Here is a 72089-nt window from a genome sequence, read left to right as displayed (position 1 = left end):
CATGAGAGAAAAAGAAAGAGAGAAAAAGAAATATTTGTCCAATACCACGGAACTATTGAAGGGATATGTATATTTAGAAATGGGCAAATGGACTGCATACTTCGTAGGTTGCATGCTTGCTTATCTATTGTGCAAACATATTACATTAATAAGAAAAGTCCCTTTCAAGAGGGAAAAAATTAAAGAAAACCAAACTTGGGGGCCCAAAGCAAGTATCCCCCTTGCCATGGTGCTCTCTGCCTTCAAAAGCAGGTGCTTGGAATTCAGGAAGAATACGAATTTTCTCTAGTGGAAAAGTGTGAGGCCAGGAAGTCATGGGATGGGTAATGAACTTTCGTAGGTAGAACTGTTTGTGCCTTGGAGATCAAGGAGGGGTATTAAACTGGATGTGACCGGGAACTTGGCCAAAGCATCAGGGAGCTAAGAAAGGATGGACCACAGAGGAGGAGGCAGCAGCCTGAACCATGCACGTGACCCCTTCTTCTCCACCCACTAGGGCCTCCCCAGAGATACAGGAGAGGGGGAAGACTGAGAAAGCCTAATATTTGGTGAGTGGAGGCCATCGATTTGGCAGATCAGGGCCACAGTGTTAAAGTGACTTTATTTTGGTCAGGATCTATAAGTGGTCAGCCCAGGGGACACTCAGCTTATATAAATATGTGAGAAAAATAATAGTATCATCATATTAGTTTAATAATAATTAATCGCTTAAGACATGGAAAAAGGTCTATGTCAGCTCATGAGTAAATGTCCAATGAATAGATCTTAAAATAAGAGTTGAGAGGAGGGAGAAGTTCTGTGGGCTGGCCTGATAAGGTTTGAAAAGGAGGATGGATGGAGTAGGGTTTGCAAGTTGGGAGACTGATGAGTTGAGCCGATGAGAAAAGGCAATCTCTTGATGACAAGGGAGAGAATTTCCAGTTTCAACCTTGACATTTAAAGGGCTTGAAAGTCATCAGTCCCATCCTCATGGAACAGGAAACAGCTAGACAAACTGAAAATCAACTTTTCTTGGACTCATCAAGAGCTGTGGTTGCAAGGCAAACCAGCACTCTAAAATGTAGAGAGACAGGAGCATCCAGAGAGAGCAAGCAACCACTGTTTGCTTATCAGAGAAGAAGCCACTGGAACCACACACTTGTAGGAACATGAAAATGGTAATTTTGGTCATTTGCTGGCGGCTGAGTGTGTACTAGTGTGACAGTGACAGACCCCAATGGGCCACTGTCTTGGTAATCCCCCACATTTTTATAGACTTTCACACCAGTAATCCCAACATATTTTCTCAGTGAGGATGGTAGAAAGATCTCCCATGGCTCTGGCAGGGGAAAGGAGCAGTCATTGTGAAACCTGCCCAGAACATTCCTGTAGCAAAAGCTACTCTATGAGAAAAGACTTTGCTGGAGAGCAATACTGGAACTTCATCCCAGATGAGGGAAAGGAATTTCCCTCCAGCCTTCTCATCTTACCTGAGGGAAAGAAACCCACAAAGTCAACAGAAGACAGAGCCTTAAGGAAATAAATTTGCAGTGCTTACCAGAGAAGGGTGTAGGGGAAAAAATGCTGACCTCAGTAACTTTGGAAATGACTTTAGTCACTGTTTAAGACTAAAATCAAGGGATTCAAGGCTAAAAACAAAAGGAACTCTGCACCCAATACTGCAGCTGGCAAAATTGTTTTCCATAGAGTGTAGATTAGCAATTCTGAAACCACCATACAGTGATGTAGTGGTAGATCACAGATGAGGGGAGGAGGCTAGAATGATGTGGTGCCAGGTTAGAATAGAAGACATTGATCTATGATCTCATTGAGTTTACTATAGGTACAAATGAATATATAGAGAAATATTTTTAGATACATATATGTAAATGAGTTGTGTATGCACGTATATTTCCTTGGTCTATCAGGTGAAGAGGGCCAAGACACAAGCACACTACAGGAGGAATGAGTGTACCCAGAGTCTGATCTTACTTTCTAATGCCATTCTCTGATAAAAGAAACCAGGCTTTGGAGAAATGGTTTATTTCAGGGCTGGGGCAGGGAGTACACAGGATGAGTCTGGAGAATAATGTAGCACCAGAAAGTAAGTAAGAAAGTGTTCAAAAACATACAATAATGGGGTATGCCACAGAGACACAGTGGCCAGCTAAAAGAGCCCTCAGTGGCCAAAGCAGGAATAAAGTGACCAAGAAAATAAATAAAGTGCTATTAGATTATAACCCAAAATATACAATAAACATCCATGAGCCCATACTCATATAAACAATGATTGAATAAATAAATAAATGGTGGAGAATAGATAAATAATCTATGCAGAAGAATTCCAGATAATTTCACGTGGTGACTCCACATTCAAGGAGGTGAAACATAACTCCCCACTCCTTAGGTGTGGGCTGTGCATAGTGACTTCCCTCCAAAGGACATAGTATGGAAAAAGGGTAAAAAGAGTTACTTCACAGTTCGGAAACCTGACACTACCTCCAGGCTGTCAAGCTCAATATCAGCAGTGAACTCGTACTCTTGATCTGATGTGGCGAGAATAGCACCTTACCTCTGCAAAGATCTTCCTTTCCTCAAAACCAGAACCCAGGTCTAATCACGAGAAAACTGTCAGAAAACCCTAAACTGAAGGACATTCTACAAGATAGCTCAAGTTTTAATATCATCAGGAACAAAGAAAGTCGCCGTCTAGAGGAGCCTAAGGAGACATGGCCACTAAGTGTGAGGTTGTAACCTGTATGGTATCCTGGAACTGAAAATTGGCATGAGGTAAAAGCTCCAGGTGTCTGAATACAGTATGGTCTTTAGTTAAAAATAATGCATTGCTATTGGTTTATTAGTTGTGACACATGTACCTTTATTGAGGTAAGAAGTTAATAGTGAGAACTCTGTCCTATTTGTGCAACTTTTCAGTAGATCTACAACTATTCTAAAATAAAAAGTTAGTGAAAAGGGGGAAATTTTTTTTGGAGGACAAGAGAGGGAAAAGAAATATTGAGAGAGGGTGCTCAGCCCTAGAAGCTGGCTGGAGCCTGAAGCACAGATGTGGGAGTGCCCCAGAGAGGCAGAGTTCTGGCAGTCAGAAATAGGCCACTAGCAAGGAATCTCTGTAACACGGGTCTGTATCTTCAGGCACAGCCCTGGGAAGCAGCTGGGTGCAGTTCAGCAGGATTTTTATTCCATTAATTGAGTGTCTACTTAGTGCTTTAGTACTTTATAAATATCTCATCTTTTCTTCCAGAAAACCCCTGAAGTAATTATTCTTCTCTTCTTTGTGTAGATGAAGACATTGAGATTCAGAGTCTGTGTGTCTTTTTTTTCTAAATTTATTTTTGAGAGACAGAGAGATACACAGCACAATTTGGGTGGGGAGGAGAGAGAAGGAGACACAGAATCCAAAGCAGGCTCCAGACTCTGAGCTGTCAGCACAGAGCCTGACACAGTACTCGAACTCACAAACTGTGAGGTCATGACCTGAGCTGAAGTTGGATGCTTAACTGACTGAGCCCTCCAGGTGCCCTGAGAGACTGTGTGTCTTGATGGCTTGAGCAGACAGTACGACTAGAGTTTGATCCCAGCTCTGTGTAAATATGAGCTCTTCATACTACCTAACTGCTTCCATTTACTAGGCACACAGACCACCAACCAGGCCCTGTGACAAGTGCTTTACATGCATCATCACCTAAAATTCTCAGTTTGGGAAATAGGTTCTATCATTGTCTCAATTTCACAGACGAGGGAACAATCTTAGAGGGTTTAACAGGAAAATTTCTGAAGTCCCACAGATAGTAAATGGTAGTGCAGATGTTCAGACACAGGTCCTCAGGTTTCCAGAGGCCAGACATGAAGCCTCTGGCCCATATCACTTTCCATGGTAATGACTGGAGTAGTTTTCACTGGATGGCATGAGACCTAGCAGGCCTCTCCCTGCTCTAGTTCCCCTAAGTATGGGACTAGTTGGAATGACTGACTGATCACGGAGTTCCAGTTCACCATCCTCATCTCTAATTGCCCAGAGATCTACATTTCATGCTGGAAAGCTGGCCTGCTGAGGGTGTTGCTGCATTTGACACCAAGGCAGTTTCCTGCTCCACTCAGAAGAAGAGTGGCAATTCTTTCTACTGCCAACTGCAGACCACCATGATGGATCCCATGTGAAAGCTTTCTAGCAGTACCTCCATCCAATCACAATGATATTTCATTGTGGCTTCAGTTAAGCAGGGTGTGGCCTATAGTGCAAACAAGGTCTATGACACCCAGGGTAAAATCTACTATTGATGACCTCTGATGAACAGGTAGCTGCTAGCTGCACAAACTGCAAGCCATCTGCATGTGTTAACTGTGCTTGGGCTGCTGAGTCCCCACAGCTTGCCTTGCTTGGCAACGCAGGATGCAGGGAGGAGGTTTAACAGCAGAAGGGGCAGGAGCCCCAAACTCAAAGCCCATGAGAATGATGTCCAAGATCTTCTGTGTCCACATATGTTAGTAGGCTTCAGAAGATAGGTGCGGATTGCACTCCAGATAGAGGGCCCAGGGAAGATGTCTCTGGAAACACCATCACCTTCAGCACGGCCAGAGCATCAGGGAGCAGTTAACTCTGCCAATGGCCAGCCAGGAGGCTTTCCACTGATTTTGTTCAAAGAGTCAGGAAGCTACCTTCAGGATTGTGATGAGCAAAGAGTTTGTCCTGTGTCGTGACCCTGCAGTGTGGCAATGACAAGGTGATTCTAGGTTTCAACAGATGCAGATACCCTAGAGACATTATCGCTCTTCCTTGAGAAATACTACTGCATAAGAGTTTGGGGGATTAAATTATGGGCTGTGGCAGTAACCACATTTCATATGGAGATTTGCTTATATTCTTACCATTTTGTGGGACAGACTGGTGATGTTGTATTCTTTCTTATGTATCCCCTGTTAATCTCCTAGATTTTTTCTAAGATTTTTATTGAAATTCCAATTAGTTAACATACAGTGTAATATTAATTTCAGGTGAAGGCTTTAGTGACTCAACACTTACACACAACACCTGGTGCTCATCACAAGTGCCCTCCTTAATCCGTATAACCTATTCAACCCATCCCCCTACCAGACATACGAAATGATGTTCAACATCAATCTCCTAGATTTTTGAGGAAATGGAACACATGGGAGACGATGGAAAAGTGGAGAAAGAAGCTTATCCTCACTTCCAGGGGAAGGTGCAGCAGATCACGGCTGTTGAAGAAGGAACCCAGAGATAGTTCTGCCTTGAGCGTGACCCCTCTGGCTTGGGTGAGCCAAAAGGAAAGCAAGAGGTTAAAGAAAGGTTTTTGCATATATTTTAGAATTTTACCAATGGGAACAGGGGATAGAAAATTGATTTCTTTACAGTTTGGATTTTTCTGCATCAACAAGGGATGGACTTGGAAGAAAGAGAAAGAAAACAATGTTAAATTTTATGGGCCAGTTTGGGACATTTTATTTTGCAAGCATTGTGTTCTTTGGACTATGTAGTTATCATCTGCTGCATATTGTTTAACACTGTCTGGCAGGCTTGGTTGGATGACATAGCTGGACATTATTTAAGATGGGAAACAGGATAGCAGTGACTCCTTGGACTACTGCCTGATGGTGTTGTTGAGGTTCCTTGGCATGACTAGCAAATTGAAGGGGGTTCCTGCCAGATAGCTATGTGTAATGGAGACTGATGAGCCTCCTGTGTGAACTCACCCTGATGGGAGAAGGAGCCAGGCATAGTTCATGTATCCAGAACAAAAGCCTTAGTTTTTGGCAGGGTGCTTATATTTTCTCCTAGCCCAGTTACCACTAGACTCACCCATTCATCCAAAACATGTTTATTGAGGCATTAATATGTGCTTGTCACTGTTATGTGTGGAATTGCAGCAGTGAACAGTGCAGAGACAATGAGTGTTCATATCCTAAAGACATGAGGGTGGCTGAGTAAATTTTGAAGGAGTTGGTGCTCTAAACCATCTGGCAGACATTGGCGCATATGCAGTTCACTTTCTCTACAACCAGGTGTCAAATGGAGAATGGCCTCCCCATAATTTGGACCTGACTACTATGACACTTTGGCACCATGAGGGCTTGGGGGTATTGGTGGTACTTTCCAGGGAGGCAAGAGGGGGAGATTATATCCAACGAAGCAGAACTCTCTGGCCCAAAAGAGCAGAAATGAGACCACAGTGCCTTCTGGGGTGGTGACAGAGATCATGATGCTCAACAGAGATGCAGATAAAAATGTGGGCCCAGCAGAGCAGCGATGGGGAAGATGCAGGGTTTGCAATGCCCTGAGGGGTAGTGATGAAGAACCAAGATGAATAGTTAAGAAGAATAGTGTTAATGGGAGAATACTTCTTTGTGAGTACATTCCTGAAATTCTCTGGAGCCACCCAGAGATACTGGTTTTGCAGGACAGAAACCTGTTTTGGCTACTAATATGACCACATACATACATGCTGTTGGGTTCTGGGGAAACTCTATTACAATAATCATAATGAGGACTTCGACAACACTACCACCCTCCACCACCATTATCGCCACCATTATTGAATGCTTGCTTACATAATGGTTAATGTAAGCATTATTGAATGCTTACAAGAGATCAGGAACTGGGCTATGAACCTCAAATATGCTGCTGCTAATTTTTAGAAGGATTACAAAGGACTTCTACTTTGGGCCAAGATGGAGTGACAGGGACCAGATTTACCCAGCCGCCTGAAATAACAACAAAAAGTTAACAAAATGTACAAAAGAATGGTTTTTAAAACATGGGTATCAGGCAATAGAGGGCAATGATCCCTGAGAGATAAGTGAACAAGGTGAGTCCATAGTTGCCTCAGTTTACCAACCATGGTATAGGGAAGGGGTACCCAGGCAGAGCCCAGCAGACACCCCAAGTTAAGGAGGCTGAGATTCTGGAGAGACCAAGACAACTAAAGTTTATAGGATGTGGTGCCAACAAGGAGAGAGATGCACAGGGAAAGAAGTTCCAAGATTTGCAGAGCATCTCTTTCAGCTACTGATCAGTGCATGAATATAAGGAAAATAACCAGGCCTAAGAAAAGAATCACTCACAAGGATGAGTGTTGACAGTGCCCAATGCTCATACAGAGTGGGGAATATGCCTGTTCCCAATGGTCAGAATGAAAAATATCATGTGCAGGGTATTAGATATAGATTTCAGAGGGATCTTTCCTCAGTACTAAGAATACTCAGTCCTAGATATCTATGTCCCACTTAACAAATCTTTAAAATAAGATGTGAAGGAATCAAACAATTTCTAAGCAACTTAATTGATCCTAAAGCAAATATCAAGAATATTTTTAAGAATACAAAAATATTCAGTATCTAGCAAGGTAATTGCAATGTCCAACATCAAATTAAAAAATTGCTTGACATACAAAGAAGCTGGAAAATACAAACTGTAATGAGAAGAAAAATTTATCAACTGAAACCAATTCAGAACTAACACTGACAAGGACAAAAGTTTAGTAGAGACATAGAAAATATGAAAAAGATTGAAATTGAGCTAAAAACTATAATGTGTAAGATGACAAATTCACTGATGGAATTAAAGACAGATTGGACATTGCAGAAGAAAAGATCAGTGAACTTGAACACTAGAAATGATCTAAAATGAAACATAGAGACTATTGAAGCATGGCACTATTGATACACACTCCAACATGATGAATCTCAAAATAATTACACTGAGCAAAAGAAATCATGCACAAACACGAGTACAGAGTGGATGATTCCATTTATATAAAATTCTGAAAATGGATAATAATCTATGGAAAGCAGATCATCAGTTGCCTGGGGATGGGGAGGGCAAGAAAGGGTAGGAGGAAGAGGGGAAGAAGAGACCTTTGGAAGTGAGGTATATGTTTATTCCCTTGATTTTGGCAGTAGCTTTATGGGTATATGTGTGTCGAAACTCCTCAAACTGTATACTTTAAATATTGGAAGTCCGTTTTATAATTATATCTCAATAAAGCTGTCAGAAAGTTAGAGGATATTACCACACTTATTTTAAACCCGAGAGAACTGATATCTAGGGAAGTTAAGTGACTTGCCTAAGACTGAGCACTTCGTAAGGAGAATGACCCCAGTTCCTTAATTCTGTGCCTTTTAGTGGCAACAGATGGTAACATTAAAGCTAATATTCCTCGAATATGCATTTTGGAGGGATTGTATTTTTTAAGGCAGGGAGGTGATGGGTATAAAGGAGGGCACTTGTGGGGATGAGCACTGGGTGTTACATGGAAACCAACTTGACAATAAACTATTAAAAATTAAAATTAAAACATGTGTATGATAATATAGAAAAAATCTATAATAAATAGTGAGCATTTGTTAATGGACCATCTCTAATACATACAGTACTGACTGTCATCTTACAGATTATAAATATATTAATTCAGTTGTGAAACTTCAAGTCTTCTCACACCTACCTGGCCAATAAGTAAGCTCCTGAGAGCAGGTATTTTGTTTTGTACACTATTTGTATTGAATATTTCTCATACGGCTTCTTTGTCTCTTATTCTAGTTGTCACTTTGGTGACCAAACATGCATGAGCTCCACTGGATTTTGCTGTCAATGTACTGTCTCGTGCCTGCTTCTGGTCCTTCATGTCCTAGATTTTTATTTTTGGTGCTGCTGCAAGATCCCCATCAAGTAGCATATGCTAAGTGGAAGTGTAGGTTTTCCTCATTAGGTGGACCTTTTCTAATGGGGTCCATTGGGTCCGTTCTGCCTCCTTTTGCTTCCTGGTATATGGTGCTTGCTCTGCTTTTCAGGGATGGGGCTGCAGGATCAAGCAGCCAGATTCACTCACGCGGCAAGACAGATACTCCTATTTGTGTTCCTCTTCCTTCCCAGTTTTATTTCCTTTGACCCTCACTGTCACCTCCTCAGATCAAATGGGAATTTGTTAATTAAGTAAGATACAAAAGCTCCTTGCCTCAGGCTCTTTTTCTGCTTTAAGATTTGGTACCAGCCATGGTCCCAGAAAGCAGACCCCTGATTGGCATTTTGGAGCAGTGCTGTTCACCAGTTGGATGAGAATAAGAACTTATACCAGCAATGAGTGGGGTAGAAATAACTTGGGTAGACAGTGGCATTATAATGATGAACATTTTCTCCCAGGTTTTACTTAAGATGAAGCACAGGTAGAAAGTGAGGTGCTGTGGTATGTGGTAACCATGGCTATTGAATAGTCTAGGGACAATGATAATTCTAGGAATTGTAAGAGAGAGCTGGCTTTTAAAATTTTCATTAAAGCCTTAAAAAATATTTGTGCTTGAGGTGCCAGGGTGGTTCAGTGGGTTAAACTTCTGAGTCTTGATTTTGGCTCAGGTTATGATCTCAAGGTTGGCTCTTCACTGACAGTGAGGAGCCTGCTTGGGATTCTCTCTCTCCCCCTCTCTCTGCCCCTTCCTTGCTCTCTCTCTCTCAAAATAAATGAATAAACATTTAAAAAAATGTGTTGTGTTTGAAATTGTTCCTAATGGTTTTCTGGGATGGCTATTTGAAGGTTGTGCATGACAGTGGATTACATTGTGGATTCATTGTTTTTCAAAGTGTGATTTCCCAGAATAACAGAATTAGCATTACATGGAGAAATGCAAATTCTCTACTGAATCAGAAACTTTGGGGCAGACTCCAGTAATCTGTGTTTTAGTAGGTCTGCCTCATGACTCTGAGGTCCACTAAAGTTTGAGAACCACTGGCCCATAGTGATGGGGTGTAATGAAACCAATACACCATCGGTCTTTGAACCTAGAAAATGTTTGCCACACCAGCACCCATTCTAATAAGTTTTGACTTCCTTACAGATAGATCTTCCCCCATTTCCTGGCTAATATTCCCAAGACCACTATAAAAAAAGGAATGCACGATTTCTATTGGCTTGTTTCTTCCTTCTATCTAGTCAGAAGAGGGCCTAAAATGATAATTGAGTAACTGCTTTATCCTACTTGGAGAGTCAGAATTCAGTAATGTTACAAATCAAAGCCACCCGTTGACAAGTTTGGGCTGACCACCAGCATGTTATCTTACACTCAGTATTTAACTTAAGTGTGGTCTCAGATTCTCTTTTTTCCAAATGTAGGACATCATAACTGCCTGCTTTCTGTTTTTCTTTCTTTCCAGGCAGGTTGCAGAGATTAGGGCAAAAAGAGTCATCCAGGCAACAGGCTGCCTGGGTGGTCTGGTCCCATTCCCACAGCCCTGGGCATTAAGAGAGAGAACTCTCACTTTTGCCAGCCCACGGTTTCTTGCATGCAGTGATGAGGCCTGGTTGGCAGAAAGCCAAGGTAATATGGTTATGCCCATGATTACTATCTACACTGAGCTCACCAGGATTAGCAGATGAAGTGACAGGCCTGGTAACCCCCGGTAGCATCCAATGGTGCAACACAACACAGGAGGGAGCCGGTCTCCCTCTTGGCACCACTCAGCTTTTCTGTCATCACTTGGGGGTGGGTGCTTTCTTCCCTCAGCCTCCTGACATGCATATCTCTTCTGTGGTGATGAGCTGAAGTGGCTTTCTTGGTGTTGTACGTCGACCATAACGGGCTTCTGTGATTAGAAAGTCCCTTCTCCTTCAGTTGATGTTAAACCAACCCGACTTGTTGTCCACTATCTTTATACTTTTCATTTTGTGGCAGAAGTCTATTTTTCTTGGTTGCTGTCTGCTTATAGCCACAGTTCTCTTAGACATACTTTTATATTTCCTTTTATTCTCCTTCGATAAATGTATTATGAAGGAAAAGCCCTAGACACAGACAGACACTGCTGTACATTTCTTCATCTTTCAAGTTTGGATGACCACGAGTAGAATGCTAAGAGAGCTTTTATTTGCAGATGAAATGGAAGACTCATAAGCCACACAAAGGAACAGTCCAGACAACTGACTACCAGACTTTGTTGACCAGTTTTCCTGGTTGAGTGCTGAAGTATAAGCATTGATGGAGCAGATCTTAGGTATTGTGGGCAGCAAGGCAAAGGGTGTGAACCTAGCCTTCAAGAATCTCATAGTCTAGGTATGGAAGGGTTGAGGGATATATAAAAATAGAAAAACAATAGAACTTTGTAGAAGGCACCTGATGGGAGACAAATGAAGACCTTACTGAAGACCTCACTGAGGTGGTGATGCTGGATCAAAGTTTTGAAGACAGATAAAATGGAAAAAAATTGCTAGCGAGATGAATGGGATATGACAGCCACAGGAAACAGCATTATGTCTGCTGGGAAAAACAAGTAGATGTTTCTGCTGGAGTTTAAACTGTCAGTGGGAGGAGCGAAAGGATCTGAAACTGGAGAAACGAGCAGGGCTGGGCAGATTGTCTTGTATTCCCAGAAGTGCAGGCTCGAACTGGGTGTTATATGGAAACCAACTTGACAATAAACTATTTCCAAAAAAATGTTAAATCATTTATCTTATTATCCTGACACAACTACTTTTATTTATGCATATTATCTACATACATATATGTATTTATAACTCATAATAGTACACATATTATTTTACATTTCACTATTTTCACAAAATTATCTCATAAGCTTAACTTGATGTTTCTACATAATTTTCATTTGAATGGCTTCATAATACTAAACTGTGTTGATGTACCATAATCTAGTAAATCATTATTTTGCTCAAAAAAAAAAAAAAAGAAGTGCAGGCTCAATTCCCTAGGCCGGTGCTTGACAAGCTGTGGTCCTTGGATGAGCCACGTCTGCATCACCAGAGAATTGGTTAGAAATGTAGATTCTCAAGTCCCACCCTGGCCACCAAATGAGGAACTCAGAGGGTGTGGCCAGCAACCTTAATTTAACAAGCTCTGATTTTGATGTGCACAGAAGTTAGAGTCTCTGCTTTCAGGGCTGAGGAGCCAAAGCAAGTTTCTGGGCATTAAAAAGTTGGAAATTTAACAAGACCCTCTTATAGCAGTGTGGAAGGAGCATTGGAAAGGATGAGCCTTATGGCAGTCACCAGATGGGAGATTATTCCAACTATCCAGATGAGAAATGAAGGTGAGAGCAAGGAGCTAAGTGGTACCGAAATGGAAGAACTGCAGAAAAGGGGACCCAGGAGAGAGGTTGAAAAGGTGGTCTTGGAGACCAGCTAACCATGGTGTCTGGACCTGGGGACTTCTGCTGCTGTGACTAACTAAGGTTGATGGGGGTGGCCTAGGATTGTCATGCTGGCTAAGCAAGGAGGACATGTTCTCCAGTGCACGCCAGCATCCACAGAGATGCTTATTAGCTGCTTCTTTCTGGACTTTCATGGGAGAAGAATCAAGAGCTCTTTCTGAGTGATCAGAGCTATTGGCACAAAGATGACCAATTATTATATACAGACAAAAATTATTCTATATAGAAAAACCAGGCTTGCTAGTGAAAAGAATGTGTAAAGTGTGTGTGTGCATACTTGCACACATACCACATTTTAGGGTGCAATATTTTTCTTTTGGCTTCTGGTGTTGTTTTTTTTTTTAATGTTTTATTTATTTCTAGGAGAGACAGCGTGAGCAGGGGAGGGTCAGAGAGAGAGGGAGTCACAGACTGAAACAGGCTCCAGGCTCTGAGCTGGCAGTCAGCACAGAGCCCGACGCGGGGCTCGAATCCACAAACCGCGAGATCATGACCTAAGCGAAAGCCGGACGCTTAACCGACTAAGCCACCCAGGCGCCCCTGGCTTCTGGTGATTCTGTACCTCCTGAGTGCCTGTATTCTTATGCAGGAGACAGTATGAGATGAATTTCATAGCTATCAGTGCTTCACTACATCCATGTTGATAATTGTCTCAGCTTCTGTGCATTTGGACTCCAGCAAAGAATTCACATAGAAATGTCTAAGAATTTTTTTTTGGAGGGGTGGGGGGGTCACTTCCAGACTTAAGTAGCTCTTGTAAGAATGTTCTAAAATTCAGGCTATAAGCCACAGAGTGTGATTGTGCTGCTTTATTGTCCCAGAACAGGGCACCCAAGAGTCACATTAACAGATTGTTTTATTTCCACCAAATGCCCTATTACGGGTTGAGTTGTATCTCCCTGGAAGATATGTTCAAGTCCTAATCCTAGTACCTGTGAATGTGACCTTACTTGGAAACAGGGTCTTTACAGATGTAATCAAGTTAAAATGAGACTGTACTTATTTAGGGTCAGCCCTAATCCAGTGACTGTTGTCTTAAACAGGAGGGAAATTTGAACACAGACAGAATGTCATGTGACTATGGAGGCAGGAGTTGGAGTGGTGCATCTATATGTCAAGCAACACCAAGGACTATAACTACCAGGAGCTAGGAAAAAATGAGGAAGGAGCCCCACCTTAGAGACTTCAGAGAGAGCACCTTGATTTCCAACTTCTGGACTCCAGAAGTAGAGACAATAAATTTCTGTTCTTTTAAGCCATCTGAGCCTATGGTAATTTATTATGGCAATCCAAAAAACTAATACATGCTCCAGACCTTTAACGAGTGTAAGATCCACAATTGCAATGCAAAAATGGAAAATGAAAATGAAAAAAAAAAATGAAATAGCCAAAAGCAACAAAGAACAAACAACCAGCAAAAATGTGAAATTTAGGCAACATAGACTTTGTAATCAGGGGAGTTTGGGAGACAGAAGAGGAACCTCCTGCGTGAAGAAAATGGATAGTAAGCTTCTTATCAAACTGTCTCAAAGGGTAATAGACTGCCTTCTAAGATGGAAGGAAAAATTCTCCATAACTTTCAGGGAAAATAAGGACAGCCAGATAACCTCCCCATTCTGTGACAGCCTATCACCAAATGAGAAATGGAGAATAATAGGAAAGACAGAGATGACATAAAATGGACCCCAGCATGAAGCATTGCTGGATTAACTCCAGCAACATTTGTGTACGTTGTCATGTCAATAAAATTACTGAAATTGAAACCTGAAATTGAATAGAGTGTGAAAAAAAGACGATATTACTCAAGGGACACAGGCAGTAAATATTCACATTAAGGGGAGGTTATAATACAGAAAGTTTCTATGGTTTGTGATGCCACCAAATTCCAAACAAAGGGGGTATGATTTCATTGTTTCCCTCTATGGCATTTCTGCAGAACTGAGCACGTGGTTGTAATGAAATTTGGCTCCTGAGAAGTGAAATCAAAGTTCAGAGATGCGTCAATAGGTTGGATTGCACATTCATTTATCGGCATGCCTTGGGCTGCTTCCTCTCAATTAGGAGCTGTGAGCTTGCTTTATTCACCAGCAAGAATTTGATATGAGGAATAAGCTGGAGGTTTCCCATTCTTTTTTTTTTTTTTTTTTTTGAGGTTTCCCATTCTTGACAAGGGAGAAAGTTGAGACTGAATATGACTGAGGTCAGCATGGCAGTGTAGCTGGAAATTCACCTCTCTCCTTCTCTCCTTGCCTAATTTTGGAATAATTCCTTTTTATCGCTTTCACAATCCCTGGAACCCTCACTACATACTCCCTATACACTTCTTCTGCCATATTATGCAAAGGTCAAGGTGCACTATTCTCTTGGCTGAGACTGAGAACTGCTATAGGTCAGTCCGTTTCCCTTCTGCAGCCAAGAAAGCCGTTCTGCCAACTCTTTTCATCTCTAGCAGTCTGACTGCAGAACGTGAGGTCTGATTTACCCACAGCCCTTGTGGCAGGGCTTTGGGAATTCTGCTGATGATATATACAGAGAGTAAGCTCTTGACTCAAAATATGCAGACAGGTTTTTTTTCTGACACCCAATTGCCAGTATTTCCCCTTGAAGATTATTTTCTACTGAATGTGTTTGTAGACTGCTTTAAGTTCTCATGCTTTTATAAAAACAAGTCAAAATGAAATAAGACACAGCATCTAACTCATTATTAGATATATCTTAAAAAGGTCCACAGTTGTCAGACTGGTGAGGAAGACCTGTTTTTATCTTTCCTGGGGATGTTATTAATATACTGAGCTCAAGATAGTTAACCAAATTTTTATTTTTTTTAATAGTTTATTGTCAAGTTGGTTTCCATATAACACCCAGTGCTCATCCCCGCAAGTGCCCTCTAAATTTTTATAAAGCAGTGGAATGTAGATACTATTATGAGCCTTATTCTATAAAGGAAAACTGAGCCTTAGAGGTGTTAAAAACCTTGGCCAAGTTTGCAGCGTTAGGATTGGGACCCAGGTGTACATCTCTCCCCAACCATGCTCTTGACTACTGTGCTGCAACTGCCTCTCATGAGCTGCAATGTTTGGGGAAGCACAGAATGTCAGAGCTGGGTGACCTTAGCAATCATCCAAACAATCCTTCAGCCTATACATATATCCCTTCGATTACACTGCTGAAAAATGGGTGTCTAGATGCTACCTGCACACCTTAAGTGTTGGTGAACTTACCATCTTTTCAGATAGCTTATGCTATATTTTGGGTCAGATTTAAGCATTAAAAGTCATTTTAAAATTCCTATTGTGATTTGTGGTTTTTCCATGCATTACCTTTACCCAATTATCCTAGCTCTTTATTCTGAGACCACTCAAAAAAATATGAATGCTTTGCCAACCTGAGGAGCATTTAAGGACAGGTTTTGCTTCTTTCTAAATCTTTGTTTTTCATTCAGTCATCTAGGAAGACCTAATCCATGATGGATTTCAGAAATTTTGCTTTCCTTAGAACATGTTACTCTTTGTTAAATTCCCTTTGTAATTGTGGGGAATAAAATTTGGACACGATATTCCAGGTGTGGTTTGGGCAGAAAATAGCAAGGTGAGACTTTTTTCATCTATTCTTTTGCCATTTTTGGCTCCAGGAAGCAGCCTGGTATTGACTAAGTTTCACAGACGATTAACTTGGGCTCTGCTATGCGTTACAATTTGAGATGACTCAGGTGTACCTTTACACTATCAATGAATAGGGCAATTTTAGGAACATAGGCCACAAAATGCTCAGTCCTTTGCCTATTACATTGACCAGCTTCTGTAAAGATGTAAACATAGTTCTTGGTCCAAATTGAGTTCATTAAATCCAGCATCTCAACTGATGTTATAAATGCTGCCATCTAGATACCTCTTCCATGGCTACTTGCCAAAGACCTTCATATAAATCTATAGATGCGACAATATTATCAGTTCCAATACATTTGGTTAGGGCAAACATTCCTAGGTATAGTATATACATTTTGGACACAGCCTGTAGTTTTATATAAATCATCCAATTTAGGAGGAAGAACAATCAAGAAGTCTCAAAACTTGCAGGAAATGTGTTTAGCGTCTGTCTTAGTCTACTTGGGCTGCTATAACAAAACACTACTTCCTAGAGAAATCTGAGAAACCAAGGCTCAGGAGGGTGGAATGATTTGGCTAAGGCAAGGAACTGGCAGTAAGCCTTCAAACTCTTATAAGTTCATTCTAGGTCTAGCTCAACTGCTACCCCCAGATTGCTTTACTGTTCCAAATTGTACTCCTTCCAGGCAATTTGAAGGCATGTCAAACATTTTCTCCTCAGAGGCAGGGTTTCCTCAAAGAATGATCCTACTGTGATATCAATGAGCTAATTCTAGACTCATCTTAAAGTTAATCAAATAGGACAAACACTAAGTTACTCATCTTACTGCAATCATCTTATTGAAATGAGAGAGGCTACCTTGACCCAACTTTTCTTACCAGATCAAATCAAATCAATGATTTTTAGGAATCCAAATGTATTTTTGCTTAGAAAACAAGAAAAAGTAAAACAAAGGTTTTATTGAATTACAGGAAGAAATTTTCATCAGTCAATTTATATTACTGCAAATCTTTTGGATTTAAGATTTTAAAGGTAGAGAGAGGATGGGTGAAAGGGTGGGTACTGAATTTGATCAAACTGCAAATGAGCAGTATCCAAAGGCTTCGTGATTATTTTTAAATGTTACAGAATAAGGCAAATCTCTAAATCTTTGAGCCAGAATTCCCTTAGTACTGAGGGAATGGGTCATGGGTTACCAGGCTCCCAGGGCCAGGTATGAATTGTCAGCATATAGGTTTATAGAGACGCCTGGTGCACACTTTGACCAAAAGCATTGAAAAAGAAATGAAACACTACACTGGCCAGACAAACAAGGCTCCAGGCCAGAGTTGGCTCCTGGGGTTCTAACTAATGACCCCTTGGCCATTAATGACCCACTCTTTTTGCTACTTAGTGGCTTATTCATTACACAGTACAGAATTCAACTCCTCTTGTTGGTACTGGTTTCAGATTCTTTGGTCAGTTCTGGAAGGCTAAGAGGACTGCCCTGTGCATGGAAACATACTTCAGGAGGGAATAAATGTACTTAGGAAAGGAGAAAAGAGCTGGTCACCATAAAACCCATTGGGGAAGTTGATAAAAATGAGGTGCCTAGAACTCTCAAGTCCTATAGCTTTTTGGGGCTACCCCACTGATGACTTTTTTAACGACTTAAGTGTTTCTCTTATGCCCAAAGGAACCAGCATTCTTTTTTCTTTCCTCTTTCTTTATTTTCTTAAAAATTTTTATTAGGGAAATTTTTAAAAAATAAAAAAAGAGAGAGAGAATAGTTTAATGAACCCCTAGGTATCCATGACCCAGCTTCAACAACTGTAAGCTCACAGCCAATTTTGTTTCCTCTGTATTCCCTCTTTCTGAACTTGCCCTCTCCAACCTCCTTTCCTCATTTTTTGAAGCAAATTCCAACCATTGTGTCAACTTATCTAAAAGTATTTCAGTGTATCTCTGAAACTTTGTTGTTCTTTTTTAGAATCCTTAGCCATAACCACAATACCATTCATTATTACCTAAAAAATACCCTAATATCATCGAATATTCAATCAGTGTTCACATTTCCTTGATTGTCTCATTATATTTATTTTTTATAGTTTGGTTTAATCCAGATTCAAATAAAGTACACATATTGCAATTGTTGATACCTATTACAAGTCTCTTTTAACCTAAATGTTCCCCTTCCATCTCATTTTCTCTCTCTTTTTCTTTGCAATTTAGTTGTTGAAGAAACTGAATCATCTGTCCTGAAGGGTTTTCCAGTGTCTGAATTTTACTAATTGGATCCCATGGTGTCATGTAATGAGTTTCTCTGTTCGTCTAAATTGCTCGTTAGATCTAGGGGCTTGATTAGATTCAAGTTTTATTTTACTTATTTTTTTTCCCCACAAGACCACGTAGTCAGTGGAGTTCTGTACTTTCATCAGGAGATCTACAATGTCCAGGGGTCTCTTATTGTGACATGAGCAGTATTGATGACCATAATGTAGGTCTATCAATTCCTTGTATTTACCAAATATTTATTTCCTAATTCCACCATTTCTTCTTCACTTGGTATCTGGAACACCTGAAAAAGAAAAACTTTCCCTCATCACCAGTTAGGTTACTCTGAGGTACAGATCTTTATAGGAACAGAAAGATAATTGCTTGATACTTTACTTGTATCAGTTTTCAGAATAATGGTTTCCTAAGTTTCCCTCAGTTACTATTGAGTTTCGTTTTTGCCGTTGTATTTTTTAGCACCATTTGGGCTTATGGACTCAAACATACTTGATATCATATTAAAAATATGATTCTTATTATTTTTTCAAAATTTATTCTTATTAATGGTCATATCATCCCAGTTTTGGAGAATGGGAGACTTTTTAATTTGGATCCTGAGTCCTTTTGACAAAACCGTAGTCGCCCTTACTTTCTTGCTTTTTGTTATAATAAGATATTTCAGGCTCACCTTGTCTGTTTCTTAACCCAGAACCAGCCATTTCTCTAAGGAGAGACCTTTTGTGGGAAATATTTAGAAACCATAGTCTGGATACTAGGAGTGCTCACTGCCGATGGGTTGGTTATTGTTTCTAGACCTTTTAGCTGATGAAACGGGGAAATACATTTTCTTTTTTTTTCAATTTTTTTCAAAAATTTTTTACATTTATTTATTTTTGAGAGACAGAGCAAGACAGAGCATGAACAGGGGAGGGACAGAGAGAGAAAGAGACACAGAATCCAAAGCAGGCTCCAGGCTCTGAGCTAGCTGTCAGCAGAGAGCCTCATGCAGGGCTCGAACCCACTAGCCATGAGATAATGACCTGAGCCGTAGTCGGACGCTCAACCGACTGAGCCACCCAGATGCCCCTGGGAAATACATTTTCAAAAGATAAAATTCATCGTATTATTATGGTACTTCAAATTCAGAATTATGGAGTTTTAATTTAACTTCATTGTTCTTATACCTATAAACCCTTTCTCCTACATTGAAAATCCCAGTGCTCAAAAAATGTCAACATAAGCATTCATTAATTTTATCCCAGAATACACATAATAGAATCTAAGAATAATAAAATTAACAATGCAAATAATAATATGATAACTTGATACACACAATGTATAAATTTTTGCAATTATTTTGGTTTAAGATTTATCCTAATTAGGATGTAAAGTCAACTGATGTGTTTTAAAGTATCTTGGAATTTTTCGGTGTGGTGGTTATGTCAACAACTTAGGTTCATTTACTTCATTTTCCTTCAGAATTTCAGGGAATTATTTTTTTAATTTAATCTTGTTTTATATCAGTAATTCCTCTTTCTGTTAAAGATTATCTGGAAGCTGATGTTTCTCCACTTAAACTTTGATTTAATATCTTGCTTTCTTGAATTATGGAATTGTTCTATAGAATTGCTTCCTTTAACCACCATTAATTTTCTGTACATCTTTGCCTTAATCTTAAGACCTTCCCAGTTCCTTAAATTCACACAAAATTATCATTAACACACTTTATGTGCACAGGAGACTTTTAATTAAGGATTATTTGTGGGCAATGGGTAGGGCTTATAGGCAATCACCTAAACTTGAGTGTAGGCATCATATTCTAAAATTAGTCACAATCCCTTCAGGCCCTGGCCTGCTGCCATCTTTTATCCTTCTGAGTCCTCTCTGTTATTTTCTGGCTTAAACCACAAACTTAGTCATTTAGTTACTTTTCCCTCCAGCAGAGATAGCTTTTTGGGATTAGCCCATAGGCAAAGAAAGTAGTAGTGCCTCATATATCATAACAGGTTGAAGAATGAAGATAAGGCAGATAAAACATTGTTAGCAGACCCTGTAGTAAGTACAGGCAATACAAGCCTGCAGGGAAAATTGTTTTTCCACCCCTAAAACACTCTACTAAGTCACCATTTTAAAAAATGGACCAATGTTCTTAATATTCTTCTGTCACATCAACCACCATCATTACAAATAAAAAGAAATATCACATTTTATTAATTTTAAATTTATCTTCTACATGTAGATCAAGGGTCCACTAATTTGAAAAGTTGCTGCTCTTCTGAACGTGGCAGCTACAAGGTGAACTGAGAAATAAAAGGATCGTCTTACTGGCCCAGTGGACTTTCTTCATTTTTCCTTATCACTTAGGGCCAGGGAATAGGGAGTCTCAGGCTAGAGCATAGAATTATCTCTCCCAGCACAGTAGCATAATAAACATAGAAGCATGATGGGTATCCGGAATGGTGATACTTGTGGGCAGGAAAGCACAGCTCCATAATTGGTGCAGAAAGAAGAGGGATGTTTGCTGAGTTGGGTATGTTGGGGATCTATGAGCTTTCTCCATTTTCTTCTTCATCTTTTCTTCCAGTCCTGGCCCTGCATTCCAGGCACCTAGGAATTTGCACAAGGCTTGCCATGGCAGCTGGTGGGTATGGAGGGGAATAGCAAGTAGTGTGTGTCCAGGAAGGAAATTAGCAGCCTGAATACTCTAGCCACAGCCCAGAGCAAGGGGGACACTTGGAGGAAAACAGGATTTCCATAAGAGGGCCATAGGGAGGACGTGTGTGGTACAGAGATAAGATTGCAAGGATTGTGGGCTCCAGGGGATGCAGGGCTACTGGAATATGGAGGACCCCTAAAGTGTGTGGCCTCAGCTCTCCTTCACTAGGATTCCAGTGCCTGAGTCCTCCTTAGTAAGTCTGCCTGTATTCAGTCCATTCTTATTCTGCTGTAATTTTCTTAAACAGAGCAGTTCAGCTTCCATCTCCAACCCAAACCAAGCCTTTGACCGAGCTTTCTATACCCAAACACCCATTGTAGTGTCCTATAAGCACAGGGCCATCTACTCAGAGTCTCCATATTTTCATGGTGGAAAACACTGACAGGAGCGCAGATATTTCTTGGTTGCCTAATTACAGTCTAGTCTCTCTCTCTCCCCACATCTCCTTTCAGAGCTTGTGAGTTTTTATTCCCTTCTCTTTCTTTAAGCTATAGATGTATCAGAAGAAGTAGAAACTGATGTGTAGCCCAGGAAGTGTGACTATACCCCATATGACAGAAGTTGGACTCAATAATTTTTGTCTCTCCTTTCCTCCCTCAGTTCCTTTTCTAAGATGAGATTTCTGTGTCTTCCTGAAATGGTAGGTCCCATGATAGCTGCCTCAGCCCTGCTGTAGTGTTTTCTCCTGCTCTTGAGGTCTCGATGCTTCCTTAAACCAGCAAGAACAAAGAGATCTCAGACCCTTTAAGGAGAGGCGGTTTTTCTCTCAGTTTATAATCAGAAGGACACCACCACCAACAACAATAAAAACACCGCCAAAATTAAGTACAATGAAAATGTGTAATTATAGTGTGGATAAGCTGTACTTTAAATAGGTAATTTAAAAATTCATATTTGTTTGTCCATAGCTTCTTAAGTAGCACATGGCTAAACACTATGGAGCAAAGCCTCCTCTGCTTGGGGATGTGGATATTCTCTGGCCTGCTCACTTCCTGCCTAGTGCGCCATTTGCGTCTTGATGGAATCACTGCTTGACTTCAGGGGGAGAACTTTTGTCCTCTTTGCTTTTGTCTTTACCACTTAACAGAGATCTTTTGAGACCAGATCCCCATCATGGCAGCATGTTTTCTCTAACCCTTCCAGTTCCAGAAGGATACATGGGTTTTGAGAGGGCAGTGACAGCCCTGTTGGGAGGTAGGAGTGTGAGTACATGGAGAAGCCATCACCTGCAGTCCGTCGTCTTTAGCTGCCTCTCAGTTTGGCTGGTGATGGTCCATCTCATATTTCATACCTGCTGTTCATAATTCTTTTCCCCATCTCAGCCTTGAAAACTGTTGAGAAATACTGTTTTTGTTAACTGTGCTCTGAGAACAATTGTGACCCTTGTTTCTTCTCCCAGCTGACCGAGGCTCCCATGGCTCACCGTGGTCTGGATCTCTGAGTCCAGAGAGGAGTCTGAGCTCTGGGTTCCTGGGATGCTTGGCAAGACATCCTGTTTTACCTCTACAGGTTTGGTGCAATTCCTGTGACTCTATTTGGAAACTCAAATCAGAGGAAATATCTGATATGTTTAAATAGACTTATGGGACCCGTATAATAGAATGTGTCTAATGAGTGCTGACCAGGAGAATTCGTGCCATGTGACCACCCTGGTGGATTACTGGCACCGGAATGATAATCATAAGCTCACCAATGGGGTGCTCTGCCACATGGCCACTCCTTTACATCTCTCAGAGACTTGCCACTTCTGTGCTCTGCATAGTTATTCATGGGCCATATATCCCCAGGCAGGCCTTATTCTTTCTGTGACCACATTTCTCACCTATAAAACAAAAGAGTTTTAGTAGAAAATCTCTAAGATTTTTTTCTAACTTTAACAGCTGTGTGGTGTTATGAGCTCCTACTTTTGATTTATCTTTCCTTTCTCCCATATATCCTTGAGAAATCCCAAGAATGAGGAAACTGGACCGTAGGTGACCACTGCAACTTACCAGAATATAAAGTATTCTCCTCTCTTTTTTCCAAAGCCAAATGTAAGAGATTTGCAAAAGCCCCATTGGGACAAAACTGTGTCTCTGAATCACTCACTCTAGTTATTTATTTGCATTAAAATTAGTATCACGCTGCATTTATAGAAACAATGCTTTCAGGTTTAGCATGGATCCTGATCATTAATGGAAAAATAAATTAAAATCTCTTCTCAACCTATAGAATCTTGGCACACTTATAGATAAGACTCATCTTATTAAATAAGGCTTAGAGGAGATGTGGGAGACTGTGTCCTTGACGTAACTGAGCTGAGCATATCTTATCATGAGGTTTCTGGGGAATTGACTTGAAAATCAGAGCTCAGAAGCCCACAGAGGCGGACAACAGAGCTGTGTGGTGAGCAGGAGGAGAAGAAGGAGGATGAGAGAGCTCTCCAGACATTATTTCCCAGGAGCTTCCAAGAACCTCTTCTCAGATGAGATGTTCTTGTACAACTTCACTTGGCGATGTTCCTTCAAGAGTATACCCTAAACTGCCCACACTTCTTGCCTTTGCACCAGATTTTCTGCTCTGGGAATACATGGGGTGGGGGTGGGGGTTGTGGAGAGCAATGGGCAGAGAGTCCTTTTACATGCCTGCCAATGTAAAAGATCTCAAGATTTGACCCCAGTTAAATTTGGCGCCTGATGTAACTTTCAGGCTGCTTCCTCTAACAAAGACAGGTACAGTCCACACATTGTTTCAGCCCACACTTATTGAGCACCTGCTCAGTACTGCCCTTGTTGATGTGACATTACAACCTAGCAGGTGTATAGGATCCTTGACAAAGAATTATATTGCAGTGCGGTCAAGGCCGTGTCCCATTGAACCCAGGGTGCTATGGGAACAGAGTGGGGGCCCTGACCTTGCCTGGCCATTAGAGAAAATCTGGCCAGAATCTCTTAGGGCAATCACTGGCTCAGTCTCTGCAGATAGTGTTTGCTTGAGAGAGAAAGAGCAAGAAGAAGTGAGCAAAAGAGGTCATTTACAATTCTGCCATTCATAAATTTGTCCAAAGCTTTTTGGAAGGTATTTATATTTCCTGCCAGCACCACCTCTTGGGGGTGATGAATTCCAATAAGTTCCAATCTGTTTATTACTCACTGTGAGAGAAATTGCTTCCTTTTATGTCTGGAACTAAACCCGGGTCACGTTTCACAGGATATCACCTACTCACAGAGTTTTGGAATTTGGTGAGTCAGTCTGTGCCCCATATATCCTCAAGATTCTTGGTTCTGTGAATCCCAATCCCTTCCCCTTCTGGTCTTCAGACTGAAGACTGTAACCTTTCACCCTGTCTGATATTCCCATTTTATCTGTCCTTCTCTGAAGCTCTAGTTGTCATATCTTTATAGATTGTGGTGGCCAGCACATCCTCGGTCATCTTGTTTCACAAGAAAGCACAAAAGCTGCTTTGTATAAAGGAAGAGTTTTTGCGCTCTGTTTTGGGAAGCACAACATGGAAACACAGTGCAATTGATTGAGAGGCACTCCGGGGCGTGGCCCCCTGCTTCTGAAGCTTCTTTATACTGCCACATACCCACAGTCTGCGACATGATCAGCACTCGCAGGATGGAAGGCTGTAGAGTAACCAAGTGAACAAGTATCCTAAGTGCTGCTGGATCTCCCAGTCTTCCATCATTACTGAGAACCCAGAGGCCTATACATTATACTTAGAGTTCTGATTTTGAAATTTCTCTCTAGCCTTCCTAACTTCTCACTAGAATTATAAGTGCTTCCTTGGTGTCACCACTTTTTACTGCCTGTTGGGTTTATCTATTTATAATGCTTTCTTTATAACATTATGGTGTTTTTATGATTCTAAAGTGGAAAATGTTGATTTTGGAAAAGGCTGAGGAATATAGCAGGGATGTAACATCATCCACAATTTAACTACACCTCAACACATTTCTTTTCAGTCTTTTCTGTGATATATATGTAACTTTTCCTTCTACAAAATTTGAATCCTGCTGATTCATGAACGCTTTTAGATGTCAGAGAATAGTCTTTGAAAACACATCTTATTCTATTTATTTATTTATTTATTTATTTATGCTCTTGCTATATTTTCTAAAATTGAAGTATAGTTGACATACACATGTGCATTAGTTTCAGGTGTCCAATGTAGTGATTCAACAATTGTATATACCTTATGCTATGTTCACCACAAGTGTAGCTATCATCTGTCGCCATACAATACCATTATAATACCACTGACTGTACTCCCTATGCCGTGCCTTTTATCCCCATGACTTTTTCATTCTATTCCAGATAACTGGAAGCCTGTATCTCCCACTTCCTTTCACCCATTTTGCCCATCCCCCCACCCACCTCCTTTCTGGCAACCATCAATTTGTTCTCTGTGTTTATGGGTCTGTTTCTGTTTTTTGTTTGTTTATTCGGTTGGTTGGTTAGTTAGTTGGTTTTTCAGACTCCACATGTAAATGAAATCATACAGTATTTCTGTTTCTCTGTCTGGCCTATTTCACTTAGCATAATACCCTCTAGTTCCATCTATGTTGTCACAAATGTCAAGATCTCATTCTTTTTCATGACTGAGCAAGATTCTATTTCCCATCTATATATCTATATCTATTTCAGATATATATATCTATTTCAGATTTATTTATTTTAGGTCTATCTCTATATATCTATTTCAGATATATATATCTATTTCAGATTTATTTATTTCAGGTCTATCTCTAACTATCTATCTATTATCTATCTATCTATCTATCTATCTATCTATCTATCTATCTATCTATCTATCATCTATCATCTATCTATCTATAACCTCTTCTTTATCAGTTCAAGTATCAGTGAACACTTTCATATCTATATCACATTTTCTTTAGTTGTTCAAGAATCCATGAACACTTGAGTTTCTTCCATATTTTGGCTATTGTACATAATGGTGCAATAAACATATGGGTGCAGGTATCTTTTCAAATTAGTGTTTTCATTTTCTTTGGGTAAATACTCAGTAGCAGATGTACCAGATAGTATGATCTTTCTATTTTTAACTTTTTGGGGACCCTCCATACTATTGAAGATACCATTTTAAATGATTGTTTAATAGTTTGTCAAGTGGATATAAATTTGACCAATTATTCTTTTTTGGATAGGCCAGTTGTTTACAATGTTTGTTATCACAGCTATTTCTCTTTTTCTTAATATTTTCACAATGTATTGGGTCTGATTGTTCCTTGTCCACTACCCATAACTATAGTGTTTATCTAACTCAGTAGTCTCCAAAGTGAGATGTGGTTACCCAGTACGCAAGGTGATCAGAAATGTGGAAAGAAAATACGTGGAATATCAAGAATGTGGAAAGAAATTCTGATTTTTATTTTATTTTTATAATTAAACATTTATAATTTCTACTTCTTAATCCCTATTTTAAAATCAATATAGTAGCCAGTATAGGAGTGCATACGTATAATCTAGTAGTAAGTGACCATATTCAGAAGTGCCATCTCAAATTTTTTTTCTCCCTAGAGGAGATTGCAATCAAAATCATTTGGAGACCAAAGTCATCCAGAAAATTTGTAAAGCCTTCTTTCTCTTGGAGTTTTCCTGAAGCTCTGGGATTTTAGGGCAAGCTGGATTATGAAGGCCTCCAGAATCTGCTAAGCTCCTGGTAGCTTTTCTCTGTCACTGTCAACCATGGGGTCTCCTTTAGTTGTGGGAACCAAAGGCAAGGTTTCCTTGCTGGATCTTCTTCCTTCTCCCTGCACTTGTCAGTTATTGTCCACTCTTTCTGACTTCCTGTGCCATCTCTTGCCTCCTGATGAACTAGAAGAAGTTAGATTTCACTGCCTGAAGCTCACCTATCCCTATTTCCTCCAGTCCCTGCTTTTCTTCCAGTTTTCTTCTATTTTTTTTTTTTTTTTTTTTTTTTTGAGAGAGAGAGAGAGACAGCATGAGCAGGGGAGGGTCAGAGAGAGCGAGACACAGAATCCGAAGCAGCCTCCAGGCTCTGAGCTAGTTGTCAGCACAGAGCCCGATGCAGGGCTCGAACCCATGAACCGTGAGATCATGACCTGAGCCGAAGCCAGACGCCCAACCGACTGAGCCACCCAGGTGCCCCTTCTTCCACCTAGTTTTAAAGCACGTTCTTGCTTTGTTTTTAACCACTCTTTGAAAATTCTTTCATGATTTCCTTACTCTTTTAAGTAATATCTTTTAAAAATCATGCCCCCAAAGTAACAAAACAAAACAATTAAAGCAAAAGGATATCATTTCTTTAAACTGTTACTAGTCCCTTGCACTTTTATAACTTTCATTTTTGTTAACAACTTTGTCGAGATATAATTGTTGCACCATAAACTGTATACTTTTAACACATACAATTTGATAAGTTTTGATATATGCCTATTTCTGTGAAACCATCACTACAATAAAAATAATGAACATATCCATCACCTCAAAGTTTCCCCAAAGGGTTGTAATTCATTCCTCTATCCACCCTCACCTACTCCTGCTGTCTCCAGGCAACCACCAATGTGCTTTATGTCAATATAAATTAATTTGCACTTTCTAAAATTTATGTACACAGAACTATACAGTATTATTCTTTGTTGACATTCTTTTTTAACTCAGAATTATTATATTTAATTGCATCAGTGTTGTGTCAATAGTTCATTCCTTATCATTGTTGAGTAGTATTTTATAGATGTACTACAATTTGTTTATCCATTTACCCGTTGGTAGAGATGAACATTTGAATTGTTTCTGATAACGGGTCTTTACAAATAAAATTGCTGTAAACATTTGTTTACAGTCTTTGTATGGACATATTTTTAAATTGTTTTTGGGTGAATATCTAGGAGAAGAATGATTGGATAATCTAGCTGGTATATTTCATATATATATACACACACATATGTATATGTATATGTGTATACATATGATGTTTAAATTTTGAAATTCTAAATTGTTTTCCAAAGTGGTTATGCCTTATTACATTCTCACCTGCAGTGTGTGAGAGTTCCATTTACTCCAGATCTTTGCCACCACTGGTATGGTCAGTGTTTCTAATTTCAGCCTACTAGGTATGTAGAAGTATCTTACTGTAGTGTAGATACACATTTCTCTAATGACAAGTGATGGTGAGCATCTTTTCAGGTTCTTACTTGCCCTCTGCATATCTTCTTTGTTGAAGTGTCTTTTCAAACCTTTTTTGCCCATGAAAAAATTTGGGTTGGTTCCTTATTATTGACTTTTGAGGGCTCTTTATGCATTTTGGGACAAGTCCTTTATGAGATGTGTGCTTTGCAAAGATTCTCTACCAGTCTGTACCTTGTATTTTGAGTCTCTTAACAATATTTGAAGAATGAAAGTATTTTTTAATACATAAAATCAAAATTTTATTTTGAGTAAAATAAAATGAAAAAATGTATTATGTTTTACATTCACATGTTAGGTCTTTGATGTCATATTTAAGAAATAATTGGGGCATCTGGGTGGCTTAGTCGGTTAAGCGTCCAACTTTCGCTTAGGTCATGATCTCGCGGTTCATGGGTTCGAGCCCTGCGTCGGGCTCTGTGCTGACTGCCAGCTCAGAGCCTGGAGCCTGTTTCAGATTCTGTGTCTCCCTCTCTCTCTGACCCTCCCCTGCTCGCGCTGTCTCTCTCTCTCTCCTAGAAATAAATAAAACATTAAAAAACATTTAAAAAAAAGAAATAATTGATTAACCCAGAGTCATAAAGATGTTCTCCTATGTTTTATTCTAAAAATGGGATAGTTGTAGGTTTCAAACTTAGGTCCATGATCTATTTTGAGTTCATTGTTGCATATTCTCTCTCACTGAATTTCTCTTGCACCTTTGTTGAAAATCAATTGTCCATGTATGTGTGGTCTGTTTCTGTATTCTTTATTGTGTTCCATTGATACATTTGCCTGTCTTGAGGCTGATACAACACTGTCCTGATTACTGTGGGTTTATAATAAGTGTTAAAATGAGATAGTTTTAGTTCTCTGCATTGTTCTTTTTCAAAGCTGTTTTGGCTATTATTAGTCCTGTGCCTTTCTACATGATTTTCCCCCAGCTTGATTGAAGTAAAATTGACAAATAAAAATTATATATATTTAGGGTATACAACATGATGATTTAATGTACATATATATACCTGTGAAATGATTACCACAATCAAATTAATTAATGCATCTGTCATTTTGCATAATCACCTTTTTATGGTAAGAACATTTAAGATCTATTCTCTTAGCAAAATCCAAGTATACAATATAGTATTATTAACTATACTCACCATGCTCTACATCAGATCCTCAGAACTTATTCCTTTGACCGACATCTCTCCATGCCTCCTTTACCTGACCCCACCTCCCCTTCCCCCACTCCCCCGGTCCCTGGCAACCACTGTTCTACTCTCTGGTTCTATGAATTGGACTTTTATTAATTTTTAATTTCTTTTTTTAATGTCTGTTTGTTTGATGAATATAATTTATTGTAAAACTGGCTTACATACAACATTCAATGCTCATTCCAACAAGTGCCCTCCTTAATGCCCATCAACCATTTTCCCCTCTTGATTTTTATATATATAATATATATGTGAAATCATATAGTATTTATCTTTCTGTGTCAGGCTTATTTCCCATAACCTAATGTCCACCAGGTTCATCCATATTGTTGCAAATGGCAGGATTTCCTTATTTTCTTTTTTAAAAAAATTTTTTATGTTTTACTTATTTGTGAGAGAGAGAGAGAGAGCATGAGCAGGGGAGGGTCAGAGAGAGAGGGAGATACAGAATCTGAAGCAGGCTCCAGGCTCTGAGCTAGTTGTCAACACAGAGCCCGACGCGGGGCTTGAACCCACGAACTGTGAGATCGTGACCTGAGCCAAAGTCGAATGCTTAACTGACTGAGCCACCCAGGCACCCCAGGATTTCCTTCTTTTCTAAGACTGAATGATATTCCATGTATAAAACAATATATTTTATTTTTACATTTTCTGTATTCATTCATTTTTTTAAAATGTTTTTTATTTATTTCTGAGAGAGAGACAGTGTGAGAAGGGGAAGGTCAGCGAGAGAGGGAGACACAGAATCCAAAGACGGGCTCCAGGCTCGGAGCTGTCAGCACAGAGCTCGACACAGGGCTCAAACCCACGAACCATGAGATCATGACCTGGGCCGAAGTCGGACGCTTAACCAACTGAGCCACCCAGGTGCCCCTGTATTCATTCATTTTTTGACAGGTACCTAGGTTGTTTCCATATCTTGGCTATTGTGAATAATGCTGCAATGAACATGGTTGTGCAGATATGCCTTTGAAATATTGATTTTATTTCCTTTAGATACATATCCAGAAGTGGAATTGCTATGTCATATAGTAGTCCTATTTTTAGTTTTTTGAGGAACTACCATACTGTTTTCTATGATAGATACACCAATTACATTCCTACCAACAGTGTACAAGGGTTACCTTTTCCCCACACTCTTGCTAACACTTACCGTCACTTGTCTTTTTGATGACCCATCTTAACAGGTGTGAAGTGATATCTCATTGTGGTTTTGATTTGAATTTCCCTGTGATGGGTGATTTTGAGCATATTTTCCTGTGTATGTTGGCTATTTGTATATCTTCTTTAGAAAAATGTCCATTCAGATCCCTTGCCCATTTTTTAACCAGTTTTACTCTTTGCTATCTTTCATAGAGATAGAAAAAAAAAAAGCCGTAAAATTCATGTGGAACCACAAAAACTTCAAATAACCAAAGCAATCTTGAGAAAAAAAAGAACAAAGCTGGAGGCATCCTACTACTCCCTGATATCAAACTATATTACAAAACTATAGTAATCAAAACAGTATAGTACTGGCATACAAACAGACACAGACTAATAGAACAGAATCAGGAGCTCAGAAATAAATCTATTCATATATAGTCAACTAGCCTTTGACAAGAGCACCAAGAACACACAATGGGGGAAAGGATAATCTCTTCAATAACTGGTGATGGGAAAACTGGATATCCATGTGCAAAAGAATAAAACTGAACCCTTTTGATCTTACACAATACACAAAAATTGACTTGAAATGGATTAAAGACTTAAATGTAAGACCTGAAACCATTAAACCTCTAGAAAAAAACTTGGGGAAAAACTTTGTAACATGGTCCTGGCAATGATTTATTTGGGTAGAACACCAAAAGCACAGGCCACAAATGCATAAATAAACAAGTGGAACTACATCAAACTAAAAAGCTTCTGTAAATCAAAGGAAAAAATCAACAACGTGAAAAACCAGTCTATGGAATGGAAGAATATATTTGCAAACTATATATCCAATAAGGAATTAATATTCCTATGAATTTTTATAATCAGTTTGTCAATTTTTATTAAAAAGCCTGTTGTGATTTGATTTCACGTGATTACTATGGGTTAATTTGGGAGATTTAACATCTTAACAATATTTAACATCTTAATCTTATGATTTATGACCATAGAATCACTCTAGGTCATCTTTCATTTCTATCAGCAATGTTTTTTAGTTTTAATTGTATAGGTCTTTTACATCTTTCATGAGATTTATCTATAAGTAGTTAATTTTTATGCTATTCTAAATGGCATTGATTTTTAAATTTCAATTTCCAATTGTTTGTTGCTAGTTTATAGAAACACAATTGATTTTTGCATATTGATCTTATATCCTGAAATCTTTTTAAACTCACTCATTAGTTCTAATAGCATTTTTGTAGATTTCATTGAATTTTCTACATAGATGATCATGTTCTCTATGAGTAAATACACTCTTAGTTTTTCTTTTCCCATCTAAATGACTTATTTCTTATTGCCTTATTAAATTGGCTAGAACCTATAGCCAAATATTAAATGGAAATGGTGAGATTGGATTTTTTTAAAAATCTAATTCTTTNGCTCGAACCCACGAACCAAGAGATCATGACCTGAGCCAAAGTCGGACGCTTAACCAACTGGGCCACCCAGACACCCCGATATTGGATATTTTTATCTTATTCTCAACATTAGGCAAAAAATACTCAGTCTTTCATAATTAAGAATGATTTTAGCTGTAGGGTTTCCAGATCTGCTCTTAATCACATTGAGCAGTTTGGTTTTTGTTTTTAATTTTTTTAATGTTTTATTAATTTCTGAGAGAGAGAGAGAGAGAGAGAGAGAGAGCGTGAGCAGGGGAGGGTCAGAGAGAGAGGGAGACACAGAATCTGAAACAGGCTCCAGGCTCTGAGCTAGTTGTCAACACAGAGCCCGATGCAGGGCTCGAACCCACGAACCATGAGATCATGACCTGAGCCGAAGTCGGATGCTTAACCGACTGAGCCACCCAGGCGCCCCAAGGAGGTTCATTTTTATTCCTAGTTTGCTGAAAGTCTTTTATCAGGAATGGTTGTGTTGTTTGTTAAATGCTTTCTCTGCATCAATTGAAGTTGACCATACAGATTTTCTTTTTGGTTTGTTAATATGGTGAATTACATTCATCCATCCATCCATTTATTCATTCATTCATTTATTTATTACCTATTTTAGTTTTTAAATAGACTTCATGCCCAGCATGGTCTGAGCCACCAAGGCATTGCTACAATGATTTTTTTTTAATGTTAAACTAGCCTTGTCCTCAGGGGATAGACTCTTCTTAGTAACAAAGTATTATTCTTCTATGTATTTCTGGATTTGATCTACTAAAATTTTGTTAAAATGTTTCCATCTATATTCATGAGGTCTATTAGTCTGGAGTTTTCTTGCAAGATTTTTGTTTGCATTTAGGTATCAGGGTAGTGCTGGTCTCCTGGAATGAGCTGGTAAGTTTTTGTCCCTTTTCAGTTTTTTCAAGATTATGTGTAGAATTAATACTATTTCTTTCTCAAATATTTGGTAGAATTCATCAGTGAAGCTATCTGGATTTACTTTTTTGTTTTTGTTTTTTTGTTTGTTTGTTTTCGGAGGGGCAGGGGAGAAGTTTTAACTACAAATCAAATTCTTTAATAACATATGGGACTATTAGGGTTATTTTTTTCCTGAGTGAATTTTGGCAATTTTTGTCATGCAAAGAATTTGTCCATCTTGTTTAAGTTGTCAAATTTACTGTTACAAAGATGCTCATAATATTCACTATGATATTTTAATATCTGTAGAATGTATAATGATTTTACCTCTCTTATTCCTGTTATTGCTAATTTGTATCTCCTCTCTCTCTTTATTGGTTAGTCTGGATAGAGGTTTATAAGTGTTCTTAAAAAACCAGCTTTCAGTTTCATTGATTTTTTTTTTCTGTATTATGTTCAGTTTCTTTTTTCACTGATATTTACTCCAATCATTATTATTTCCATTCTTCTACTTACATTGAGTTTTATGTATTTATATTTTGGTAGCTTCTTAGGGTGGAGGCTGAGGTTATTGAGTTGAGAGATTTCTTTTTTGTTTGTTTGTTTATTTTTGAGAGAGAGAGAGCACAAGCAGGGGAGGGGCAGATAGAAAGAGGGAGACACAGAATCCGAAGCATGCTCCAGGCACTGTGCTGTCAGCACAGAGCCTGACATGGGACTTGAACTCATGGACCACAATATCATGACCTGAGTTGAAGTCGGACACTTAACCGACTGAACCACCCAGGTGCCCCAAGATTCTTTTTTTCTAATAAGGGCATTTGTACTATAAATTTCCCCTGAAGTACAACTTTAGCAGCATCCTGCAAATTTTGTTATGTTATGTTTTCATATACTTGCAGTTCCAAATACTTTCTAATCACACTTTTGATTTCTTCTTTGACCCACAGGTTCTTTGGAAGTATGTTTTTTTTTTTCAAACATTTGATAAATTTTTGGACTTCTGCTATTGATTTATAATTTAATTCCATTTTGGTCAGAAAATATACATTATGTGAATTCAATGCATTCAAATTTGAGACTTATTTGATGTCCCAGATATAATTTGAGACTTGTTTTATGCATGTTTCATGTATACTTGTTTTATGCATATGTTTCATGTTTCATGTGTATTCTGCTGTTGTTGAATGGAGAGAATTCTATAGATGCCATGAGGTCCCCAAGCTCTCAGCTCTGATCCCTAAACTCAGGAAGTTCACCGGGCTCTGCCTGGTCCCCTCTTCTTGTCTATGGTCTGGAAACATCCTTGAGGCAGTAAGCCGGGGCAATTGTAATACCCACCTCATTTGTTTCCCTTTCCTCAGCCATCACTGTCCAACATCCAATGTCTTTCACATTTCATAGAGGAGGGCACTTGTGGGGATGAGCACTGGGTGTTATATAGGAACCAACTTGACAATAAACTATTTAAAAAATTGTTTATTTCAGGCAGGAGGTTAAATCCAGCCCTTGTTATTCCATCATGGCCAGAAGTGAAAGAACTATAAATAGTTTTTTATTCACCTTAATTTTGCCAGTCTGTTGCCAGATAAAATCAGTTTTCTAAAATACAAACATAAATAGTATAGTAAGATGATTCTCAACAGGTTTTATTTTTAAACCACATACTGTAAAGGAATAAGTCACATACTATAAAATGCCCACATCTTAAGTGATCATTTTAATGAGTTTTGATAGATGTCAAAATTATACAAAGCTTTTTGACCCTGTTCAAGATACAGACTATTTCTCTCACTCCATGAAGTTCCTTTCAGCAAGGTTTTAATGTGCAATTTTGAGAAGTCAGTTGAACTCTATGCATTGACTTTTGAGCTAGGGAAATGAGCCCATCAATTGGACAGTTTCCCCTTCTTGCTTACTCTAAATCCCATTGCACTGCGTAATCTCCTTTGCCCAGGTAGACAGACCCTTATGAGAGTCCCCACAAAATGAATTATTGGACCTCAGGTCCTTAGTGATTTTTGCAAGCAGGTAGAGTTCAGCAATCAACAAGATGAGGAATCATTTTGGGAATCTCAGTGCTCCCCCTTGACAGTCATGGGATGCCTTAGGCTATAATACACTTTCCACCTTGGACCCCTGGGAACTTTCATTTCTGAGATTTTTGAGGTCGTTTGTCACACAGCATTATTGCCACAATGACTAATTGATACATGGTGCTTGATAAATATTGCTGGACTGCTTTCCAAAAATGTTGCACTTCTATTTATACTGTACCAAGCTTGTCAAACTAAATATTATTTTTATTTTATTTTTCCCTGTTTTATTGAGATATAACTGACATACATCACTGTATAAGTTTAAGGTGTACCACATAATGTATTTTTATTTTTAGGTTCTGAGAGTTTAATAGGATGAATTATATTTTTGTTATTGTTTTGTTTTTCAGAAGCATTTCCAAACTTCCAAGGCACCTGTGAACCATGTTGGCATGAAGCATTAATGGGTCTCATTTCCCTTCTGGTGGGTGCACCTGAGGGAAACTTACAAGGCAGCTGGTTGTCGAAGAAGCCAAAAACAGAAGCTGACAGCAAATCATAAAGCCCCTGGGGTATTGTCCTATTTAAATAGATCACCTTGTTTCCAAACATTCATTTATTTCCCTTTTGATTCTTCCTCTTCCTTTTGCAATCCTGTATTTCCAGTTTCACAGTTTTCTAGTGTTTGCTGCATGTTAAGCACTGTGCAAGCCACCTTTGACACTTAATCCTATAATAAGCAAAGCTGCCTGTAAGCCATTCTACCCCCTTTTCTTGCTGTTTTACAGTCTCCATCCACCCCGTTGGCTGCCAGCTCTGAATTCACATCCTGGCCTTGGTCACTGTGTTGCTCTCTGCATCTCTCCTGGTGTGGTAGGGACCGGAGGGCTCTTACTCAAACCCACCTCACCTGGCACATTGAAACACAGCAGCAACAGCAAGTAAGTCCTGCTGTGAGGGAAGGAGGCTGGGCCACGGGGGCAACTGACCTTTTCTCTTCTCTGGTCCTTTTCTCAGGTCCTATCCCTCCTAACTGTCTTAATTGGCAAGACTGAATATTTTTCTACATTTTTATTTACTAGGTAGGCCTCCCCTTATCTGCATTTTCTGTTCATATTCTTTTTCTACTTATCTATTGCGGTCTTGAATTTTAAAAAATCAATTTATATGAATTCTTTATGTAGCAGAGATATTAAAGCATTTCTGCAATGTTTGCTGCAAAATTCTCTCTGTCCAATATTTGTTTCCTTGGCTTTTGCCATAAAGAAGATATGTCTTCTGAGTGTAAAGTTTGCACCCATAAATAAGAAGGACCACATTTAAATATGTGTACCTTTCTCTTATCTTTACATAGCCTATAATATGTTTTCTCAGGCAGTTTAAGTCTCACTCTGGAATGCTCAGATTAGCAGCCAAGGATGTATTTAGGAGGAAGGAGAAATTGGATCCCTCTGTGACAGGAATGGCTAATGACATTTTTTCCCTGATGAGGCTGTGTGGTCCACTCCTCATTTATGCGCTCTAAAATATTTATTGAGCATCTACTCTATGCCAGGCACCACTGCCTGGGACATTCTGAGCCCTGGTTTAACGGTCACTGAGATTTAATTGAGTTTTGATGAGATGGATGAACCATACACTATATCAATAAGGTTGAGTAATACCTTAATCACATTCATAGAGTTATTAACTTTAGGGTCTATGGAGACAACTTTGAGGGAGCAAGACAGATATAGTCCCTGCCCTCCAGAGGCTCATAGAAGATTGGAGAAAGCATTCAAGTAAAAGACAGTTACAATGAGCTGGGGCAGGGGCTGTGATGGAGAATATGGGATGGGGGGTTGGGGGCCTTGCAAACACAGAGCAGGGCACCTGGGCCAGATTTGAGAGATCAGGAAAAGCTTCTTGGAGGCAGTGATGTCTGAACCGAGATCTGGGGAATGAATAAGAATGGCTAAGAGAAGAGAGTTGGAAGTCACAGCATTTTTGTGAAGGCAACAACTCAAAAAATCCTGAGGTGAGAGAGAAAAGTCTGTGCCTCTAAGAATGCAAGGCACCATGGGGCGCCTGGGTGGCTCAGTCGGTTGAGCGTCCGACTTCGGCTCAGGTCATGATCTCACCATTCCTGGGTTTGAGCCCTGCATCGGGCTCTGTGCCGACAGCTACTCAGAGCCTGGAGCCTGCTTCGGATTCTTTGTCTCCCTCGCTCTTTGACCCTCCCCTGATCACACTGCCTCTCTCTCTCTCAGAAATAAATAAAACATTAAAAAAAAATAAAAACAAAAAGAATGCAAGATGCCAAAGAGTGTCTCCTAGAGGTAGTATTTGAGAAATGAGTCTATATTTTCACCATTATTCCTCAAATTATTTGACCTCCTTTTTAAACTCTCCTACCCCTTTGTAAAATATGCCACAGTTATCATTTAAAGGGGGTTGGCTTAGCCAGATCATCCAGCTAGAAGCTGAATCGTCTGTACCCAACTCCATCTAGTCTTGCCCTGTGGGCTATTGATTCCCAGACAGGAGTCAAGGCGATGAGTCTGAGCTCCTGGAGGGTGACAGGGACTGTTCGGGGGATTCTCTAAGCAGTGCCTAGTACATTATGGGTCCTCAGTTAATATTCATTGAAGTTTCATTGAGGTTTGATGAGATGGATGAACCATACAATATGTCAATAAAGTTAAGTATTACCCTAACCACATTCTTAAAGTTATTAAAAATGTCAAGAGCAGGGTGATTTATTTGCTCATTCTATGGAAATATTGCAAAGACAGTATGTATGAGAACATGCAGGGCTTAAATGATAATGATTTATTTTTCTGGCTCCATCTCAAGCTTAGACTGTTTCTGATGTTGCCTGCCTCTTTGAGGTCTTTAGCCTTTTGACACCATTTCTGGCCCTTAAGAGCAATGGGAGATTGCAGTGCAGGCTGGAGGTTTAGGAGTGGATGCAAATTCATTCCCCAGCTGTCTGCTGTCTAAGAAAAATGCCAGGCAGCCACCTGAGTGAGACCTTTCACATTTGACATGGTTGCCGGAGAGTAATAGGTGCTTCGGCAGGGGGGGATGACAAAGCTCTGGCTCTGAGCTGAGACCTGAAGAATGTGGTTCCTGCTCTGACATAGCATGTTTCCCAGGAGAATGCTAAGCGGTAGCAACTTGGGAGCTCAGGAAGGAGTGGGAATTTGAGTTATTTGCTCAGGGAATATGTGTTCACGTTGAATCACTTGCATCTGATTCGCAGCCCAGCCTGCTGTGGAGTAAGGGCTCCCGCCAAGGCCGGCCCTGAGATTCTGCATTAGGGCCTCCACCGCAGCTTCTCTCAAGAGACTGAGCCTCCGGGCGGGGTGCTTGTGTGTCTAAGAAAGCACGTTCCGCAGCGCATGTCGGCACAAACAGCTCTGCACAGCCGTAGCCAAGCACCCTGTACAGAGAAGCGATTGGTTAAAAAAAAAAATCTTGATGCTTTGTAATAACTATGTGATTAAAAATCCGGTGAAAAATGACAACAGTTAAACACAAAAACACAGCTTTGCAAGCTCATGCGCAGCATCGGCAAAGCCTTTACCTCCAGCCCCTTCCCCAGCTGCTCGTGGGTGCCCACACTTTTGGGATGTGCCCTCTAGGTACACTGCAGCCAGAGGCTTTGTGTGGGAGAACACTCCCTGCTCCTTCCTCCGGCCCTGCCTTCGCCCTGCTTCGCCGCTACCAGCCCCGCGCCCTATACCGTCCTCAGCCTCTAGGGGGCACCAGAGCTTGCACATAGCAAGGTGGTTGTTTCTTGAGACAAAAGAGGACGATTTTGGCTGCCAATTTGTCTTAACACTGTGTAAGGTCTGTCTTGAGGCAGAGGAGGCCATATACAGACCGGAATCGGGTGTGCATTGTTCTGGCTGTTCTGATGTTACTGACGGGAGGCTGATGCTTGTCCACGCCCCAAGGTAATGGGGAGCCAGCTTCTGGTGCTTTTTGTATCTGACAGTCCAGCCCATGGGGCCGGTGGCTGGGAGAAAAGGTCCCTGGAGGAAGACCTTTCGAGACAGGGGGCTTCCTTTACCCTGGCCCCACATACCTGCCAGGGAGCCACATGCATCGGAGAAACAAAAGATGTCGGAGAAACAAGGCAAGTGAGGATGACAGGAGGAAGGAGACTAAAGGCAAAAGGAAAGGGACAGGAAGAAAGAAAGAAAATGCAGACTAGGGGCAAAATCAAGAACGAGAGGGAGAAAAGCTAATGTATGGTGATTGTTCTCACCGGTGTTGTGGGTTTTGGAGCAAAACAATTTGTAGGAAGCAAACTTCCCCAAATGTGAGTACTTAATAAAGAAGAAAACAGAAGGATTGATAATGGGAATTAGGTTAATGAATAAACAAGCTGCTTAAAAAATGGGCTCCTTTTGCAGTCCGTTATTTTTAACTTAGTGGCAATTTGCATACTAGTTAATTTGCATATATTAAATACTGCTCCCCTTTTTCTCCTTCCCACCTCCTCCACTTCAGAATAACATTTCATTAGGGTGCTGCTGGGCCCGAGGACTTGGAGGCTCTGGAGAGTTTATTAATTTATCCAACACATGCTGTGTACATTTTTATCACTTGCCGCACAGTGGACCCGGTATCTTTGAAGTCATTAACAACACGAGGGGTGTTCTGCTCGAGGTATTCAAAAGAGAGCAAGAAAAGCCAGCCTGTAAAAATGTTCCCCCCCAAACAGGGAAAGAGCATGTTTGGTTTCTGTTCTTTCCGGGAAGACAAAAATGAGCAATGGATGACTCTCATCTGCATCAGAGAACTATGTTTTGTTTAACTTTTATTATTATTATTATTATTATTATTTTTTGATTTTCAAATCGAAATGGAACTGATTCCCAGCGGGGCACAGATTTCCAAAATCTCATCTCACATTCCTCCTGCTGCTGCCCACAGTGGAAGGCGGAGCAGAGCATGGCTTTTTGGGAGGCTCCATGACAGCTGATGGGAATAACGAATCAGGAGGTGATGGCCATAGGCCCCCCTCCTCCGTGCCTCCTGGACTGCACCTCCTCCTTACCGCCCTCTCCCAGGGAGTCCGCTCACCACTGCCCCTTTCCCTTGTGGCTTCTGCCTAAGTGGGAGCTTCTAGCTCAAGCCTCTGGTTGTGCTTAGTTAATTGCTCTGCAGTGGGTCATGGCACCTCCCATGGGACTGGAAGATGGCCACCATGCCTACACGGGGCTTTGAGTAAGTGCCTACCCCTTGCATCAATCCTGTTGTTGTTTTCCCATGACATCTTATCAGTTTATCTCTTAGCCCTTCTTTCTATTGTCCCAGGTGCTTAAGCTCAAGAGAAACCTGTGTATTTGCCGAAAGCTTATCATTTTCCCCGGGTGCAATTGCAAATGAAAAATTGATTAACTAACTAATTTATTCAGTCATTCATTCATCAAATATTTATCGAATGCCTACTATGTGCCAGATATTCTAAGCAAGGGGGATGTAACGCTTACATTCTAGTGGGCGTCAGGCAAACATATAAACGATAAATGACACTAACCATGAGTTATAAATGCCAAGGATGATGGGGTAGCAAGTGGCATGAGGGAGGGGGCCCTGCTTTAGCCAAGGTCATCAGAGACAGCTGCTCCAGAAGGGTGACAAAGGAGAACCGGAGGGAGGCAGGATTTATTCAAGGACTTAGGGCAATCTCCGTGCTTGGCTTGGTCCTAGATGGGCTTGTGGCCTAGTGACATTACATGTGGTTGGAATAGCCTGCCATTGTCAATGTATTTACTATCACCTAATTTCAAAGTGGGGCCTGGCTTGTGGGGCCATATCCAGACTGGCATTGCGGTGTGCATTGTTCTGGCTTGGTGAAGCAGCACCCTGAGACCCTCAGGGCATTCAGGTGATCTGCGTGGGTTCAGACCTTCTCTCCAGGAGCAAACTCCTGTGGAGGAGGCAGAGGCCAAACACGTCAGGCAGCCTGGGTTTAAAGCTCACTAGTTCTGTGACTTTGGGTAAATCACATAACCTCCTTGACCTTTAGTTTCCCAATCTGCAAAGTGGGCACAATAAATGTGAAGGTTTGGCATGTAATTAAGCCTCAATAAATGTGTCCAGGTGTTACTACCCAGAAAATTAGGAGCTAGACCATGCCTGGGCGGTGTGGAGACATTTTATGTGGGGTACCAGACATACAGCATAGAAAACCACCTCCCCACCCCCAGAATAGTCTGTTGGTGCCTTGTGGCTTGAGTCACGGCATAGACAGACTTGGGTTTGAAACCCAGCTCCACTAACTTACTAACAGTATTATCCTTGAGCAACTTGCTTAATCTGATTATGACTCAATTTGCTCATTTATAATATGGGGATAATAATAATGTCTAGCTTATAGGGCCATTATAAGGATTAATGAGACAATATCTGTAAAGCATGTAACACACAGATGTTAGCTGGTATATTCAATATTATTTCACTGACCTGGTCTGTGGCAATAAATAGTTTGATTGTCTTAATGAACAAAAGAAATGCTAAATTCTTCACATATTATATTGACTTTTTACCCCCCAATTATTCTCACACTGACTGCAACACTGCTGTTTCAGTGTAATTCCCTCCACACCAATGCCCTTGCCCTAGTCTGAGCCACCATCTTCACTCCCAAGAAAACTGCAATGGCCCTGACTGGTCTCTCTGCTTGTCCTCCTGCCCTGTTCTAGGCCCTTCCTCACACAACAGGCAGACGATCTATAGAATATACATTAGCTATCAAATGGTTTCCATTCACCCTAAAATAAAATTCAAAGTCTTTACCTCAGCCTGTAAGGCTTTAATTGGCCTGTCTCTTGCTCATGTGTCCAACCTTAGCTGTCCTCACTTCCCTCCATGCCTGCTATAGTCCAGCCACACTGGTCTTCTCTCTGTTCCGAAACATGCCAAGCTCATTCCTGCCTTGAGGTCTTCAGACATGTCATTTCTTCTGCCCAAAGTGCCCTTCCTTCCGTGCTTTGCTTGACTGATATATCAGTGAGGTATTTCATTCGACTCTGAATAGCAGAAAATTGTGACAATAGGACTTCAATACATACAAGGGTTTTTGTTTGTTTGTTCGTTCAGTTAGAAGTCTGGAGAAGGTGGCATTGGTCATTTGCTTGAAAACATCATAGGCAAGATCTCTGCGATTCTGTCATGGCTTTTTCCTCATGGTTGCAAGATGGCTGCCATAGCACCAGGCATCCTATCCATATTTCAGGCAAAAAAAAAAAAAAAAGGAGTTGAAGGGAAGCAAGAAAAGGTAGCACCATTAGGGGAAAAACCTCAGCTTTTAGCTCATTGACCAGAGCACTGTTACACTGGCTACATCTTGCTACAAAGAAGGCTGGAATAATGTGTTTTGGCTAGATACACTGTGCTGTGTGACTCCAGACAAAATCACGGTTGAGTATTTTCAGCTGGGTACATCATGGCCCTAAATAGAATAAGGAAAAAGAGGAAAAATATTAAGTAGGGAACTAGTGGTGCCTGTCACATCTGGCTTCTGAATTTTTAGGTCTTACCTTACTCATTCTCTCCTCAGAACACCTTGTCTAAGTATCCCCCTTTCTCCATTATTCTCTGTCATAAGTACTCCCTGTTTCCCTCACAACACTCATTTATGATGTAATTGTTTAATCCTTTGTTTACTTGTTTGTTGTGTATCTCGTTAGAGGTACCATAAGGGCAGGGAGCATGTCTTCTGGTCTTGCCACTGAATCTGTACAACCCAGCTGAGCACTGGGCATAAAGCATTTCTCAGGAAATCATTAATCAAATGAATGAGTCCATCAGTTCATGAATGAATATAGGATGCTTCTAGTTTGTTGGAAAAGTTCTCTCTTCCTTTCTCAGGCTACCCCAATCAAGGGGTGCCCCTAAATGGAATTGCCAAATAGAAGTGAACACAGTCAGCTAATGCTGATAGTGACTTTGTCAAATTAAGAAATGACAGAACGTTCAGAAAGTAAATTGTTGGGTTCTTATTCTCACGCTTTATCACTAACACTCAGCTCTCATTAGTTGAAAATTTCAATACTTGTGGGTGAGTCGCGTATGGCAGGTTGTAGAGATACTCTGAATAATGGAGGGGACGTAGAGTCTAAGCTCAGAGCCATTCTTTAGGGGTGCTGGCTGTTTTTCCCAGCATTTGGGTTGGGAGCATGCTGCCCAATGACCATGATTTCCCTTCTCTTCAAAAAACCAAACCAGGGGTGCCTGGATGGCTCAGTCAATTAAGCATCTGCTTTGGCTCAGGGCATGGTGTCATTTGCCAGTTCAAGCCCCACATCGGGGTGCTGTCATTGCAGAGCCCACTTTTGATCCTCTGTCTCCCCCAACAGTCCGCTGTTTTCACTCTCTATCTCAAAACTAGAATAAACATTTCGGGGTGCCTGGGTGGCTCAGTCAGCTAAGCAGCCAACTCCTGATTTTGGCTCAGGTCATGGGTTCGAGTCTCATGTCAGGCTTTGTGCTGATAGCTTGGAGCCTGGAGTCTGCTTTGGATTCTGTGTCTCCCTCTCTCCGCCCCTTCCCTGCTCACACTCTGTCTCTCTTTCAAAATGATAAACATTTTTAAAAAACACAAAAATAAAATAAACATTAAAAAAAACTCAAAGAAACCACAATAATTCACTTACTCTGCATTACATGTAATTAACTAATCAAATTCTCAAGACAATCCAAAGAAGGAAGCTGAGGCCCCGGGAAATTCGTGGTTAGGGATGGGGCCTGGGTTAGTGGGTGATAGAGTAGCTGGGGCCCCAGACCCCATACTCTAAGTCAACGTTATGCAGGTGTGCTTGCTATTATAATTTAATGCAGCATTTCTTTAGGGAAAATCGATAATACCAAATGGAAGCCTGTATTGTAGTATGACGCTTTTATCAATGTCAGGTTTGGGGCAAAAGTGAAGAAAATGACTCTTTGGTGTATCACTGCAGGGACATACGTCAGTCAGGTACTGGAATGTGAGGAGGAGAGACGGTTCTGGAGGAACCTGTACCAGCCACCTCCATCCTCCTGCAGCCCTGGATCTGGAGTTGTAGCCTTAGCACCCCAAACCTGATTTCAGGGCCGGCATCCTGCACTGCTCCATTCTGTCTTTTCTAAAGGCATTTTAATATTGCTAATCGATGCCCCCCGTGGAGTGACATTTTCCCTCGAGTATTGCTGCAGAGTGAACTTCTTGGAAGAATGAAATTCTACAACTGATTTCAAAATGGATGTAGGATGAAGCCTGCTGGATTCCGACTCCTCAAATCAGAAACCTGTAGCCAGGAGGGAATGGGCTGTAGTTGTGCAGACCTGAATTTAAATCCTGAATCTGCACCTTGCCAGCCCTGTCACCTTGAGCTGGTTACTTAACCCTGGGAGCCCCAGTTTCCTTCCATTTCCCAGGGATGAACTGACCTAACCAGGGGAGTATTGTGTGAGGATTGCATGTGATGTGTTTCAAAAACCCCAAGACAATGATATTCAGAGTGGGGATTCAGCTTATGGCAACTCCTCTCCCTTCCCCTCTCAGATGCCGTGTGGTTCACTTAGTCGCCCCTCTCTGATAAATCTTTACAAAGGAGATTTTGTTCAGAGATAGCTTCAGGGAGGGGATTGGACGAGCACTCTTAGTCACACATCCCACAGTCGTTAACATCCCTATTTTCTAGCCACCAGTAAAGCACTGTGCTCAGTGGGGAGCCTCGCAGCTGAATGGAAACGCAGAGACTGGTAAGCCCAGAGAGAAGCCAAAAAGTTTGGTTAAGAAAAAAAAATGGTAAATAAAAAACAAAAAAACCCCAAAACCAATGCAGACACAAGAAGAAGGAGGAGGAGGAGGAAGAGGAGGACAAAGAAGACCCCTGAGAAAATCTAGAGATACTGAAACCACTCATCCTGAACCTTCAGGTCTGGCTTCAAGGATTTACTAACGGTGTGTAGGGCGCCAGTCAGGGGTGGAAGGTGCAAGGAAGGGTGGACCAACTGTAAAGAGCCCTTGTTGCCAAAGAAAGCTGGCCAGCACCACTGCCTCATGCGGATGGCCCACCCCAAGGCAACTGCCTGCGTTCTGTTGGGTTGGCCCGGAGCGCTCACATCCTGTAAGCACCCACCCACATCGCGGCCTCTCTTGATTGTGAGCTGTCTCATACTTGGTTCTGTGCTGCTTCCTGACATGTAGCCTTATCTGGAAAATTGCAGTTCTTAGGGTCCTCCTCCTAAAGATGAACAAAAATCTGCTTCCTTTTAGCTTTTACTGACCAGCCCCAGTGCTGCCTCCAGGGTACGCACAATGAGAATACTCTTCCAAGCGAGAGTCTTTCAGATATTTAAAGACAAAGATCATCAGGCTAAACAGTTCCAGCACCTCCATTTGGGATTTAATTAACATCTTGTCTAGCATCTTTCCTCTGTTCTTCACCCGCGTACCGCCCTTCTTCAGTTGGTCAGTGACCCTCGTAAGCACACATCTCAGGTCCACTGGGAGAAGCACACAGAAGCCGGTTCCCACTGAAACACTGCACTCTACATTCCCAGCAGCTTCCTTGGCCAGAGCGTGAACCTGAACCTGCATGGAAACTCAGTCCTGAGGCCTTGTTCTCACGAGTTGTTCCAAGGTACCCCTCCTCATCCTCTCCTTGTGCTCTCGAATCTTTGAATAAAACCCCAAGGTTTAAAAAATATCCACTGAAAGATTATCTCATCAGGTCTGAACTGATATACCCATCCATCCAGACTGTTTTTGACTTGCAGGTTCTGGGGCCCCCTCCTCAGCTTCTCCTCTCAGCCTTAAGCTGCGTAGATGGGACGGACAGGCTCTAGGAGACAGACACTTAATAATAGTTGATACAAGTTTTGGACTGGATAAGACAGAGGTCGAAATTCTTCATTTTCTCATTCAGGGTACACCGTAGGATCCCATCACACATTAATCATCATCTCTGAATTTATTCAACCAGTTATAAATCCACTGAATGGTATTATCATGAGGTCCATATCTCTGTAATTTGTTCACAGTGATATTATAGGAAACGCCATCAAAGCCATTGTTAAAATCGATAGGCATTGTATCTACTTCATCCGTTTGAGTCATTCTTGCGGTCACCCCACCAACAAGCCTGTCTCACGTGCCTTGTTCCTAGGGAGTCTAAGCTGGTCCCAGGGTTGAACACATTCGCCATCTAGGAGTTCACATTCCTGCTATTGCACAATCTGCCTGAGGGCTTAATAGGGACCATCTTATTCCTCTGAAAATCAGGACTTGCCCTTCTTTCAAAGGATATTAAAGAGATGAGAATGGGACAAAGGAGACTGAGGTGAAACTTCATAGAAATAGGGACACCTGGGTGGCTCAGTCGGTAGAGCTTCAGACTTTGGCTCAGGTCATAATCTTGTGGTTTGTGGGTTTGAGCCCCACGTTGGTCTCTGTGCTGACGGCTCAGAGCCTGGAGCCTGCTTCAGTTTCTGTGTCTCCCTCTCTCTCTGCCCCTCCCCTGCTCATGCTCCGTCTCTGTCTCAAAAATAAATAAACGTTAAAAATTTTTTTTTAAAAAAGGAAACTGCATAGAAATAATTTTGATTAGGCATTAAGCATAATTCCCTGGCCAGGGCACCCGGATGACTCTGTTGGTTATGCATCACTCTTGATTTCAGCTCAGATCATGATCTCATAGTTCAGGAGATCGAGCCCTGCATTGGGCTCTGCACTGACAGTGTGGAGCCTGCTTGAGATTCTCTCTCTCCCTCTCTCGCTCTGCCCCTCCCTCTTTCCCTCCCTCCTTCCCTCACTCACTTACTCTCTCTTTCTCTCTTTCAAAGTAAATAAGTAACCATTAAATAAGAAAGAATAATTCCCTTGTGCTAAAATTCTAAATAATGGCTAGGATGTGACAGGCATGCACAAGTCTTTCTTAAATTGGCTATGTATTTGATAGTTTTCCTTTGTAGACCCAGAGGCAAAGGTATGGGTGAGGACGTCACACACTAGCAAGGGGGTGGCTGTGTGAAGGAGTCAAAGGCTAGGTCTTCCTTGTGGCCCTGCCACTACACACTAGCTTTATCACCAGGTTATGCAGGGATAGTTTTTCCTCTCTGAGGCTCTCTTCTCTGGGCTTCAAAGGGGGATGGGAATACTTTCCATCCCTATCTCACGGAGTCATTGTGAGCACCCAGATGAAAGGCAGCTTGCACAAGAGTAAGAGGTTATTATTATGGCTTCTGGAGGAGTTTGTGTCTCCAAGCAGGATCCACGGCTGTCAGACCCATGACTGCGGCTGTAAATCCTGTGGGATGTTGGAAGCCGCGCTGTTTGGGGTGGTTCATATTCTCTAATTGGGTGTCACCTTTCATGAGCCAAGCAGCTGCCAAAACTGATTGCCTCTGATTTATTTTTTTGGAACTGATCAGCATATTGTTTTGTTAACAACTATCTGAGGTTCAAGAAATCTTCTGAGTGGTACTACCTGAAAGTGTAACAGCCAGCCAGGGGGCTGTTTTGTGGTACACTCATGTGGATTTATCCACTACAGGTATCCCTTATTTTTCAAACGTCCACGATATATCACTTCACTTTTACAAAAGGACATAAGTACCTGTTTTCACGAACTGAAAGAACTATGAGGAAGGTTTTCACTTTTACAAAAATGGCAAGAAGTGAAAATAGTGTTCAATATTTGTTCTGCAGCCAGCCATTATAGAGGCAGCGTGCACCCCAGCAGTGAGAGCGGTCCCGCCAAGCTCCTTCCTGGGGAACCACACTCGGCATCTCAGCATTAAGCTGCCACAGCTTTGAACTGTGCCTCTGAGCATCTGTGCTTTATTTGGATTTATTCTGTGCATCCATTAGCAGGATGCATCCTAAAATATAAGAGAAACCTAAGAGAGGTTATTTTTTGGGTTTGGAAAAGCCCAGCAAATTTTTTATGTGAATTAATGGTAATTACTTCTTCTATGTACACCATTTTGGTACATGAAAGGTTTCATAGGAATGCTCTATGCTCTACTTTAGGATAACATGCAAAGCCTGTATTCCCTTCTTAGGGCCAAATATGGTGATAAGTTTACAAGGGGAAATCAGTGATTCCTCAATGCCTTCAGGACTCAGTAGGTAATTTTCATATTTTGATACAGAAAATACATCTTTAGTTCTTTCTGGACTAGTCTTCCTCTTGTCTATAAACTAAATTGGATGCAGAGCCCAGGAAGAGAGTGAAGACAAGACTCAGCATTACCTCAACAGTAAGACATCTGTCCAGTGCCTGCCATTATCCCATCTACACCACTGTTCACCCATGCATCTGTCCGTCCATCCGTCCATCCGTCCGTCCATCCATCCATCCATCCATCCATCCAACACTCAGTAAGTATTTACTATGCACAAGGCACTGAGTGAGATTAAAATCTTGCCCTCAAGGAGTTTATGGTTTAGTATGTATTATAAATTGTATATAACTTATGATAAAAATGTTATTATAAGATCAGACAGAGATTGCTTCCAGTTAGAAGGAACTGGGGAAGCATTTGAACTGAACCAAAAAAGTTGGATAAGATTTAGATATACGGACATAGGAGATAAGGTTTTTCCAGGCAAAGGGGATCAACAAGAGCAAAGACAGGAAGGAAGTGAATTGTGGAGATTGCATGGGGCTTTGCAGGAGAATAATGGGGGACAGACTGGAAAGGAAGCCCAGGACAGTTAGTGGAGGGCCTGGAATTCCAGGCTAAAGATTCATTCAGAAGGAAATGGGGAGCCACTGAGGATTTTTGAGTATTGTAGTAAATGTAAATGGAACTGTGCTTCAGAAAGATCATCCCCTTTACCAGTGCTAAAAGTTGGAAGCAAGATGGAAAAATCTTGCCTCCAAGTCCTACCCTCTGATTTTCATGTGGTAGTCACTGCTACCACTGGCGGGGAAGAAGGTGGTGCTATTTAACCCTTAAGAAGAAAGGTGGGTGTAGTCGGTCTATGAGTTCCAGCCAGAGCCCCCTTTCAGAACTGCCTCATAGGAGTGTGGGCTGCTGATGGCTCATAGCTACATCCCTCCCTGGGAATTGGCTTTGGCTGGAGAGAGCTGCCCCCCTCACGGTTATTCTCTCTTCTTCTACAACCAATTGATACAGAAAATACATAGGCCTAGCCTCCTTGCCTCAATATGGAAGACAACTGTGAAGGTGCATGCAGCTCCTCACCCCCCCCCCCCCCCCCCCCCGCAGGGTCATCTGAGGCCTCTCTCTTACCTAGTGCACACCCTGACAAACCTGTTGCACACATATCTTCATCTCAGAGTCTGGTTCTAGGACCCAGACTGCAAGTCCCGAGACTGGGGTCCCCCTCTTCCCCAGCTCCATCTGCTGTTGACCTATCCAATGGATGACTTGTTTTAGCCACATGTCTTCTCTCTGGGCAGAGGCTGGAGTTGGGCTGTGCTGCTCCACCTCTGAAGAGATTTCTCTAGGTTTGGAAGTTCTCCGAACCTTCCCAGGCTGTGCTCCCCAAAATGTCTTCCACAGGGTATTTATGGAGGTGCTTCTTATAAATAGTGATGGTCAAACAAGTACTCAATATCCAGAGGTTAAAACTGTAGACAATGCCCAGGTGTATTTAAGTATAAGAGCGTCTTTCTCAAAAACCACATCAGGGATTAAGGAACTGTTGCTCTGTGCCTTTGAGGGGTTGTTTGGGGCTGAAATACTCATTAGTGAAGGGCAAGGCAAACATCCAGTTGGGATGGTGGTTTTGAGGCAAGGGTTGAAAGTTCACGTGGCTTAACATCCATTCAACAAAACAATGAGACAAGCAGGTGGGGACTGTGGGAATCTGAAAATCAGACACCTGCCCATCCAAAGAGGGCTGCTGCTACATGATTCCAGACAGACGTTGCTACATGGGAGTGCTGGCCCATGGGGCCAGACCTCAGATTTTGCAAGAGAAGCCAGATATACATTTTTTTTTAAAATTAAGCTTCTTGAGTTTTAATTCGATTTAAAATAATACTGTGTTTGTGGAGCAAAACATCTACAAGCTGGATGTGGCCTGAGGGCTGGGTTGTCTGCCTNAAGGAAAAAAAAAAAAAAAAAAAAAAAAAAGTGAGTACATTTGTGTGTTAATTTCTAGAGGGGGGTCTGTCCAATAATGGCCGACTGGGGGTCAGAGGGGCTACAAGAGTTGGGGGAGCCACTGAGCCTAAGCATGAGTGGTCTGAAGAGAAGACAGCTGAAAGCATGCTTCCAAATGTGTGTTGGCCTCTTGCCTTTGTGGGGATTGGGGAAATCTGCAGGTTTAAAAAAAATCTTATTTGCAAATTTACTTATTCCTTAAATTCCTTCTTAAAACATTGCTTTATGTTATTTAATCTTCAAGAAATCCTTCAAGGATTCCCAATTGTACACAAGATAGCAGTTGGTAGTTAAGTCCCTTCATATTAAGTCTACATATGCAATTCATTCATTCATTCAGATGTGAATTCCTTTATTTGATATACATACACAATTATACAAATAATTATCAAGTGCTATATGGTGAAAGTCACTGTATGAGGTGTGTCTGGGAGCAGAAAAATAAAAGATATTGTCACTGCCTTGCAGGAATTCTGAGGCTGGCACGGCAGCATGGGATGATGGTAACAGTTCACATCTATTGACCACCCACTAAATGTCTGGTATTATACTTATACTTAGTTTCTTTCCTGAACCATATATTTAATCCTCAGACTAGCCTACTGGAAAGGCAGCTATTATTTCTGACTTCAGTTTAGGGAAATAAATGGAGGCATATTTTGTTTGGGCACTTGGCCGAAGGTCAATGAGTTATAAGAGCTGGAGCTGGATCAGAGTCTAGTGTATACTTTTGTAACCATTACTCCACCTGGTGCCCTGTGGGGGGCTCTGAGCACCTCAGAGCTCTGGTGCAGAGGGTGGTAGGGGAGCTGGATATTGGGTAGGATATTCACATGGAAGAGTTAAGGCAAAGACAGCAATGGCTCGGCAATGGGGAGGCCAGAGTGGGTCGTGGGGCCCCAGGGAGCAAAGGTAAACAGTTTTGGATAGTTGGATATCTCCTGGGGCCACAGGGCCAGCTTCCATCAGGGGCAGTCAGAGAAGAGGACCCTTAGACCTCAATAGGCTCTGCAGAGGAAGAACAGAAGGATGCAAAAAGGTTCATCCTCCGTATAGACGCAAAACTGTTCATCCTCTTTAGAGAGGAAAGGCAAAGGCAAATCACAATGAAATGTCACATTTTCCACTTTAGATTAACAAAGATTCAAAAGCTTAATACTACTTAGTGTTGGCCAGAGTTCTCCTTTTTGCACAATATTGATGGGAGAGACAATGGGAAAAGCCTTCTTAAGTGTAGTTTGGCTATATGTCTGTAACTACATTTTTAAATGCACATACCTCATGATCCATAAAAATTCCCTTAAGATATGTACATACTTACATACCTACAAGTAAATCTACTATACAAATACCAGTGCAAATGTGTGTACACATGCGCGTAAGGGTGTGGCATTTTCAGAAACAGAAAATTATAATTGATCTTCATCAGCGAAGAGTTAGATAAATACATTATGCAAACCAGGGAAACTATTACTTATCACTCAGAAATAAAACCCAAGTCCTTCCCATGGCTTGCAAAGGCCACCATGATCTCATCTCTGCTTCCTTCTTCAACCTCACTTACCACCAGTCTTTCCCTCTGCTGCTCCAGCCACAGAGGGCTCTTCACTGCTCCTCATTCAGACCAGGGCCATTCCAACCTCAGGGACTTTGCTTTTGCTCTTGTTCTTCTTGGAAGGTTCTTTCCCTAGATATTTACCAGACTCACTCCCTCACTTCATTTGTGCCTCTGTCCAAATATCACCCCATAGTGGGCACCTTACAATATGGCTCCAATGATCCCTCCTTCTGGTATTTGCACCCTGTACGATCCCTTCCCTTGGTGTGTGCGCTCAGCCTGGTGACTTTTGACTAAGGAATAGAACGTAATAAAAATGAGGGCTGTCACTTCTGAGATGGATTATAACATACGGTGATTTCCAGCTTGCTGACTCTGTCTTCCCTCTCTGGCTCTTCTCTCTTGCCCACTGTGATAAAGCCAGCTGCCATGTTGTGAGCCACCCTGTGGAGAGGCCCACATGACAAGGAACTTGGAGAAAGTTCCCAAACAGCCAGTGAGGAGCTGAGGCCCTCAGAGAACAATCTGTGGGACACTAATTCTTGCCAACAACCATGTGAGTTTAGAAGCAGATCCTTCCCTGTTTGAGTCTTCAGGTGACTAAAGACTTGGCTGACACCTTGACTGCAGCCTGTGAGAGACCCAGAGCAGCTAAGCTGCTTCGGAACACCTGTCCTATAGAAACTGAGTTAATAAATATTGCTGCTTAAGCCACAAAGTTTTAGACGAACGTATTACACAGAGATTAGACAACTGATACAGAGCCCCTCAGAAAAGTCTTCCATGACTATGCAATCTAAACCATCAGTGTCCTTTGTTGCCCAATGTTGCCTTAACCCGCATTGATTTTCCTCATGGCATGTGTCTTTTGGACGTTTTATATGTTATTCATTTGCTTGTATGTTTTTTTTCTCTACTAGGACATAAAGCCTCATGAGGGACAAAACCTTTGTTTTGTGTACTGTTGTGTTCATAGCGCCTAGAGCAGTGCCTGACCTTAAGTGGGTGTTTGCATTCAATGCATATTTGCAAAGGTGGGTATAATGCAACCCATAAAGGGAATGAGCCAGTCTTGCACATCCAAACATGGCAAAGTCTTCCGAGATATAACCCAAGGGGGTGGGGGTACATTGCAATTCAGTCTACACTTAGCACTCTTCCCTTTTCATGTCTGAAAGTTTGTATATCTATCAAAATTTTGAAACGATTCCTATCAAAGTGTTAGTGATTTTTCTCTAAAAGAGGAGATTATAGGGCTATCATGTCTTCTTAAACATTTCTAGAATTTTTTAATGATTTGCAACGATTATTCTGGGATCATAAAAAATGAAGACATTATATGGAATTTGTAAGGCCAATGATTTCCTTTTCAATGTTCTTGTGTGGTCTCTGGGTGATGCCCAGGGGAGGCAGCCGGCCACTGCTCTGGGTCCAGCGGCCCTAGACATCTCCCTTACAGTGGCCAGAAACCCGTCTCCCTGCACCTTCCCCAGTCAGACTGCAATCTCTGGGCAGCCCACAGGAAGAGCTCATCTCTCCCCCACATGACAGACTGTCAGAAATCTAGCATGTTTTCTGCGAACATTCCTTGGCAATAATTACAGAATAGGAAATAAGAGGTTGAAAAGAAATAAAAAGGCAGTACAGCAAAAATAACTCTTTTTGCATTTCAGCCTAGAGGGGATAAAGCCACCGAGGAGCTGATGGATGGAGCAAAGGGCTCTCATCTTCCACTGCACTTGGGGGTAAAGGTCTCATGGACGTGCTAATGCTGGGCTTTGGTGAAAGCTCTGGCAAAGCCTCTGGGCACAGAGGCTGGTTTGTCCTTGTCTATGCTGAGTGTGTCTGTGGAGGAAGGTACCCAGAGCTGTTCCATCTAAAGCTTCAAGTTTCCCTATAGATTCAGAGCCAGTGCAGGAGAGCGAGGTGGATGGCAACCTTGCCAGCATTCTGCACACAACTTGGTTTGGGCACGGCTTTTCATCAGCCCCCTTGCCGTCAACTCTCTAGGCTCCCATTCCTGACCCCACATATACTATGTGCTCTTAAGTTTGCTGTGTGCATTGACTGGGATAGAAGCTAAGCTCTGAGAACAGGGCCTCAGGTTTTCTGTGCTCTGCAGGGTCTTCCATAACTGGTAGTGACAGCCAGGTAGATGCTCCAGGGGTGTGGCTGACTGAACAAATGGTCACATTCACATTAGCGTGCGCCCTTTTCAAAATGTGCTCTGGTGTAGTCTGACCACTGCAGAGCACAGCTGGATTGTAGACATGTTCTTTCTGCGTTCTATACTTCCGTGAATGTGACCTAAAATACAAGTGCCACCTTGAACAATGGCAACCTGAGTAATATAGGAGGGCCCACAATGATCCCCTAATCCCCACCCCACTCCAGGCTGAATGCAAAAAGTTCCATTAGGTGACCCACCTCAAAGTATCCATATGCCTGCCCTAGCTGACCAATGGGTTACACCCGGACACAGGCACTGAACAGAAAAACCACATGTTCCCACATCTCCTCACCATCCCCCTCAACTACAGCCCCCACCAACGCCTTGCCAGTCTCTCCTTTGCTGTCCTGCCTGACGCCCCCTTGTGGTGTATCCAATAAACTTCTATCTCCCTTGTTCTGCCTCAGATGAAGTCTTCCAGTGCATGTGCCGCTGGCTTCTACCTGATCCACTCAACCCACACTCGGTTGCCCCTCCCTACAAAAATTACATTTTTGGGGGGCAGTTAAATTAATCAGTTGTATAACTCAGGGGTGCTTGGGTGGCTCAGTTGGTTGAGCATCTGACTTTTGATTTCAGCTCAGGACATGATCTCATGGTTCATGGGATTGAGCCCCACATTGGGCTCTGCACTGACAGTGTGGAGCATGCTTGGGATTCTCTTTCTCTCTCTCTCTGCCCCTCCCCTACTTGCTCTTGCTCTCTCAAAATAAATAAACATTAAAAATATTTTTTAATTAATCAGTTATATAACTTAGTCCTCTTGTTCCCCAACCTTTTCTCCTTAGTTTAAAGGAATTGTCAGATAGTCTTTCTTTAAATGTTGCTTTAATTACAGAATATTTCAAAGATACAGTATTTTGAATATTTCAAACATAAATGCTTGTGGACCAATTCCTTGAATACAATAAACATCTATTTTGTCTAGTGACTCCACTTTTTTTGAGAAATAAAATGCACAAATAAATTCAAAGCTTCCTTTATTTTTCATTCTTTGCTCTTCATCTCTCTCTTTTTTTTTTAATGTTTTATTTATTTCTAGGAGAGAGAGAGAGAGACAGCGTGAGCAGGGGAGGGTCAGAGAGAGAGGGAGACACAGACTCTGAAACAGGCTCCAGGCTCTGAGCTGGCAGTCAGCACAGAGCCCGGTGCGGGGCTCGAACCCACGAACCACGAGATCATGACCTAAGCGAAAGTCGGACGCTTAACCGACTAAGCCACCAGGTGACCCATGCTCTTCATCTCTTTATCCCAAGAGATAAATATTATTCCAAAATTGGTGTGAATCTTTCCCATCCATGTTTTGCATTTTATTATATATGTACATATCTATAAAAATTAAGTGTCCATCTATAATGTATCAAGTCTTATTATCTGATGATTCTATAACTCAGAATTGGGTCTTCAATATTGATTCATAGAAACTGAATCTATTCATTTTAATTACTGTCTTCTCCGAGTGTGTCATAATATGTCCACTCCCCAGCAGCTGTGTATGGGGCTTCTCATTTCTCCATTTTCATATCATCCCTTAGTTTTACCAGACTTTTAAAAATTATCAACCTGATAAATATGAAATGATATCTCATTTTAATTTGCATTTTTCTCATTACTAGTGAGGTTGGCCAACTTATGCATTTATTTGCCATTCAGATTTTCTCTTTTATCAATTGCCTTTTCTTACTTTAAAAAGTAACCATAATAAATTCCCTCTCCAAGTCCAGATCCTTGAGGCCTTCCCACCATACTGACTTGGAGCTGAGACATGTTACTTGCTTTGGCCAACAGCACAAGAAAGCGTGAGTCTTGGAAAGACCCAAGAGTAGTGCTTGATTTCTCTCACTGTTCTTGGGAACCCTGCAACTACGGCCATGTGGAGGCGCCCAGACTACCCAGTCCAATGACGACAGACTTGTAGCCCATTAGCCTCCATTAGTCCTGCCAACTGCCACACACGAGTGAGGCTGTGGATCATCAGCTGACTGCAAACACGAGTGAGCCCAGCTAACCCCTCAGTGAAGAAGAGAGCCTTCCCTTTAAACCCAGCCTGGATTGCCAACTGTGAGCAAGTCTATGCTGTTTTAAATCAATAAATATTTGGATGATTTGTTGTACAAAGTTTCTTTATACACGTATCTTACCCATTTCCCCCCTTTGATCTCTTGACCTTTTCTTATTGCTAAGCTCTTTCTTAATGACATTTCTCACATAACTCTGAGTACATTTATGAAGTAGACATTGCTATCATCATCATCACCACTTCATAGATGAGGAAACTAGAATTAAAGAGGCTTAGTGACTTGTCAAGGATCATGCAACTAACAAGCAGGAAAGGTGGGATTTGAACCCATGGCTCTCTGACTACAAAGCCGAAGCTCTTAAGGCATTTTTTAATGCCCTGCTTCTCTCACACATTGAATTCAGTCTGTCAGTGGAAATGCTTTAGAGTAAGGAACTATGCCACATCTCTTCTTAAACTTTTTTTTTTTAACTCTGGTTTAGAAATTTTTGTTTTCAGTGGTGTACTAGAACCAGCTCCACTGGTCATGAGAGCCAATATGAGTATCTCTTCCCAGTTCTGAGTACAGTGACACCATATCAGTAGCCTGACATTGGCTGTGGAAGGAATATTCATGCCATGGAAATCAGCAAAAGCTACAAACCAGGGCATTTTTTTCTTCCACAGAGCTGGTTTATTAGCACATCAAAAACTGGGCTGTGTTTCTATCTTTTCCGTATACCATCCATTTCAGTTGCTTATTAGCATGATTTTGGGATATGAGTCCATCACTCAAAATATTTACCATCCCTCTTCACTTTAAACTATCCACAGATAAGTATGGCTTCCATGTCTTCATTGGGCCATCAGGTAACCCGTGAAGATTGGGAGTAGAGACCTCTCTAGGTTCACTTGCTTCATTAATCAACACTTCTATTGCTCTACTAATAGGCAACAGTCATTGAGTATTTACTATGTGTAAGCAGTATTCTAAGCCTTTTAATTGTATTTAAATGTGTGATCTTTTCAACAACCCTATAAGGTATGAATTTGAAGCACAAGGAAACTGAATTCTCTTCTTTAAGGATCTATAATAGCTAGCCAATGACTGAACTAGGATTCAAATTCAGTTTGCCACCTTCCTTTATCCAACTGTGTTTCATCCAACCCTTGAGACTCTATCTGTTCTACAAGGACATGGAGGCTGGGAGGAGTGTAGGATTCAGTGAGCAGCAGTAGGATTTGGCAGGTAGTAGAGAGCCATTGAAAGGTTTTGAGTGGGAGAGTGATTTTTTTCACATGGTACTTAGGATATTTTGTCACTAGAGTATGACAGATTTCCCTAATTAGGAGAAGGACCAGGGGAAGGAAAAACATTTAGGGGCATTATAGCCATCATTTAGAGCCTGATGGTGTCTATGGAAATGAAACCACTCATCTGCCTGTGTCTTTCATTCCAACTGGGTCAGGCCCCTCACTGGCTCAGTTCCTTTGCCAATAGCTATTTCCCTGGTCCAGGGCACACCTTCTATCTGCCTTCTGTCTTCCTTTTTGTTTCTAAATTTTTTTAATGTTTATTCGTTTTTGAGAGACAGTGAGAGAACACAGGGGAGGGGCAGAGAGAGAGGGATGTACAGAATCTGGAGCAGGATCTAGGCTCTATGCTATCAGCACAGAGCCAGACGCAGGGCTTGAACTTATGAAGTGCCAGATTATGACCCGAGCTGAAGTTGGATTCTTAACCAACTGAACCATGCAGGCACCTCTGCTTTATTTCTTTATATAAAAATAGTTAAAATGTAACCACAGATATATTACTATTATTGAGTTCTCCCCACCCCCAACCTCATTCCCGGTAGGTACCTGTCACCTAATTCATATAGTTTTGAAGTAATTATTTCCCATATACTTGTCTTTCCTCACCAGTGAGTCCTTAGGTTCCTCAAGGGCAGAGACTGCACCTTGTACTTTGGCATTCTCTGCCATGCTGAGATCATCAGAGTTACCCCATAAGTGCTTGTGGAATATAAGAATGAATAAATAACTCCATTTTTTTTTCCCACTGGCAAGCTCATTGACAATAGGTGCCTAGAGTAATATAATTAGGAAGCTCCAAAATAAAATTGTGTTAAGGAACTACTTAAACGCTGTAAAGGAAAGTAGAGAAGACAGCCAATTAGTACCTACGAGCACCCATGATTTCTACATAATAGAAGAAGTCATTTATTGGATTTAGTTGACTTAGGTTCCTGGCTGCAGGCTATCCCCTGAGTCCTTAATTGCTTAATCCAAAAGGAGGAAGGAAAGGGTCCAGAACCAGGTTATAAAGTGTTTGGACTGAGAAACCCCAAACCTGGGCGATTTGAGAATGCAGCTCGAGAACCAAGGAGCCTGAATGAGGGGGGCAGACTACCAACGGCTGAGCATCTGGTGTGTGCAGACACTATACTGAGCACATTTTCTTTTGGTCTCCATCACAACCTGCTAGGTTTGTCTTGGTACCCCTTTGAAAGATGAGAAAACTAGCTCTAAAAGGATGTATGACTCACCCGAGAGTACACAGCTGGTAAGAAACGAAGAAGAGATTCAAATCCACTTCTATCTGGCTCTACAAACAATTCTTTATTGTTTACACACAGGACTAGGCTGGTAATATCAATGTGTGAATTAGGCTGAGTGTAAGAAATTGGGAGAACTGTACAAGCCCTGTTTTAAGACATTCAGAAACAAAGTTTTTAAAAAATTTTCTTAATGTTATTTTAACTTTTTATTTCTGAGAGATAGAGCCAGTGTGAACAGGGGAGGGTCAGAGAGAGAGGGAGACACAGAATCCCAAACAGGCTTCAGGCTCTGAGCTAGCTGTCAGCACAGAGCCTTACACAGGGCTCGAACCCATGAACTGTGAGATCATGACCTGAGCTGAAGTTGGACGTTTAACCAACTAAGCCACCCAGAAACCCCTGTCTAGTTGTTTTTAAAAGTTTGTTTCAACTGACTTCAGCTCAGGTGGTATCTCATTGTTTGTGAGTTCGAGCCCCGCCTCAGGCTCTGTGCTGACAGATCAGAGCCTGGAGCCTGCTTCAGATTCTGTGTCTCCCTCTTTCTCTGTCCCTCCCCCGCTCACACTGTGTCTGTCTGTCTCTCTCTCAAAAATAAAATTAAGACATTAAAAATTTTTTTTTAAAAACTCTGCTAGCCAAACAAACACCACCCCCCACCCCCCATGTTGCAGCCTGGACTTCACCATTTACAAACTTTTTTTTTTTTTTTAGTTGGAGAGAGAGAGCACATGAGTGGGGGGATAGGGGCAAGAAGGAGAGAGCGACACAGAGAGAGAGAGAGAGAGAGAGAGAGAGAATCTTAAGTAGGCTCCATAGCGTGGGGCCCGATGCCAGGCTGGATCCAACAGCACTGGAATCATTACCTGAGCTGAAATCAGGAGTTGGATACTCAACCAAGTGAGCCACCCAGGCGCCCCACAACCTTCATTTTAATACGGGAAGGAACTGCACTCAGTCGGGGATGTGAGACTGGGATCCCTCTGGCATTTTCTGTAATGGGCCAGCAAGGCTAGTCTGGAACTTGACCTAACCGATGAGGGGGAAAAGCATGCCATGGAGAGGTTGTGAAAGCAAAGAGGTTGTTCAAGCATCCAGCTTAACCAGAGCTGGACTGTCAGCTAACAGGCCTTAGCAAACTGAGGAGGGTCCACTTTGTGGTTGATATGTGGCAAGAGATCTGGGGGCCCTGGCAAGTGGAGTGACAGGAGGGTCTAGGACCATCCAGGTCAGATGATTCCAGAGGAAGGTAAAAGTGGCCTCAGAGAGGCCCGAAGGTGATGGGAAGGTAGGAGGAGGCGTGGTCAGCATCCGAGAGGTCAGAGGTGGAGGTCCAAACAGTAGCTCCAAGGCAGACTATTCAAAGCTGGCCTTCTCTCCCTGGAGGTGGGGAGATAGGATGCAGCCTTCACCTTAGGAGGCCAGGTGGGATTTAGATTCAGGGAAAGAAACAGAATTCTGAGAGTTATATTCTAGAACTTACCCTGGGCAAGAGAGAAACCTATCCCAATTTTAGAGGGATAGGTGTATCATAAGCACATACACACACAATAAAATGTATATAATATACAGGGACCACTGTCACTTGAGATACAGCTATTATTGCTGGAGCATCATGACCTGGAACCCTGAACATTCACTTTCATAGATAACACCACTCAGGCCCCACCACCACATGCCCCCATGTCTCTTGCTCTATGTCACTGAAACACAAGGCAACTCATTCAGGTGTGTGGGTGTGTAGCTGTTGTCATTAGAAAAAGACTGGGGAGAACTGGAGCAGTGGAAGCACTTAGGTAAGAGGAAAGACAAGTTAGCATGTCAAATCCTTCCTTTTAGGTAGCATGAAGGCAATAGGTTCTGCATAATTTACATTTTTTAACTATTTCCACACATTTTTTTTGGCTGCTTTTCATGTTCCAGTTTGTGGTTCTGCAGGTACTGAGAATTAACACAGTTTTTACAACAGTTATATATGGTGGATAAGTAGTGTTTTGCAATACTAAAAATTCATACTATCTGGAGCACCTGGATGGCTTAGTCAGTTGAGTGTCTGAGTCTTGATACTGGCTCAGGTCATGACCTCACAGTCGTGAAATCGAGCCCCATGTTAGGCTCTACGCTGAGAGAGTGCTGCCTGTTTGGGATTCTCTCTCTCCATCTTTCTCTGCCCCTCCCCCCAGTAAATAAACATTAAAAAATTCATACTATTAAATTTGTATATATTAAGGTCTAGATGTAACATCTTGGAGTGTTACTGACATGGCCAACTGTATGGGCATTCAGTGCTCAGGCTACAAATCCTATTATTATAAAATATTTATTAAGCTTTAATTAAATTTTCAAAAAGTTGAATTAAAAATTAAGATTGATTTAAATATTGTTTAAAACTTTGATATTCATTAATTATAAGGAATATATAATTGTATATTGATTATTATTTTATATATAATTATATAATATTATATCAATACAAAGCTCAATAATTATATAATATTTATATATTATATTATGGGTAATATAATATATAACAATTATTTATCTATACTAAATATGACTATATAATAATTATATATTGATATTCATTAATTATAATGAATATAATGTTACCTTTTAAATTTAATAGATAACTGAATATTTTACAGGGAAATATTTATAATTATTTGAGAAATAAACACAATTTTATACATTTTATTCTCAATTTACATTTTAAATGAAATCTTATTTAAATTTTATACAATTTCAATGTACTTACATTTTACTTTTTGCAGGCTGGATTCATTTCATTGTCACAACAAACTTGTGAAGGGAGAGTTATCCTTATTTGTGCCAATATATCACAAAGTACATGAACCTCTTGATCATAGAAACATACAATTTCATTGAACTGAAGGATAAGAAAAATAAATTTCATGGAGTATATATAATAATTTATGAATTATGCATGTATTACTTAAACATCATTAGCCTATCAATAGACCACCTATATATAAGCAATAGTGGTTAAATTCAATCAACCTTGATATTTTAATTTTGGTCATATGAAACCATAGGTTCATGCATATTTTAAAATTTTGTTTTTGTGATGGTATAAATGTCAAGGTAAGAATATAGAATCTTAAGTCATTCACCAGTTTGTTAGCTTCATTTATAACTTTTAAATATTCAGACCTACATGGGCTTAGTGGGTTGAACTGTGGTCCCAAAAAGATATGTCCAAGTCTTAATCCCTGGTACCTGGGAGAGTGAGCTTACTTGGAAGAAGGGCCTTTGCAGATGTAATTGAGGGATCTTGTGATAAGGTCATCCTGGATTAAGCATTGTGGGCCACAAGTCTAATGACAAATGTCCTTAGGAGAGAGGAGAAGTCATACAGACACAGGGGAGAAGGTCATGTGAAGCGGGAGGCAAACTCCAAGCCCAGGAACACCCAGAACACCTGGAAGGTATAAGGAAGGATTGTCCCCTAAGGCCTTCAGAAGGAGCATTGCCCTGCTGACACCCTGGCTTCTGACTTCTGGGCTCCAGAACTGTGAAGGACAAGGTACTTGCTGTTTTAGGCCAAATTTGTGATCATCTGTTAGGACAGCCCTAGGAAACTAATACAGTGGGCCTCCCTCTGTCTTCTTGTCCTGGACCTTGCTAATATTAGGAGTGAGTCTGGCTGCTGGGTACGCCAGTCATGGGAGGCAGTACAAGAGCCTAGGTTTCTTTTTTTTTTTAATTTTTTAATGTTTTATTTATTTTTGAGACAGAGAGAGACAGAGCATAAGGGGGGTAGGGGCAGAGAGTCAGAGACATACAGAATCTGAAATAGGCTCCAGGCTCTGAGCTGTCAGCACAGAGCCCAGTGCAGGGCTTGAACCCACAAATGTGAAACATGGCCTGAGCCGAAGTCAGAGTCTTAACCGACTGAGCCACCCAGTAGCCCCAAGAGCCTAGGTTTCAAACCTGCCCCCTGTTCCAGGCCTGTCCCTTGTGCACTTGTGCCTTTACTGAGTGCCTGAGCTCCTTGGAGGTGGGTATCTATCTTTGTCTTCTTTGTAGCTCCAACTTCTAGCCAGGTGCTCAGAATGAGCTAATGAAGGAATGAATAAATGAACAACTGAATAGTGGTTATAAGAGAGCAGCCTCCAGAGCCAGGCTTGCCCAGGTCCAAAGTCCAGTTGCTGGCCATGTGACTGAGGCAAAGTTATGTAACTTGACTCAACTCCAAAGACTGAATTCATCCTCCGTAACCTGGTATGATAGCACTCACTTCACGTGGTAGTTGTAAGAGTCAAATGAGTCAATTCATATAAAGTAACCAGCATATAATTAACAGTAAATAAATGGTAGCTGTCATCATCATCATCATCATCTTTATTAATATTTTATACTGCCACACCTCAAGGCCTTCATTCATGCTGTTCTCTTTTCCTGAGATACTCACTCTTTCCCCAGCTTCCTTCTACTCAGGGTTCTGGTCTCAGCTTAAACCTCACTTTTTCAAGACTACCTTCCCTGACTCCAGAGTTTAGATCAGTAGTATGCTCCAGCATTTCTGTCCATATTTCCTAAAGTCTGTGAACTCTGTAAGGGTAGACAATATGTTGTCTTGAGCCCTAATACAATGTTGTACCTAGCAAAGGACCCAGCACAGAGTAAACAAAGATTATGGGAAATAAAATTGTTGAATGAATGGTTCAATTCAGATCAAGATCTAATGGAAAGGAAAGACTCAAAGGTAAAGAGACACTATCTCTGGAAAGAAGATTAATTTGACTCCATTTCTTTGTAGGGCTTTGGGACCTCTCTCACCTCCATCAGTTTTGAAAACGAAATTCAGACTTTCCCTGCTCTCATAGTTTCTGGGAAACCTGATTTTGGTTTCGGGGAGATGTAAGAAATGGGATCCAGGATGCTCAGGGTACAATGGCTCCATTGTGTATGAAATGTCTGATCTTAGTCATAGATTCATACTGACCCCCAGGGCATCTGTGTCAATGCCTGGCAGGATATCTGCTGGAGAAATGGCACCCATCTGGACTAGAATTAAAAATCCCTGTATATGACTTTCAAGGTGGCTTATATCTATTAGCAGTATTCCCTTCCAGAAGCCAAAACAAACGAAAGACAGCCTCAAGAGTTGGCTGGGGTCCTAGATCTAAGTTAGGGCCCTTAGGGCTTTGCCAAGGGACCAGGATGGAGGTGAGCATGACATACTTATGATTAGATGATTGGTTGGTGTTTGTAACACACAAAGCAGACCTCCGTCTACAGAGGTCTGTTCTGTTACATTTTGGGGATTGGTGCCAGGGACATGGCCCCCTCCCTTCCTGATCTGCCTTCTTACCTACTCAGTGATTATAATCTGCCTTGCCTGCTCCAAGGGGTGCTGGACATCAGCCACCCACTGCAGGACACCACTTCAGAGCTGGGCTGTGAGCCACTGCCCTTCTTTCCTTGCCACCAATCTTGGGCTGGCAAAGGCAAGCTGCAGTACACGCATCATCAGGTAGTAATTGGGGACTGTGGTAGCTGGGCTGCAGGGTAGGTTTAGGAACCTAAGCTGAAAAGGAATCTGTATCTCCACAGCTTGAAACAATAATCTTTTGGATGCCTGCTTATCTTAACTGGTTTAAAACCTTCTTCACAGAGATTTGAGGCTTTGCACAAAGATGGAGTCAGGGGAATGAGTGTTACTCCAGCTCTGCTATATGAGCCTGTGACTTTGGGCAAGTTCTTTACTCCTCTTGGTGGTAGATTTCTTGGGCAGAGATGGACCATCTATTCTTTAATGTCTCATCTCATTTTAATATTCTGTTGTTATACCTAATTCAGCCCCAGGGCCTAGAGCCTAGCAGTGTATCTGGCACATAGAAGGCCCTTAACATGAACGTGTATTGAGCGCTTTCTGCATATTATCTACTGTGCTAAATATTTCACAAGCATTATCATCTCAGGGAATCCTCACATACATATGGGAAATTGAGCTTCAAAGAGATTAAATAAGCTAAGGTCACCTAGCTAAAGGGATAGAATAGGAACTTGAAATCAGTACTTCCTGGCTCCCAAATTCATGTTTGTTTGTTTCTTTACCACCATACTGTGATGTTTCTCAATAAATAATCAGAATGAATGCGTGAGTGTTAGTTATAAGCTAACCCAGATATTTGGTGAGCTGGATTGAAATGAAAAATAGCCTTGATTGGTTTCTTTGGGTTGTTGAGGAACTGGTCAACACAACATCTTTGAGAAGTAGGAAGCACACATATATACCACCTGCATCATGATGTGAAAGGCTCTTAAACTTCCCAACAGCATTGGTTACTGAAAGTTTTTACTTCCAGTCTTGCTAGGAAACACAGTACCTTCAAGCCAGTCTTCAGTCATACAGCAATTAACAGTTGCCTGTTCTCTAAACTTGGGAACTTGATGTATCATCAGGAATTTGGATTTCTCTCATTGCAATAGACTTGGGCCAAACCTGTGTGTGGTGGGCATTTGCTACATTTTCCTTTATGCATCACTTTCCCTTCCTGGGGTCATGGGACCTTGATTGGATGGAGGGGAATCCTTTGTCCTTTCAGCTTCTGATCAAGGTGACCTCAGAGTAGAGCACATGACCAGGCTAAAACAATGAGGTGGGGGCATTTTGTTTCCTACCTCAACATCTATAGTTTATAGTGATGAACACTCAACCCAGATGAGATCAATGGGCCTCATCCCAGGACTTTGGTTTGTCTCCTAAGAGATGTGGGCTCTCCTAGATTATTGTGACATAAAGATTGAAACTACTGGGTTTCATGTACAGCCTGGACTGGGTATCAACCAAGAGGCAGCAGAATTGTAATATATACTTGGGACATTGTTTAAACCCTGAATTGTGCCCCATCTAAAGATATTTCATCAATGTAGGCAAATAAATTCTCTTTTGCTTTAGCCAATTAGAATGAAGTTTTATGTGACTTTCAGCTGAAAGAGAGGTGATTCAGTGACATTTAGTCGTTACTCTACTTCTCTTTCCCATGGATCAAATTCCTCTAATGGGTGGGCTGGAAGAACATAAAAACTGAGCTACCAATATGTGTTTGGGGGGTGAGCTGTGATGGGCACTCCCTTTAAGGGGAAAGACCTACCTTTCCAGTTTTGCCTAACTACTTTCCCATTGAGTTTCCTTGATAATATCTCTCTTTTTTTAAAAAAATATTTGTTTATTTGTTTTGAGAGAGAGAGAGAGAGAGAGAGCATGCACACACACACACACACGAAGGGGAGGGGCAGAGAGAGAGGAAGAGGGAGAATCTCAAGCAGGCTCCACATTGTCAGCTCAAGCATAATGTGGGGCTCAGTCTCATCAACCGTGAGATCATGACCTGAGCCGAAACCAAGAGTCAGATGCTTAACTGACTGAGCCACCAAGGTACCCTTCTTGATAATATCTCTTAATAAAGGGTAACATTGCCTTCTGACATCCTACATTGCCATGTCTATGGTGGTGCCATTTAGTGACACCCTGCTTGGAATTTTATATGAAGATGTTTAATAGCTTTTCTTTTCTATTGGGATATAGGTAGATAGATAAGATTGGGGTTATGCACCTTCTCCAAGTTTGTTTTGTAGGATGTCTGCATGTAGCCTAGTGTCCCTGCTGCCCATGTGGGAAGGCGCTGAGAGCCATGTCCCTTTCTGAGCAGTAGCTCTGCTGGGAGTGTCCTGTCCCAGGTGGCTCTTTTGAAACCTATGCATTTAGAACCCCTGAGATCAAAGGCTCACCCTTTGTATTGTCAGTGGTGAGATGTAAATAGTTACGTTGGTGAGGGAGGGGTTGGTGGTGGTGTTGAACTTGGAAGGAATTGTGAAAAGTGCTGCAATGTGAAGAGTTTGGGAGACAGAGCCTGTTGTGAATGTTTACTCCCAAGTGCTAGGCTTTAGTCAGTGCCTGGTTTGGCCCCACTGTACAGATGTGGTCCCTGGGATTAGCAAATCTTAGTTCCAGAAATCATTCTGGTCTCTGGGATCAAAACGTTACCCAGGAACCAAGAGAGGCCACGATTGCTGATTGATCGGGTAATCTACATTCTTGCTACTCCAAGTGAGGTCCACAGACCAGCCCCATCATCAGCATCATCTGGGAGCTTTTGGAAATGTAGGATCTCAGGTGCACCCCAGACTTACTATATTAGAATTCCCAGGTGATTTGTGTACACAGTACAGTTTGAGAAGTGCTGATCTGTATCTATAGATTCTAGTTCTTCACTCAATTCAGCGTTTAATGGGCACCCACTGTGTTCTAGGCATTGTGCTGAGTATGACAGATACAAAGATGAATAATGTTTAGTCTTTTTTAAAGGACTGCTTACAGCTTATTTACTTCTTAATTCTTTCTCTAGTCTCTCCCCAGCCCTCTGCATTCTGGCTTTTGCCCTACCTTTCACTGAAATGCTTCCTTTGAAGATCACTAATGACCTAGTTGTTGTCAAATTCAATTTTTTCTTCTCTGTAGCATTTAATGCTTCTGACCAACACCTACCCCTGAAATGCTATCCTTTCCTGGTTTTGCTGACATTGTGCCATCTTTGTTCTCCCTTTTTCTCCCTCCCACCCAATTCATTAACTGACTTATTTCCTTTCCTAGGGCTCTCTCTCACCTTACTGCCCTCCCTACTTTTGTGATATGAAATACTTTTATTTTAGAGCCCTTGACCCTCTAGGGACCCCAGGACTGTTGATATTAAAAGGGACCCATGGGTCTCTCCTTCCTATAGATTCTTTTTTAAAAAGATGTCAATTACTTCCAGAAGGGAATTAAATTTGGAGAATGTCTCTGAAATGAAAGTAGTAGGTTTTCATGGGTATTGTTGCTGTAACAAATTATCACAACCTTGATGGCTTAAAACAAATTTATTATCATGTAGTTCTGAAGGTCAGAAATCTGATGTGGGTCTCATTGAGCTAAAAGCAAGGCATTAAGAAGGCTATGTTCTCTTCTGAAAGCTCTAGGAGAGATTCTGTCCCCTTGCCCTTTCCAGCTTCTAGAAGCTATTTGCATTTTTTGCTTTTAAGGACTCATATGATTGGGTTGGATTCACCTTAATGATCTAGAATAAACTCCCATCTCACTGTTCTTAACTGCAATCACATTGCAGAGTCCCTTTTGTAATGTAAGGTAACATAGTCACAGGTGCTAGGAATTAGGACATCTTTGGGGGGGTCTATTATCTTGCCCATTATAGTGAGATTGAGGAGAGTAAAGGTTGGAAGAAGGGGAATAGAAGGACGGCATGTTCCCTGCATGCCTACGATGGATCCAAGATGAGTTAACAAGGCATCTCAGTGCCTAACTTGGAAAAGTAGGCTGAGAATGAGAAGAAGGGCTAACAGGGGGCAGGGAATACAGGGAGGTAGAGAGCTCAGGCCAACCACCCATGCACTTAGGGCTCCTAAATCTATCCCAGTCATATGGCAAAACAGCACCTTATACCCATCAAGTTCAAAACTGAATCCATCATCTCCTTCATGGGACTCTTCTCCTTTGCTTTCCCTGTGTCTGTGAATGAGACCACTATTTAACTTGTTATTCAAGACATAAACTTTCAGTTACACTGACTTCCTCTTTCCTTATCCACACACCAACACATCACGAACTTCTGTCAAGGCTTCTTTGCCTATGTTTCTTATATAAAATCTACTGTTGCAGACCTAGGGCTGGCCCCTCATTCCACCTCAGACCAGCTTCCCTGCCTCCATGACTCTCAGTTCACCACCCACTCTGATGTTGGGTGATCTACCAATCTTCTTCTTTGTCCCAGTTTAAATACTTCAAAGACTGCCTCCCCCCATCGTCTTCAGGATCAAGTCCAAACTTGGCATGATTTTCAAAGCCAATTTGGCAACAACCTCCATATCTTGTCTTATTTTTGCCAAACTTCATCCTGTATTCTATACTCCAACCTACCTGAACCCTTACTTGTCTCTTTCATACTTTTGCTCTTTCTTACTTAAGCAAATGCTCCTCCCTTTATCTGATTCTAGCTCCTGGTCCCACAGGACTCAGCTCAGTTATTACATCCTTTTATCCCTTCTAGGTAGACTTGGCCATGCTCTCTCCCCAGATTTACACAGCTTTTTGCACATAGTACTATTGTAGCATCTAGCATAATGCCTTGTACTTGTTTGTGTGTATGTTAGTTTTCTCCTCTAGATTCATCAGTATTGATAGAGTCCTTATTTGTCAGCATGGAATTTTGTTCATGCATTTTATTTACTAACAAAGATTATTGAGGCATATGTCTATTTTCTCACTAGGCTACACCATTCTTCAGAATGATGACCTATCTATTCACCCACATATTCCCATTGCTTTGCACAGTTCCTACCCATTCTAGGTGCTCATGTTGAAAAAATGAATGCTATCTCTTTATCCAAACCTGAGGGCTAATAATAAAGCCCTACACGCCCACCCAGGGGAGAAAGAGATTTGTTCCACATTCCTCCCTTGAAGATATATCTTCCTTGGTGATGGTTCTTTCTGCCATGCCTCTTGCTCTGCTAAGGAAGATGTGGGTTCTTAAGGAAGATGTGGATTCTTAAGGAAGGCTGGAGGGTAAGCTTAGAAGTAGTAATCTTTTTTTTAAGTAATTTATTTATTTTTAAATTTCCATCCAAGTTAGTAAGTATATAGTGCAATAATAATTTCAGAAGTAGATTCCTTAATGTCCCTTACCCATTAAACCCATGCCCCTTCCCACAACCCCTCCAGCAACCCTCTGTTTGTTTTCTATATTTAAGAGTCTCTTATGTTTTGTGCCTCTCCCTGTTTTTATGTTATTTTTGCTTCCCTTCCTTTATGTTCTTCTGTTTTGTATCTTAAAGTCCTCATATGAATGAAGTCATATGATATTTGTCTTTCTCTGACTGACTAATTTTGCTTAGCATAATACCCTCTAGTTCCATCCATGTAGTTGCAAATGGCAAGATTTCATTCTTTTTGATTGCCGAATAATACTCCATTGTGTGTGTGTGTATGTATATATATATATACATATATACATATATATATGTATATATATATATACCTCTTCTTTACTCTTCTTTATCCATTCATCCATTGATGGACATTTGGGCTCTTTCCATACTTTGGCTATTGTTGATAGTGCTGCTATAAACCTAGGGGTGCATGTGCCCCTTTGAAACAGCATACCCGTATCCTTTGTATAAACATCTAGTAGTGCAATTGCTGGGTTGTAGGGTAGTTCTTTTTTAAAATTTTTGGGGAACCTCCATACTGTTTCCAGAGTGGCTGCACCAGTTTGCATTCCCACCAGCAGCATGAAGGCGATCCTCTTTCTTCACATCCTTGCCAACATCTGTTGTTGCCTGAGTTGCTAATGTTAGCCACTCTGACAGGTGTGAGGTAGTATCTTATTATTGTTTGTATTTCTGCTGTGTTGTTGTGATCTTTCCTCTTTCATTCTTGATTTTATTTATTTGGGTCCTTTCTTTTTTCTATTTGATCAAACTGGCTAGGAGTTTATCAATTTTGCTAATTCTTTCAAAGACCCAGCTTCTGGTTTCATTGATCTGTTCTACTGTTTTGTTTGTTTGTTTTTTGTTTTTTGTTTTTTGTTTGGTTTTGATAGCATTGATTTCTGCTCTAATCTTTATTATTTCCTGTCCTCTGCTGGTTTGGGGTTTTATTTGCTGTTCTTTTTTCAGCTCTTTAAGGCGTAAGGTTAAGTTGTGTATCCGAGACCTTTCTTCCTTCTTTAGGAAGTCCTGGATTGCTATATACTTCCCTCTTATGACTGCCTTTGCTATGTCCCAAAGGTATTGGGCTGTGGTGTTATCATTTTCATTGGCTTCCATGAACTTTTTAATTCCCCTTTAACTTCTTGGCTAGCCCATTCATTACTTAGTAGTATGCTCTTTAGTTTCCAAGTATTTGTTATCTTTCCACATTTTTTTTTCTTGTGGTTGATTTCGAGTATCATAGGGTTGTGGTCTGGAAATATGCACAGTATGATCTCGATCTTTTTCTACTTGTTGAGGGCGGATTTGTGCCCGAGTATGTGATCGTTTCTGGAGAACGTTCATGTGCACTGGAGAAGAATGTGTATTCCAATGCTTTAGGATGAAATGTTCTGAATATATCTGTTAAGTCCATCTGGTCCAGTGGATCATTCAAAGCCATTGTTTCCTTGTTGATTTTCTGTTAGATGATCTGTCAATTGCTGTAAGTGGGGTGTTGAAGTCCCCTACTATTATGGTATTATTATCAAGGAGTTTCTTTATGTTTGTGATTAATTGATTTATATATTTGGGTGCTGCCAAATTTGGAGTGTAAATGTTTACAATTGTTAGGTTTTCTTGCTGGATAGACCCCTTAATTATGATATAATGCCTTTTTCCCTCTCATGTTACAGTCTTCATTTTAAAGTCTAGATTGTCTGATATAAGTATGGCTACTCTGGTTTCTTTGTTGACCATTAGCATGGTACATGGTTTTCCATCCTCTTACTTTCAATCTGAAGGTGTCTTAGGTCTAAAGTTGGATGGATCTTGTTTTCTTATCCATTCTGTTACCCTATGTCTTTTGATTGGAGCATTTAGTCCATTGACATTTAGAATGAGTACTGAAATATATGAATTTATTGCCATTATGTTGCCAGTAGAGTTGGAGTTTCTGGTGGTGGTCTCTGATCCTTTCTAATATTTGTTGCTTTTGGTCTTTTTTTCCCCCCATCTTTTCTCCTCTCAGAAAGTCCCCCTTAAAATTTCTTGCAGAACTGGTTTAGTGGTCATGAACTCCTTTAAGTTTTGTTTGTCTGGGAACTTTTTATCTCTCTTTTTATTTTGAATGACAGCCTTGCTGAATAAAGACTTCTTGGCTGCATATTTTTTTGATTCAGCACATTGAATATACCTGCCACTCCTTTCTGGCTTGTCAAGTATCTGTGGATAGGTCTGTTGCAAACCTGATCTGTCTTCTCTTGTAGGTTAAGGACTTTTTTCTCCTTTGCTGCTTTCATGGTTTTTTTCCTTGCCTGCGTATTTTGTGAATTAGACTATGATAATACCTTGTTGATGGTTGGTTTTTGTTGAATTTAATGGGAGTCCTCTGTGCTTCCTGGATTTTGACGTTTGTGTTTTTCCCTAGGTTAGGAAAGTTTTCTGCTATGATTTGCTCACATAACCCTTCTACCCCTTTATCTATCTCNTCTGCTCTAATTTTCCTATTTCTCTTCTTCTACTGGGTTTAGGGCATTCTTGTTGCCCTGCCTCTAGTTCCTTTAGGTGCCTGGCTCTCATTTCTTTCTGTTCTTTCCTTTGTGGTGAATTCCTTTGTTTTGTCATTTTGAAGGAAGATAAGAAATTAAAAGGTAAAAAGATTAAAATTAAAAAATTAAAAACAACACACACACACACAAAATCAAATAAATGATGCTAAATCCTAGATGTGTTTTGGTCTGGTTGTTGAACGGAGCTTGATATATTAGAGAAAAAAGGGAAAGATAAGAAAGAAAAAAAGAAAACTTTTGAAAATGTAAAAAAATGAATACAATCGAATAGAATAAAATGAAATGATGAAGTAAAACAGGATTTGAAAAATTTACAAAAAAGTAAAAAACGTAGTAGAAAAAAATTTAAAAAAATATTTCTAATAAAAATTAAAAGTAAAAATAAATTTTTTCTCTTTCTATATTGAAGAAAGTAAAAGAAAAAAACATTGAATAGATGGACCAGCGAACAGACTGAAATATGATTAAAATTACATCAGTTTCCCCTAGAAGTCAAACTATATAATAAAAGTGCCCTATATAATAAAGTGCCCTAGAAGCACCTTTAATCCCTAAGCTAAACAGGGGTAGAGACTCGTGTTCCTGAAGAACAAGGTTGGCCCAGCTTGGGGGGGGGCTTAGTGTAATGATTTCGTTCTCCACTGGATGGCGCTGCTTAATTTACTGGGGTAGATTCCTGTTGCGCCTGTAGGTGTGTAAGCGCATGCGCGAGA

At 41.0% G+C, this 72089-nt stretch overlaps 1 long non-coding RNA gene across 1 annotated transcript; it reads left to right on the top strand.

The window, feature by feature from the left end:
* The first annotated feature begins 35054 nt into the window (after positions 1 to 35054).
* On the top strand, positions 35055 to 55572 carry LOC144221812 (uncharacterized). Its single transcript, XR_013332187.1, has 3 exons — positions 35055 to 35197; positions 35414 to 35566; positions 55256 to 55572. It is a non-coding gene; the product is annotated as an uncharacterized LOC144221812 (long non-coding RNA).
* Positions 55573 to 72089: the final 16517 nt, after the last annotated feature.

Source organism: Crocuta crocuta, unplaced genomic scaffold (genome assembly GCF_008692635.1).
Source record: "Crocuta crocuta isolate KB4526 unplaced genomic scaffold, BGI_CrCroc_1.0 scaffold580, whole genome shotgun sequence".
NCBI lineage: Eukaryota > Metazoa > Chordata > Mammalia > Carnivora > Hyaenidae > Crocuta > Crocuta crocuta.
The sequence above is the reverse complement of the archived record's forward strand: the minus strand, read 5'-3'. Positions and strand labels throughout refer to the sequence as shown.